Source organism: Apium graveolens, chromosome 2 (assembly GCF_009905375.1).
Source record: "Apium graveolens cultivar Ventura chromosome 2, ASM990537v1, whole genome shotgun sequence".
Classification (NCBI taxonomy): domain Eukaryota; kingdom Viridiplantae; phylum Streptophyta; class Magnoliopsida; order Apiales; family Apiaceae; genus Apium; species Apium graveolens.
The window spans coordinates 78,708,701-78,780,789 of NC_133648.1; the positions used below are offsets into that span (position 1 = coordinate 78,708,701).

At 34.6% G+C, this 72,089-nt stretch overlaps 5 protein-coding genes across 8 annotated transcripts; 4 read left to right on the top strand and 1 right to left on the bottom strand.

The window, feature by feature from the left end:
- The first annotated feature begins 10,365 nt into the window (after window positions 1–10,365).
- LOC141707560 (anaphase-promoting complex subunit 7) lies at window positions 10,366–23,103 on the top strand. Of its 4 annotated transcripts, none has more exons than XM_074510781.1 (18): window positions 10,366–10,519; window positions 10,628–10,696; window positions 10,806–10,856; window positions 12,153–12,287; window positions 12,385–12,459; window positions 12,735–12,850; window positions 13,088–13,172; window positions 13,954–14,013; window positions 14,535–14,580; window positions 15,123–15,196; window positions 18,275–18,325; window positions 18,437–18,637; window positions 18,763–18,807; window positions 18,959–19,052; window positions 19,153–19,298; window positions 22,064–22,293; window positions 22,462–22,522; window positions 22,632–23,103. In XM_074510781.1, the coding sequence occupies exons 1-18, from the start codon at window positions 10,451–10,453 to the stop codon at window positions 22,716–22,718; spliced, it is 1,695 nt and encodes a 564-aa protein (XP_074366882.1). In that variant the 5' UTR covers window positions 10,366–10,450; the 3' UTR covers window positions 22,719–23,103. The 4 variants fall into 4 exon arrangements, with proteins under 4 accessions (XP_074366882.1, XP_074366884.1, XP_074366883.1 ...); XM_074510783.1 differs by having other exon boundaries at window positions 12,397–12,459; XM_074510782.1 differs by having other exon boundaries at window positions 12,153–12,284.
- A 14,065-nt stretch (window positions 23,104–37,168) lies between these two features.
- On the top strand, window positions 37,169–42,803 carry LOC141707561 (DEAD-box ATP-dependent RNA helicase 27-like). The gene is made up of 12 exons (XM_074510785.1): window positions 37,169–37,445; window positions 37,611–37,799; window positions 38,040–38,225; window positions 38,909–38,992; window positions 39,170–39,211; window positions 39,320–39,388; window positions 39,463–39,762; window positions 40,872–40,910; window positions 41,025–41,129; window positions 41,605–41,673; window positions 41,761–41,886; window positions 42,426–42,803. Exons 1-12 carry the CDS (start codon window positions 37,230–37,232, stop codon window positions 42,525–42,527), a joined length of 1,527 nt encoding a protein of 508 aa, XP_074366886.1. The 5' UTR covers window positions 37,169–37,229; the 3' UTR covers window positions 42,528–42,803.
- A 58-nt stretch (window positions 42,804–42,861) lies between these two features.
- On the bottom strand, window positions 42,862–43,755 carry LOC141707562 (monothiol glutaredoxin-S2-like). The gene has a single exon (XM_074510786.1). It carries the CDS (start codon window positions 43,399–43,401, stop codon window positions 43,093–43,095), a length of 309 nt encoding a protein of 102 aa, XP_074366887.1. The 5' UTR covers window positions 43,402–43,755; the 3' UTR covers window positions 42,862–43,092.
- Window positions 43,756–58,534: 14,779 nt separating this feature from the next.
- Window positions 58,535–59,227, top strand: LOC141705993 (monothiol glutaredoxin-S10-like). The gene has a single exon (XM_074508843.1). It carries the CDS (start codon window positions 58,702–58,704, stop codon window positions 59,008–59,010), a length of 309 nt encoding a protein of 102 aa, XP_074364944.1. The 5' UTR covers window positions 58,535–58,701; the 3' UTR covers window positions 59,011–59,227.
- A 3,879-nt stretch (window positions 59,228–63,106) lies between these two features.
- LOC141705994 (monothiol glutaredoxin-S10-like) lies at window positions 63,107–63,550 on the top strand. Its single transcript, XM_074508844.1, has one exon. The coding sequence runs from the start codon at window positions 63,213–63,215 to the stop codon at window positions 63,519–63,521; it is 309 nt and encodes a 102-aa protein (XP_074364945.1). The 5' UTR covers window positions 63,107–63,212; the 3' UTR covers window positions 63,522–63,550.
- The last annotated feature ends 8,539 nt before the right edge of the window (window positions 63,551–72,089 follow it).

The following is a 72,089-nucleotide window of genomic DNA, read 5'->3' on the forward strand; positions in this document are numbered from 1 at the left end:
ATGCTGCAAGAATGACTTCACTGTTGATCATCATGTTCACCAATCTTCCCAACTCCTTATACCTCTCAAATGTGAGATCACCAAGTGTTACCAATTGTGAGCTCCCAAAGGTCCCGAAGTATTCTAATCCAATCTGTAAATGTTAGGTTCCTAAGAGTTAAGTTCCAATCATAAACAGAATCGAGACCCGAAGTATCAAGAACCATGTTTAGGGATAGGGAATGGGATATGGTTTTTGTCTTTGTTCCTCACTGTGAGTGTGTGATTCTGTTTCGTGTACCTCACAAGTGTTCCACTCTTCTCTCCACTCGTGTTTACACTCATTCCCACAAGTGTATCACTCCTCTATTAGCTCCAAAATCCAGGTGTACCTGCAAGGAAAATCACCTTAGCCATCCTTAAGGAGGTCACAGGTGGTGAAATGGGAGTTCGCAAATCCCCATCCTTGTTAGACTTGTCAGATGAATCTGAGTCATAATCTACAAGTTGCTAGTTTTCCTTTTAGGGTTCCAGATTTGAATTTTGGGAAGGTAAACAATGATCCAAAGAATTTAGCATAAAGATCAAAGTTTCCTTCTAATGTCTGTGAAGACATTTCCTTGTGACTCATCCAGGTAATATCTGAATCATTGTCGACAAGTTGCCGAACTGCACCAATGTCAGATCCATTATACGCAGATGCATCCAGGTTTATTAGTCCTGGGGAGATAGACATTGACCACTGACATATGGCTATTGGAACAATATCCTCTCCTAACACCTGTAAAGGCAATTGGTCCATTAAAGAACCTTGAACAATTGAATCTGACCATAAAATGGTTGAAACTCTTGTTTCCGTCAACTCATCCTTTGTGTGTGTAACCTTTCCTTGTGCATCAAGAATTGTTTATGTTTGAGGTGGTGACACTACATCGGATACTCTGGCCGACATGCGAATTTCAATAGACACACCATGTTGAGAGGATGAATCTAGTAACTGTTTTGTGCCTTTTCAGCCATTACATCTTTTTGAGAAGATGAATGGGAGCTAGCAGTTGTCTCAGTTTTAATATATTTCAACTTTGTAGGAGACAGAGCTATTGGGTTGACTTCAGAACCTTCCTTATGTGGTGCACTAAGGCACTTTCTCCCTCACGCTCTTTCATACTTTATTTTAGGGGTAAGAGAGTGTTGGTTGGTTCTGTTTCTGTGTTTGTCTTTACAGTCTGGGATAGAAGTTGTGGGTTTTCAACCTCATGACTATCAATGAAAGAATGCCATTGGAGGTTGAACCTGTATCACAGAGCATATGGAAATATAGATATAAAATGCACTTAAGATCTATAATATATGAAAATTATGCATTTAATCTTTTGAGAAAAATGATGTACAATAGTGATTTCAAAATATTTTAATGGAATAAGAAATCACCAATGTAGAAGGAAGTTTGATTATCTCCTAAAATTGTTCGAGTGCACAAGTCTATTTTTAATGCCTAAAACGATAAATGATTTGATAAGACACAGACTGATGACCTAGCAGTATTAAGAAGAGAAGGAAAGATTTTGTCTTTCAACATGAATGAGTTTTTGTAAAAGCATTGATCACTTAGGGTAAAGTCTAAGCAATTCTCATTCATATCAAAAGCTCCATAATCTATCTTTATAAGATTATAATCAACAAAATTGTTTATTGATAAATAACCTTAATAAGACTGACTATGCTGCTGATTTCAAATTGTAGTGAATCTGTTAGATGTAGCAACTCATATAAATCCACTAGAACTTAAAATCTCACAATTATCTGCAACAAAATATTAACAATATATCATTGACTAATACTTTTCAAGTACATTAGATACCAATAATTATGTTGCATCCTATTTTAAATATTAAAATAAGATATCAATGAATTAAATACCAATTATCTATCAAAAAGACATCAACATTCAATTTCATATATCGTACAATTATTAACTCCTAACAACTGTAATATCTCAAACAATATTGGTTCGATAAATAAAGCAACATTAACCAACATTGACTTGTTTGCAATCTTAGAAAAATATTCTAAGTTCCATATAATTTGATCCATTGAGTATTGCATCTATTATCAAAGTATTTAGGAATTTGCAAATAAGTATAAAAATTATTCTAAGTGAATAACATATGGTTACTTCTTATAAAGCAAAATCTTCATTGACCATAGTTGTACTTCAAGAGAGATTTTTACACTTTTTATATTAGTATGAGTGACTGAGGATAAGCATTGATTACTTAGAGGAGTTCTAAGTAATGTCACAAATACTAATACTTCATAATTAGTTCATAGTTAAACTCTTAACTAAGTATTATTGACTGATATAAGTCAAGAATTAGTCTACAAATAATCATGATACAATCATATTCTGATTTCAGTGAATTCTTGAGACATAAACATTGCTAAATTCACTAAAACCAAAATCTCATAATTAACTTATAACACATAATTTACAATCAATATACTAGATATCAATTGTTGACATATTTGGTTATAATCAATCATGCTGCTTATTTATTTTAAGTTAGTTTGAATTATGGAGCAAATAAAATCATTGAATTGCTTCAAATTCCATAATCCAAACAACCCAAAATAAATATTAAATAAATAAATATTAAATAAATAAATACTAAATATCTATGAGTTAGACACCAGCACTTAAATATTTATAATTAGCCTTAAATAATCATCAATAGGATATATGACTTATATGCATGGCAATCACTCTTTGGATAATTAGTAATTTTAGAAATACTTTCTAAACATATAAAATATTGAGAGTTTTATACACATAACTTAGAAAATACTTCAACTTTCAATATCAGTGATTTTAGAAATAAGCATTAATTACTTAGAAGTAAAATTCTAAATAATATCACTAATACTAAAAGTATCGCAATTATTCATAGATGATACAAATAACTATGATGCATATTATTTCAATATAATTTAAATTATGAGACTGATATGGAATGGAATTGTCTACAGTCATAATTTAAATCAAATAAAATAATATTCAAACTTTAAGCTATAATACTTAACTACCACAAATGTATTTGACATTGTAATCGTGATAATCAAGATAGTAGCACTAAGTACGAGGTACTGGATTACAAATAAATTCACAAGTCCTTTAAATATTGAAGATCTAATACTTGTGAACTTATATGAAGAATTTCTTACAGATGGGATTTCCAACTAATATGCAATGAATGATATCCCACACTTACAAACCAGTCTTGAAAATTAACTTTAACAAGTGATTTAATAAATGTTTCTGTCAGTAATTATTTGACTAAAGACATGCTCTCGAATTAAATGATACCTGGTGTGAAGGTGCCTTGTCATAGAGTGTTCACAGAGTTGTTGGATTTGAGGTTGTTTCTCATCATAACAAGAAATTAATCTTCTTCCACGAAGTTGACAGCTTCCTGAGATGCTTCTCCTGTCACTTAAGTTGACAGCTTCAGAGATGCTTCTCCTGTCTTTCTTACAACCTGCATAATCTGTATCTATATAGCCAAACATGTTAAGCATAATATCTTTAGGATACTTTACTCCAAGAGTTGGTAGTCCCTTAAGATATCTAATAATCTTGTTAATAGCTATAAGAATGGATTCTCTAGGATCCACTTGGAACCTTGCATTTTGGCATCTTGAGAACATTACATGTTGTCTATTAGCATTTGAGTAAAAGAGTGAGCTCGTCATACCTCTATAGCTTGTCATTATACCTGAGTTGCACTGATCAAGCTTTAGTGGTTTCTGTTGGTAAGTAGTCTTGGCATGTTCAGAATCTTCTAAATTTTGTATCTTCAAAAGATACTTAACTTACTTGTATTGCCATCATTCTTTGTGTTTACTTGTGCTCCTAAAAGAATTGTTCTTTTGGCTTGCTTGAGCTCCTAAAAGAATTATCCTAATGGCTTGCTTGACGTAATTCCAAAAAGAATTGTAACCTTTCCAACATGCTCCTCCATACCTACTCTGCAATTACTTGGCAAATAATCTTGCACAAGTTTTTTTTAGTAGACCAACATATAACATTATCATTATATCAGAGCACATATATAACATTATGTTTGTGCCTAGTGATAAGAGAGTTATTAATATGATGACTCTACTAGTTCATATTAGACTGTAACTTCAGTTAGAGTGTCATACCATGTCCTTGACGATCGCTTGAGTAGTATACTAGTTCATACCAACCTGAAGTGAGCTTGTGAAGAAGAGATATATGTATTCCAATAGATCTGCAACTATAAAGTCCATGAACTATTGTGCATTGACTTTGTAACACCCCCAAATCCGGGGTCGGGGATCCAGGTTGTCACGAGTTCCATTTTCCTTATCAATACTTAATCTTAAGAGTCAACCAACTACTGCGTACTGTGACCCCACAATATACACACACACACCACAAGTTATAGTCTCAGAGATGAATACCAAAAATAACACCAGTCATTTTATTCCACAATTATAAACCATTTCACCTTAAAAAAAAGGGTTTCTGAATAATTTATATATTCTTTGCCATTATTACAATTCATAAATATACATAAGTCTGGTACATCGAAAGTTGAAAGCCTAGCCTATTGGTAAATCCTACCTCAGCGACACGGCATCAACGCATACAGGAAACTGCGGAACATTTCCTATCTGCTCGCGAATTGGGAGCTTGATCATGTTCATCTTGTCTATCTGTTGTTGTGTGATGAAAGAAGAAAGCAAGGGTGAGCAACAAGCTGCTGATTAATTTATGTAAATGCAAATTAATAAAATAAATTAATTTCCGGATCCTGATTTGTGTATCAATCAGTCTGCTCTGATACCAGTTGTTAGGTCCCGAATTATCGTAGAAGGGGGGGTTGAATACGATAATCACTAAATTAAAAATTCTTTGAAATCTTTAGCGGATAAAATATTTAGTGCTCGGTTAGTGGTTTCGTGTTCTTGAGAGGAATAGTGTTTGGAACGATAAAAGCAAGGAACACGAGATATGAGGGGAAATATATATTCATATATAAATCCTCGAGGGTGTTGCTACATTCCGGTAAATAAATTAACTGACTACAATCTAAGAACAACAAAGTTCCTAACTACTACAAAGATTTACAAATCAAATCCTATACAATAATCTAGCTTTTGTTTGTACTAGGATTTAATTACCGGGTAACGATTATAATACCCCTAAGAATATACAATAATTAAATCGGACATTATAACGTTACTCCGGTGAGAAGTTAAACAGATATTCAAGTAGCTTGAACTCCTCTGTAAATCTCCACTGCCATTTTCATTACTCTCTTGCAAGAGAAGATGAACAGAAAATAAAATGAATGGCTTTTCATCTTCTGCTGCAAAGTGTAGACTTTATCCAATAATTTTGTGGCTGAGAATTGAGGAGCTATGTGGCGACAAGGAGTACAATCTTTCTGTGGTGACAGAAGTTCTGTGGCGACAAGGATACTCGTAGTACATATATGTACTTAGTAAACTAAAACAACCTGATTACTTCTGTGGCGACAGGGAGAGCCTGTGTGGCGACATGTTGTTTAACTAGTACATGTACTTGGTTAATCAACAACCAGTGGTACATGTTTTTATTTCCTTGTTTATTTTTCTTCTTTTTTTTTCTTTTTTTTTTCTTTTTCTTTTTTTTTTCTTTTTCTTTTTGTTTTTGTTTTCTTTTTCTTTTTGTTTTCTTTATCCTTTTCCTTTTTCTTTTTCTCTTTTCTTTTTAAGTTTAAATTGTAATTAAATTAATTTATAAGATAAACTTAAATATAACTTATATAAATAAACTAATTTAGATTTATAAAATAAACTTATTTAAAGTTTAAAAGATAAAACATTTTAAGTTTATTAAATAAATTATATTAAAGTTCATTAAATAATTTATTTAATTTAACAATTAAACTAGCTTTGCCAGTCCCCTGAGTTGTTGAGCTGTATACCCCGCGCACCTCTTCTCGTACTTTAACAGATAAACGTTCAATCCAAGTTCGTTCCTCAACTTAACAATCCTTCTATAAATAATACCCAGATTTCTTTCACGAGTTGTTGACACCTAGTGCAACTGGTCTAGTTCACAGACGACTTACCTCGATTCAGGTCTTCGTATTATAACCTTGATTACATTGTTAAGCTTGCCTCATCTTTATTGCTTCAGACACTGATTGTCAATAAACAATTGTACTTTCACTGGAATCCTTTCTGGTACTCTAGACAACGTCTTCATTAACCTATGTCTATACGTTGTCTTCAATTCTTCAGATTCCTATGCTTCGAACACTGTCTATCTTCAATCAATGTCAATACACTGAAATCTTCCGGTAGCACTTGTATACTGAATCTTCAACCTTTTTGAAATCCTAAAAGTCTTTAACCTTTGTTCTTCACTGAGGCATGATCATATTAATGAACTTCTTTCAGTGATCTGTAGACAGACTTCAGGCTTTCTTCTAATCTTCTGATTCTTTGTATTTGTCTTGTCTTTATTCTTCCTAATTTCTTGTGTAGACGTAGTATTATTAACCTGTCCTGTTTTAGTGTTGTTATTGTGTTGAGTTATCACGTAACTGTTCATACAGCTACGCAGTCTTACCAACATTATTGTTGAAGCCTCTGCTGCTTAATTACCAAAATATTTTAACGAAAACGTGTTGCAAATCTCCCAAATGGTTTTGATTTTGTTAAGGAAATGGATATTGAGTTCCTTGATTGTTCCTTCATTTCGAAGAAATTTATTTTCTAAATGTTTTTACTCGATAGCAGAAACCGGTTTAATCTGAATACCCAGAATTGTTGTAGAGCCATCAAATTATGTTTTAATATACTCGTTGAGCATTATTTCGCTCATACTTGTCTGTTTTAAATTTAACCTTCCAGTGAGGTATAACTTACGTTGTTTACTCGCGTAATTCGAGAAAGGTAGAGAAATATGCAATTATGAAGATGGTTATTTCAAGATATGGGAAATAGAGTAAGTCCTATTGTATAAAATTATTTCCTATTTATTTTAGTTATGCTATCAAATAGTTTGACCTAGTATACTTCTTTTCGAAGTTATACTAGTGGGTTAAGATTTGAGTTTGGAAATTATTGAAAAGAGGTTTACAAAGAAAAAAAATCTATTTGTGGAATTTGGAAATCTTGTTTCTAGTGCTATAACCTTAAAGATCTTGGTTTAGTTTGGGGTTGAAAAGTATATATTTTAATTGCTGAGCAGTTACTGGTAATTGTTTATTGTTAAACAAGTTGTTTGGATTGAGATTTCAGTGTGACTACCCAATCCTCTAACCCCATATTTTCATCCGTCATTTTAATCCTATGTCATTTTCAACCTTAAAATCAACTTTGAAAAAAATAAAACAAAAGTTGCATACCATGTTGTAGAGGTTGTAAACCATATTTTTAAAAATTATATTGTAAAAATTATATTTTTGGAAATAACTTATAAAATGTTAATATTTTTGTAAATAAGTTTAAAAACATAATACTTTGGATTATTTTTCTAAAAAAAATGGTAGAGTACACAAAAATACGCATAATCCATTTATGATATTCATATAATTTTAAGTTCGAACGTAAATAACATCCAATTTACGAATGCACAAATGAAAAATCTAAGAAATTCTCTGTACAAAAACAAAACCATAATTAGTAAATAATAAAAAAATTAGAACTACAGTTTAACCTCGATTAAGTAATAACCGATAAGGTAATAACCTTAAATCTCTTTAAAGTAATATGTCTGAGATCACGAAAAAAATTAATTTAACGAGTTTATTACTTTATCGGAAGTAAAAATACAATATCTATATTAAATTGGTACCGAATAAAAATATTATATTAGTGAGATCATCGATTATTACTTAATCGAGATTCAAATACAAAGAAAGGTTATAATGAATGAATACATTAAAATGCTAATAATTAAAATATGATATCACATGTAAATTAGCCAATACTTTAAAAGGAAATCAATATGCTAATTATATGAAATTAACATATATTAATAATGCGTGTGGATAAAATCTGCATGTTTCCGCGGAACACATTATATGTGCCTAAATTCGTTGAAATGTGTTCTTGGATATTTCTTCAACTCGGGTTTATCTTATCTCCTAAAAGTGCCCAAAGGATTTGGACATTCCAAACCATGGTTACCGGTAGATTCAAAATTCAGCAACAACATAACCATGAAGTGAAACTTAAGCAAATAAAAAGAAAAATAAGGTATTAAAGTGCAACCCATCATCGATTTAAAATGAGTTTTGGCAGTCCAAGACGATCATATATGTTATTAATGATATGAGTAGATTAAAAATGTCTCAAATCAACTTAAGTGGTAAATAAAGTAAAGAAATATAAACGAAAAATAATTAATTATACAACAAAACATGTAGCTCTCTATCAGTCATCGTGTCAATTGTCAAGTAGGCCACATGGTTGATGCAGCAAGAGACAACAATGAAAGAAACAAAATAGAGGAGTAGGGATATCCTGAAACCAGAATTCCTAAACAACAAAATCTAATGGGCGGAAACGTCTGGGTCATACTTTAAATCCTCTGATATATATCACATAAACCTGTAAGAGATTAATTACAAAGTGCAAATTCGTTCTTATATAATCTTTTGAGTTAAGAGAGATATTAATAACACAATTCTATGTTAGCTAAAAACTATACATCTAGGTCAATACAATTCTGCAAAAAATAATGACGAGCAAAGAAATGAACAAAACACAAAAAAATCATAGTTACCAGTTTCAACTGCTTGCATGTAGTTCTAGTTTGGCTACAACAGTTTGGTTTGCAAGTGCAATAATGGTCTGCATAATAGAAATGCATAAATATTTAGAAAAATTGTAATATATTATCAGGAATGATATTGGGATTTATATTTACCGAATTAGTCATTGTAGAATATTATAGTCTGCAATATTTGAAAAATAGTACATCTATATATATGTACACATATATATATAGCAAAAATATTAGTCGAGAACATAGTACCTTAACATGGAGAGTGTGGATAAAGGGATGCTCGTTTTTAACCTATTAAATTAACATGAGACCCTTTATATTAAACAAAAAACTCAAACATAGATACAAAAATAGTGACATTACTAACCCGATCAATCGATTAGTACATAGAATTGGATAAATGTAGAGGCTGCAAACAACGGAATTGAACATAAAATAATGGGTAATCTTCAAAATATAATTATTCAATAAAATCACTGGCTTAGGTAGATTATGAGCAACTGTAAAGAAACTTTAGGATGATATAAAATAAGAATAGATTATGAGATAAAAGATGAAATTGGTACTTAATTTTGAATATCGATTGCCCAACCGGGATACGACAGGGAGTTCGTGTGGAAAAACTGATGAATTGAAATTCAAATTCGCTTTATGCAAATAGGTTATTATAATAATCTATTAGGCGGCAGTTAAGATCAGTTTCAACAATTATGTTTATGTGGTTCGATCGTGGATAATTCAACAAGTATGATAATAGTAGAATGTATACAAAATTCGGATTGAGCAATAGATCTTCTTAAAAGAATGTAAATATAATATCATTATAGTGTAAAATTAGATTTGGGTTAACCCATTTGTCATTTGGGTTGTTCCAATTATATTTTAATGGACAAAAAAGGACATGAGATGGAAGTTAAGGAAAAAAGGGAAGAAGGGTAAAATGTGTAATTTAGAAAATGTAATGCAAGTAAATATTGGGAATATATTGATATTGATATTAATTGATATTGATTTCTTGGGGGGAAAGCAAGAAAAAATGATAAAAATAGCCAATTTTATAAAAAAATTAACAAAAATAGTCATTCTGAAAAAGTGGTCAATTTTAGCCGATTGAATACTCTACTATCAGTTGGGTATCCTAATTTTTATAAGATACTCCACCGATAGTTGGGTATTTCATATATGGATACTACATTGACAATTGGATATCTACCTTAACAGGGGTATTCGTAAGCTAAAATTGACTTTTCTTTTATAAATTTTATATAAAAGTGGCTAAATTTGCATTTCACACAGAAAGCGACAATATAAGGGTGAAAGACAAATTTAGCCTATTTTTATACAAAATTGATAAAAATAACCAAATTTTGAAAAGTGGACCAACTTTGGCCGATGGGATACCCGACTGTCAGTGGAGTATCCACTTTATAAGCAGTGGAGTATCCAACCCAACTGACAGCGGAGTATTAAATCGGCCAAAATTGGCCACTTTTTTAGAATGACTATTTTTGTTAAATTTTTTAAAAAATAGGCTATTTTTATCATTTTTTCACAATATAATACACACACAGACGTCAGACGCACAGAGCTACACAGCAGCGGCGTTGGCTGTGTTTAAATTTCACAACTCAACTCAAGTATCCCCCTCCTTTCAAAAAAATGGATGTACCAAAAGATCAAATGTCGACACTTCTCGATTTGGGTCTCTACAACTCTGCTGAAATGCTCGTATGCTCCATCTCACTTTCATTTATACTATTCTATTCTAGTTTAATTTTAGGGTTCTTGATTTTTACCTGATTTTCTAATTTTATCTCATCAATTCTCGTTTTTTAGGGTTCTTTTCTTGTTTCTTCGTCTTCCGTAAATTCCGAAACTAGCCCTCATCTTAAAGCTGAAAACTTGGTGAGCTTTTCTTCATTTTCGACTAATTTGGGTTTGTAATTGTGTTTATTGGGTGTGAATGATTGATGTGTTGTTGTTAAGTGTTTGATTATTTCATGGTTTGGTGCAGACGCTGCTCGGTGATGCTTTGTTTCGAGAAAAGGAGTATAAGAGAGCTATTGTGAGTTTTTCGCTTTGTTTGTGTGTTTGAGTTGATTGTTTATTAAATATTGGGTTCAAGTGGCAGTGATAGAATTTATTTTATGGAATTGACGAAATGTATAAGATTGACTAACTAATGATTTTACACGGTGACTTAAATTCCAACAGTATTAATCAAGAACTGAATTTATGGAGTCTTTATTGTTCAACCTAGTCTTTTTAGCATGTCATTCATATTTTCCCACTTTGTACATGGATATACACATTTCTAAAAAAAATTGGTTCTTGTTTTGAAATGCATTGAAATGTTAAAGTTTGAGGACGGGATAATTTGATACGGTTGCCTGTTTTGAAAATTCTGACTGCAGAATGTTATAGTCTTATAGACGATACAAAGCAAGTAGTGATTGCATAACACCTATATTAATCAACTTATGTCTTTCTAGTCTGTCACACCTGTTGCTTTCACTTTGTACATGGATATTCACATTGTCAATAAATTCCACTTGATTTATATATATACATTTTGTGTTTTCATGAATGGCATGCTGTTTCTACACTGCTACAACAAAATCATCGGCCTCCGGTTTAAGATTGCACTAGTTTGCAGAATATTTAAAGCTATGACTTTAGGGTTTTTGTTTTTCTGTTTCCTGATCAAGTAGACTGAAAGGGATTTTCTGGGGGTGCTAATGGTGTTTTAATACTTGTAACTATGTAGCGGTGCATTTGTATATGGAAATCTATCTTTAATTTGTTTTATAAACTATATATCATGTAATGATTTACAATATACTTTTGGAGCATGTCCTGGTCTACGTTATTTGCCAAAGTGGTCTCATAATATATATGGAGTACCATTTTTGTCAGTGGAGAAGTCCTTTAATTTGATCTGTCAAAGTATTAAGTTATTTGTAACCGGTCGTGTGATAGTTATTACTATAATTTTTTTCCTCACTCAATCTATAGGAACAAAAGCATTAGTAGATATTTATTTAATGTGGTTATACTTATTATATTATAGACTGTTCACTGTTGGAATCTTATTTAGAAATGTTATTTTCCACCAATTGTCTTTAGCGTGTTTTTAGTTTCTACATGGGTTCAATTGGTGGTTATATATTACGGTATGTCGGTATATATTCTTATGTTTATGCTGTTCTATAATTCTTATTCGTGTGTCCAGCTAGTTTTACACTCTATTAAGGGCTTATTCAGTTATTCTTTGCATTTATTTGTCCAAGTTCCTTTTTTGGTAGAAATTTGGCATTAAGTACTGTATTTCATATACTGTTTCTGATTTCACATTTTGCAGCACATGTACAAGCAATCATTGCATTACTACAAGAATATTCCCAAACAAATTGCAACCAGGACTTCATTATCTGCAGTAAACAGGTCCTCATCCCCAAATTCATATAACAATTCACCAATAAACGAAAATGAGGTAGTTGTTATTTATGACCTTTTCTTAGATACGAGCTGAACTATAATGTCAAGCTTTAGAATATTGGGAAAGAAATCAGTAATTAAAATTTTAATTTCAGTTTCAATTTCAGGTGAAGTTTAAAGTGGCATCTTCTTATGCTGAACTGAGTGAGAACAGAGCTGCACTTGCGGAGGTTCTAAATTGATACCATTTTCTCACGAGTTGCAAATTTAAGCACTTCGCTGATACAAAACTTATTGATTGTTAGGGTATTTTATTCGATATAGAATCTGTCTTACTGATCGTTAGAATGCAGGAAACACTTATTTTTAAGTATGTAATAATGACGTGAAACAGGCATAATGATGATTTAATATTTTGCTAACCTCAGTAATTGTTTCTCATCGATTTGCACTGATTGTAAGAGTTATAACCTGGTAATTCCTAACAATTATTCTCTAATCGCAGATGGAGGGGATTCCTAGTAAGGCAAGGAATTTGCAGATGAATTTATTAATGGGAAAACTTTATCGGCATTCAAGACAAACACGTCCTTCTATTTCCTGTTACAGAGAGTGTTTAAGGTATGTGAATTTATGTTTATATTAGTTATTTCACAGTATGATCACGCATATTTAAAGCAGTTCCTTCACAACATGTAGTGCCTCATATGATTATATCCACTTTCTCATCTTATTTACTTTTATTTTTTTAACTTTTACGAGTAGTAACGTAAGTCCATATTTCATACTATGTTGTGTTATTATTGAGTATGGTTATTATATAGCCGAGTCGTGATAAACTTATTTTTCTTTTGATAGACATTACCCTTGTACTATTGAGGCTATCACAGCGTTGGCTGAACTGGGTGTTGCGGCTAAGGACATTATTTCATTGTTTCCTCAGGTGTGTTCGTTATTTAATAACACTATGAGTAGAAATTAATTAACATAACTGGTATTTCAGTAATTCTTCTCTTGGGGATCAAACATACATGCTTCCAACTTATTGCCTTTTCCATTTGTATTACTTAAACACCTAATCAGGTACAAGTTTATCTTTAGATATCAAGGTGTTTTAAGGACATAATATAGTTTTTGACAAGAAAATTACTCTTCGAAACCAACTTAATAAAAGGTGGTTAAATCTATGCTGCTGTCATTTTTGAGATGTTTGGAACTTCTTGTCATTGTTCTTCTTTGTTTAGTAACCAGCATGTCTAAAATCCTCAATCATACGAATTAAACAAACCGGCAACATAAACCAGTCAACACTCATAACCACAAAACAGACAACATACAATAAATTTAAATTATCGGGGGTGGGAGGACTCGAACCCGAGATGTTAGTTTGTTTATTTACGGTAGAAAAGTAATTATTATTAGATGAATAGCTCGTGTTTCCCCTTTCGAGAATTGATTGAACTAGTTTTTTCTTGAAAAAGAGCATAGCAGTAAATAGTTGATATGTGTACATGCTAGAGATAGCCTTAAGGTTCTGATATTAAGCCAAATTGCTATAGCATACTGTAAAGCTTTTATATGAAGTCATAATTTGAATAACATTTTTCTTTCTTTTCACTAAAGCCATATCCGACTACTTTCGTTTGTGGAAGTGTAGTATAACACTGGTACAGATATATATTAACAACTAATGATAAAACTGTTTATGCCCTTTATTGTGACAGACCCAAAATAGAAGTGGGAAGCCTCCTTCTGATCACTTGGAGTTAAGCCGTTGGTTACAGGTGACTTGTAACTATGAACATTTTATATGTTGGATGTGTTCACTTCTGATTTATCAATTTTATAATCTTTTTAATCGGAAATAAGGTAATAAATTTGGAATCCTAATACAGATCTCCATGGTATTTTATAAGTAGCCTTAGCTTATACCTGTTTTCATTCCACAAGACTAATAAGTGGACGACCATGCTCTTTCTCCAAAAGACCTAATAAGTTTTCCGGCGTTACAATAAATATTCACACATTCTTCTGTGGAGGCAAACAGCATAGAAGCCACCGGATAAAATGTAAAGAATTTGTCTTTTTATGGTCACTTAACCCATGTGGAAGCTACTCTAAGGGTTAAGTATGACTCTAGTTTAGCCTGAAATGTTATAAAAAGAAAACTTTGTAGCGTGTCATGGAATCCGCCAAAGAAGTTGCAGTTAGTATCATAAAAGTTTACTAGGCTTCAGATATGCTGTATTGTCTATCTTCTTGTCATTGTAATTCTACAGTCTTAACCCCTTTTTATTGCCTGCAGCGTTATGCTGAGGCCCAATGTTGCATTGCTTCAAATGATTACAAAGGTATAAGAATTTTCCAGAAGTTGAATAATAATATTAATTGAATCTATATCAACATTTAGATATCTCACTTCACCAGCATTTAGACCTAAAATTCTGCCATGTTAACCATTACATATTATTACTACTTATTAGCAAAGCCTCACATGAACATAGACGGTCTCATTTTTCACTGTTCTCATGGTACACTAATTTTTCTGATGCAGACTTCAGAGTCGACAGATTGTTGTTAAATATATGAAATCTACTTTGCTCAGTTTAGCATGTGCATGGCCCCTCTTTAAAATTCAAAATTTGCTTTATTTTGTTTACCAATACTTGAAATATCAGTACTGAGATGAATTAATGTGCTGAAGTGTAGAAGCAATCACTACATGTTCTGTAACTGCTGTCAGACTCTATGGTTATTTCTTACCTCCCCATTGAAATGTTATCTCTGTGAAACAATAGCTACCTATTTATAGCCTTACAAAATATTCCTAGGCTGAAGTAATAATTACTTGATTATAGCTTTTTATAATGATTTTCATGTTCTTTGCTGGCAGGTGGCCTTGAGTTCTTTACAGAACTTCTACAACGTTTTCCTAATAATGTACATATATTACTTGAGATAGCAAAGGTTGGGTTAGCTTTTATTTCATTCCTTTATTTTAATGTTACATGGTTTATGTTTTGGACGATATATATGTAAGGACGAAATGCTGATAGTTTGTTTAGCTTTAGTGCATCCTACCGTGCACCCTTGCTTCCTAAAACTAATAGCCCCATACTTGTCTGGATGATTTCTACTTCATTTTGTACAATTGTTCTGTAAATGTTCTTTCATTTTATCTGTGTTTATGGTTTTCATGCCTATTGCAATTGCGGCTCTGCTCACTGGTCATGATTATGTACATGTCTGTTTTCATTCTTTATAATCAGCTATGAGATCCTATTATGAAATAATGCTCATTTGATCTGTTAATTGATCTTGTGTATTTTTTTTTTCTTCCCACTTTTCTCTTCAGGGTGCCCCTATAGTCTTCTTATTATGCATCTTATTACTGTTAATGTAATTTTATTTCTTGAAAATATTCACACATGTTAATATGGTATATATTCGTGGAACTATTAATATTGCGTTGTCATATACATCTAGACCTCTCTAATCTCAGCATTGCAGTGATACAGTAAGAGAAATATGGGATCTTTAGTGTGTATGTTGTTTGTTTTTCCCTCTCTTTTTGTCAATCATTGACTCTTTGGTGTAGGTAGTATCTCGCCGGTTAACTTTGGGGATAAAAGATATGCTATACTTAATGTAATCAACGGGACTCTCTTAAAAGAGACATTTTAAGCATATAATGTGTCTGTGATGACTCATGGATCACTTAGAAAAGTACTCCCTCCATCCCTTAATTCTTGTCACTTTGAAAATTTGCATGTAGTTTAGGACGCACAAAAAAAATAATTTTATAAATCCATTTATTAATTTTCCTAATCTAAATAAAAATTTAAGATAAAAGTATTTTTGTTTTAAAAAATATTTATGGATTTTTGTCTTTTATGCACCTTAAAGTACGTGCAAAAGGTCAAAGTGACAAGTATTGTGGGACAAAGTAGTTTGAAGAGCATCACTTGAGAAAATATTTATGGAGGCTATGTTTTCGGTTTATTTTATCTCAGTTTTGATTGATATTATGGAGACTTCAGGAAGTAAATTTTGTAATGCGGTGGAAGTTGTTTAAAGTCAACAAGTATATAATTAGCGCCAGTGGGTTATGTATATCCTATATTGAGTATGAAAGAACTCATATAACCAGTCTGAGAAATTTCATTATTACCTTTCCGCGAAGTCCAATTATGAAAAAGGGCATCTCATTGGTGGATTGTCGTTTTTTAGAAACATGGTTGACACATATTTTCTTTTATTTTGCAATTTTTTTTTTGTCTTCATGTTTTCATTACCCAAAAGTAGAGCTGACAATTTAGTATACGACACGATAAAACGACACGAGAATGACAGAGAACGACACGATATAAATGGATATGTGTTCAGCTTTTTTGTACACGAACACGAAAGTACACGATACGAAAGAACATGAAATCTAAACAGGTACGGATATGTGTTTACCCTTGGATACACGACACGACACGAAAGTACACAAAATAATAAATTTATTAATATATTTTTTAATATTTATATATTCATTTATATAAATATACATATTACTTTAATATTATATGTATATATACATAAAATTCATATATATTTTTAAAAATATATCCAAAAATATACCGTTATCTGTAAATATATATTTTTAATATATATATAAATATATATGTAAAATTATATACAACTATATAATACTTTATATACTTATTAATTAATTAATTAATTTATTTTTATACACGAAATGTACACGAAACTATGAGTTACGGATATGTGTTAATACTTAAGTACACGAATGCTACACGGGTCGGATATGTGTTTGCCCTTCACTACACGAAACACGAAAGTACACGACACGAAAGTATACGATCGACACGAATTGCCAGCTCTACCTAGAAGACAGTTGAGGTAGTCAATTTTTTTGTCCTGTAGGTGTGTAAATTTAGGATATGTCTGTTTTAAAGGAATTCAGCTTAAGCCTGACTGTTAGCTGTAATTTTATACTTTACTGCCTTTTATCCCATACCTCATCCCTTAGGAAATCCCATGAGGCATGGAGCGATGAACTCTTTTTTATCACCTTATTGTCATTCATGGAGGACTATTTAGTCTCACGCATTTCATGATAAATTTAGATCCCGTAAAGTAAATTAGAAAATGAACATATCATTTAACCGACCTCCAATGATGTCATCAAACCTATTCTCGTGAATGATATGTCATGGTTGTTGGCGTGGGATCTTAGTTGTATCCATTACATTGAAACCAGGCACTTTGCTGGTCAGCATTATATTACCCATACTTGTTTACAAAGAACAAGGTTCGTGAGACTTGTTTCTCTGTTATTCTTTTAAAGCTATATTACAAATTTTATGTATATAATTAGGTGCATATGATGTTGATTGCTGATACTGCTTTTAAAAATATACAATGAATTAACATTATATAAAATTTCTCTTGCGTTTACTAAGCCGAGTTTTTTCGCTCCTGTGTGCAACTTCGGATCCATATCCAAGTTTAAAAAAGAAAAAGAAAAGAAAACTATGAATCTGACACTTGGATCCTCACCTGTGTCCACCAACAGTTTTACCTGTTTGGACATTCCCAATCTTAGTTGAATCAAGCACAGGTGTGGCTGCGTGTACCCCATATGCTGACAACACAAACACACAATGAATTAACATTATATAAAATTTCTCTTGCGTTTACTAAGCCGAGTTTTTTCGCTCCTGTGTGCAACTTCGGATCCATATCCAAGTTTAAAAAAGAAAAAGAAAAAGAAAACTATAAATCTGACACTTGGATCCTCACCTGTGTCCACCAACAGTTTTACCTGTTTGGACATTCCCAATCTTAGTTGAATCAAGCACAGGTGTGGCTGCGTGTACCCCATATGCTGACAACACAAACACTCAATACAATATGGACCAAGTCCCAGCTACAAATGACCAATTTTTTTTTCTTTTTGTTCTTTACTAATCTTGCCTACAACTTGATGGTAATACTTGAAGTTTGAGTGTGTTTTATGGGTGACTTTGTTTGAAGGTTGAAGCCATTATTGGGAAGAGTGATGAAGCCATGATAAATTTTGAGAAGGTATTAGGATTGCTCCTCATTTTGTAAACTCATTCTTCATTTTATTTATTGTTACTATACTATATTCAGTAAACCTATATTTAATTTCTACATTGTTATCTCTGGTTACAGGTTCGATGCATCGATCCATATGTGATCACTTATATGGATGAATATGCGATGCTTTTAAAGCTGAAGTCTGAAAATTCAAAGTTAAACAAGTTAGTGCATGACCTTCTGAACATTGATCCAACGAGGCCAGAAGTCTTTGTTGCTTTGTCTGTTCTGTGGGAAAAAAAGGATGAGAGAGGAGCTTTATCTTATGCTGAGAAGGTTAGTTTAAATAAATTGGACATACTTATCTGAAAACCAAGATCGTTGACTCGCACAAGGCAAATTGCGATCAACATGCCTACATTCTAACATGCTAAATTCTTTTTTTATTGTTTTGCAAGTAGAGCATTCGGATTAACGACAGGCACATACCGGGTTACATAATGAAGGTATCTATTTATTGGCACTCTTAGTTTAATCACGAAAAAGGAAGCTTCTAAAGAAGAGAAGTAACAAGAGTATTTGCAGAAATTTATTTACACGATGTTTAATTCTGTATTATTTCTGGTTCATATTTTTTAATATCTTCTTAAATTCCAGGGGAACTTGTATTTATCAATGAATCGGCCAGAAATCGCTGTAGTTGCCTATAGATGTGCTCAGGAGTTGAGAGCTGATCTTCGTTCTTATCAAGGTATGTTGTGGAAGGGAACACTCTCACGTTAAGGCTTTCCAAGTTGCAACAGTCAACATGCATGTTGCATTCAATTTTGACCTCTCCTGCTCCTACTCAGGTCTTGTTCGTTGTTATTTGGCAAATTTAAAGATAAAAGAGGCTCTGCATGCTGCAAGAGAGGCAATGAAGGCCATGCCTCAGTCAGCAAAGGCTTTAAAATTGGTAGGAGATGTGCATGCTAGTAACTCTAGTGGTAGAGAGAAGGTACATCATTGAAAATCTGTTGACGTTTTTATTAACATACTACAAAGTGTTCGAATATGGGGGATGTTAGCCCTTTCTATCACAAGTTAAAGTAAAATTGTCAAAAATATCACACTTCAAAAAAATGGCCCTTTATATCACTGAAAAATGCAATTTTAAGTTGCGTTTCTACAAAATGCAATACTAGTTGATGTTTCACTTAAGTTCAATGTTCCAAAAAAAATGAAAAAAGTAAAAAAGCATTTTAACATGTGTGACTAGGGAAACTGCATGAAAATCATGTGTTGCCTGCAGTAACGCATTGTCTTCATGCGTTTTTTGGTTCTTAAAAGATATAAATTCGCTACCTTTTGGTTCCGTTCCCCACCACTGAACCAACTAGGCCTTCAATGTATAATTAGCTTTGTGATATAAAGGGCCAATTTCTGATATAGTGATATTTCGGGCATTTTACTCCATAATTGTGATAATATAATTAGAGCCATTTCTCGAATATGGGTACGGTGTTGCGTATTGCGGGAATGCCGGATAGGATTAAAAAGCATGGTTGTCATGTCGGTCGACTAGTCGCAACTAGTCGGTGACTAGTCGACTAATCGGTGATGTCGACTCAACAAGTCGACTAGCTAAATGTCAATATTTCGGTCGCCTGGTTGACTAGTCGAGCTGCTCAGTGTATATATTTTATTTTTTCTGCACAAATTTTTTTGCATACTGCACTACCACATCACATCACAGTTGTATCAGATAATTATTATTGATTAATTGTTACATATTTCACATGATTGCAAGTACTTTTCTTTGTTATACTAAATTGTTAGATGATTGCAATTACTTTTCTTTGTTGTCATTTGTTAACTCTTCTAGTTTTTTCATCATTCTCTCCAAGTGTTGGATTCTTAATTTCTTAGAATCTGAAATAAAATATTATGGAAGAAGTTGGAACTTAGAAATTTAAAATACATAATATATATACATTTGTGTGTGTGTATTTATGTATATTTTATTTTTAATTTATAATAATATATTATTTTTTTGTCGACTAGTCTACGACTAGTTGACTAGTCGACTAGCGGGAGGTCCGTCGACTCGCCTCGACTCGACTCATCGACGTGACAACCTTGTTAAAAAAATACGATAATATTGCGATTGGGATGTGTCATTATATTCTATAGATAATATGAGGGTTTTTGGTGTTGGTGTTAGTATATTGTATTTAGGAGACTCTATGATGATATGATATGATTTCGAAGAAAAGAGCTAACAAAGAATATTTAAATTGGTCTGTGCATCTCTAATAAAATCCCGTATGGGATATAACATATATTATGATATTTTATCTGATAACTACAGATCAAGATATAATATATTATAATAATAAAAACTATCAACTAAAATATAGTATATGGACATGTATATTCTGACTAAAAACCTTATCCAATTAAAACTCTAGTGAAAAAAAAATATTAGAAACTAAATCAAATAAGTAGGGTATCACTCCTTAACCTAAATAATTTGGATTCAAATGTCGACAATTATTAATCATTAAATAGTATTATGTATATTGTAACCAATTGAAATTTTGTTGCTACTTAAAAGCTAGTTAGATAAAACAAGAAACTAAACTCAAAAGGAGGTTTGTCATAAAGAGAAAAGTAAGAACAGTCAATGAACATATGAATCAGTTGTTTTTTTCTATGTTACCCGGACTCTTCATTTTACCTTCGAGTATCGTTGTCGGACACTCGACACTTGGACATGGACACTTATTTTATGCCAAAAACATGTATATTTTTCTAAATATTGCTGAGTCCGATACTTGGACATGTAACCATGTTGAACACTTCTAGCCGAGTCCGAGTTACATAGGTTTTTTTTATCAAATTACAATATCAATACCTATATATTATTTAAATATTAAAAGAAAAAGGTTTGATGAAACTAATTGAGTACGATTTGTAAAAGAATATATGAAATTGGGATTGTGCAAGCTCCCTTAGCCGGACTCCCGTGTGCTCCGTACATGACATGCGATCTGAGTCGAATCCTTTTTATTTAAAATAGACACGTTGTAGCATCTTGTGTCAAAATAAAACTAAAGGTCTCATAACCTGTTTACTGAGAGCAAGATCCATCAATAACTTGTTTCTATGTTGATATTTTGATGCTGCAAATCAACATGCATAATTAAATGTATAATTTATGTGGTAAAAATTATTTTAATGAATGTACAATAAACCAGTCTGTATAAATATTTGCCTGAGCATAGCTTTCACGCCAGAGTCCTAGACGCGTGTCCACTGTCGGATCCATATCAAAGGATCCTAATTAAGACTTAGGATCTGACCCTTGAATTCACGTGCCCTTGTCCTCACCCATACCCTAATACCGCTAACTTTGTGTGCGACTGTGCAAGTATCTTAATATCCCATACATGGATACAAGTGTTCAAGCATCCGACACAGTGATGCGTTGTGTAACCCTAGTATCCCTGCTTCCAAGGCGGTAAACTACAAGAGTATTGTTTGTGTAGTGATGAGTGATACATGAGAATTTGCATTCAATTTAGTTTTATGTTATTTGCCGTGAAATCATAACTTGGACAACCACATGAAAACTATATTAATTGGTTACTCCCAAAAGAAAGTTGAAAGTAAATTTAGAAGGGGAGAGTTGTAGAAGCTATAGCTTGGCTAAATGACTTGTTTACTTTAAGCTACGATTCTCATCTTATAGTAATTTAAACTTGGTGTGAACTGTTACAGGCAAAGAAGTTTTACGAATCAGCCCTCAGGTTGGAACCTGGTTACCTTGGAGCTGCATTAGCGTTAGCTGAGCTTCATGTAATTGAGGGTCGCAATGGTGATGCTGTACTTCTTCTTGAGCGCTATCTCAAAGACTGGGCTGATGACTCTCTTCATGTTAAGCTGGCTCAAGTTTTTGCTGCTACAAATTTGCTGGAGGAAGCCTTGACACATTATCAGGCAGCTCTAAGGTTAGCATTCTCTGATTTTTGTGATTATTAGATACAGTCTCATATGATTACATTCGAGTCAAATTCGTAGACACTTCTAAGGAGTTCTCTGTTCTGTAATTAACTTTTGTAAGCAATAAAGGTGAATACTACGCTCCCCAAAATAAATCTACAATAAATGTGTTCCAGGATAAGTCCTCAAAATGAGGCAGCCAAGAAGGGGCTTGAGCGCTTAGAGAAGCTGATGAAGGTTTGTCTTTCAGTTATTATTTCGTGCAGCTGCCTGTTATTGTCATGTTGCATTTTAATATGAAATTCTATACTTGCATGCTCCTGGTCTGAAAAAATGTCTTCCATAGGGGGTGGATCCAGATGCACCTGAAGAAGATGAAGAAAATGACGTCGATGATGCTGACGGAGACGCAGATGAGGCTGACCTCTTGTGAGATGATAGTTAAAGATCATTTACGTCAAAGCATAGCCACTGCTTATAGTACACTGATCGAAGCAATGGTGGGATTCCATGTCATACATGTTATTAGGGCGAGGCAAGTGCAGAGGTGCATAGACACGCCAGCGTCACTAGTTTTGCAACTATCATAGCTGGAACCGGATTCTAGTTTATGCGTAAAATGAAGTATTTGAATAGAGAGTTCTTTTGCATCTCATCATATTTGGGAAACCGTGATCCCATAACGATGCTACTTGTATAATCTCTTTGTTTTTCCTAAAAAAATAAATCCCATTGTAATTTATGATTAGATAAACCAATTAGATCAATGAAATTCAGCTAACTAGCTGGAAGAGTATACCTTGAAAATTTTGCAATCACATTCCTTTCTTCATCGAAAAAAATGTATACTCGGTGTTCGTTATAATTTAAGGGAAAATAAAATAATTACACGATAGGTGGGTGGATTTGTAGTGCAATAACATAAGCATAATCATTTAATTAGCATTGTATTTCAAATTTTTGATTAGCCACAATTAGACCCCGCAACGTTCCTTTACACGTGTATAAACGTTATCTGTACTTTCGTGTTTTTTTGTACCAAACCTTAAATCCGAACCCGATCCGGATTTGCATTCATGTACCAATTTGGTGACACTATCCCGAAATTAATATATTCGTGTTTACCCGCTTTAGTACATTAAATTACACGAATTAAGTACAAAAAAATTAATTATTAAAAAATGTAATAGATAATTAAATGGTGAAGTGCTCACTCTCGGAGTCAAGGAATAATAAAATATATTTTAGTATTTACAATTATATATACGTTATTTAGAATAGGTAGAATTCACATTTGGTATATATATATATATATATATATATTAGATTTTTTAAAAATTTAATTATTTATTTATTCCGTGTACTTTCGTTCAGTGTCGTGTACCTATATTTGAAATACAAACCCGACACTAATAATATTCATGTTTTTTTGTATTCGTGTACTTTCGTGTTCATGTACCAAATTTTTAAACTCACACTAATTATTCTTGTCATTTCATACGGTGTTCATGCGTCGTATATGAGTATTGTCAGGTATAGCCACAATAATCTTTACAAATTATACTGGGCTGATAATTTTATAACTGTAATAAATCATCACGAGTTCTTCTAAAATATGATATTCTATTAGAACTTATTATATATGTAACAATATGATTTTATATTAAATTTTATCATACAAAAAACATATATCAATTCAAAAATTGGATAAATTATTTGTTCAAACATTATTAAATCGTTTTAATATATTCGAAGACAAATGTGAAATCATTTGATTTTTACGATAATGATTTCTCAAAGAATAAAAATTAGACATGGCAAATCATATTGTAAGTATTTGATTTTTTTTATGATAATGGGAATCAATATTGAATTCAGGGATTGTGTTGCGCCGAGCCTAGGTGTTTAAGGGCTCATTTGTTAAATCTGAATAACTTTTTTTGAATGAATAAAATTTTTGCAGCAGTAATTAATCTGAACTGTACCAGTAATGTTATTTGGTAAAAAAAATTAAAATTTCTGAATGGGAAAATTTACTGATCCAAAATATCTTTAAAACTATAATATATTCAAAAGAAATAGTATTTTTACAAAAAAAAGTTAAGAAAAGATACTTTCGCAAAAAAATGTAATATATATATTAATATTTTTTAAAAAGGCCCATAATTTATTTTGTTATTGACCAAAAATTGTTATTACTTATTTGTATTATGAAATATACGTTTTACACTTGACAATTAAATTTTTAGCAATCTCCAATATATATAAGGTGATAATAAAATAGTTCTTTACTCCTTTTTTTGACAGGAAATAGTTCTTTATTCTAACTAAATTTTAAAACCAAAAGAACCGTTAATCTAAACTATATTATAATAACCGGAATGAGATATAATTTGGTTGGTATGTCTTTTTTTGGTTAGTTTGGTTATCCTCATTTATTACCGTCGGATCTTTTATATTAAGTGATCAGAACCGTTAGATTCAAATATTAAAAGAGTATACACTACTCAATCTCTCAAGTTCGAACCCCGCCAACAACAAATATTTATATTATTATTTATACACTACTAAAATTCTCAGGTTCGAACCTCACCAACATCAAATATTTATATTATTATTTATACCCAAGATTTAGGTTTGAATCCTGCTAACAACAAATATTTATATTATTATTTATAAATATCCACATAACGTAATGATCAAAAAGAAATTTATTATAAATATAAAAAAAATTATTATAAATTTAAATAATATAAAAATATAATGAAGACCCGTACATCACACGGGTTGTAAAGCTAATATATTATAATATTAAAGTCGTTCCTTTAATTAAAGGTGAGGTATAAGATGGGAAGGCAAATGGGACAGGAGGGCAAATGGCATGAGCATATCAGGACGGTTCTGTTAAAAAAATTTGAACTACTGATTCAGAGAAATTATGAGTCGTTCAGCAGTAAAATATTTTAACCAGTTTGTGATAATCATTTCTTAAAAATTTAGGACTTCCGTCACCGGGTTGCTATAATTTTTGTATAAATTATGAGTTTCATTTTATTATTATTTATGTGGTGATTGCATCTATTTATCAAAGGGTATGTAATTGTTCATTTCGTATATCATTACTATATCTTATCGAATATTGTATTTAACTAAATGTGTATGTTATTTACCCGGTTGGACGACCATATATTTATTTTTATACGGAGTCATATCTCATTAATAATTTCTTACAATTTTAGGTGTTCGAGTCTGATAATAGTGGAATTGGAGAACCAGAGTGAATTGACTTTGGAATTTTGATTGTTAACTACGTTATTATGATATTTATCTCTGTAACAAATTTTTAATTGAACAAATTGTATTATATTTTAGTCTTATTTAAATTATAATAATCCTAAATGTGTGGAAGAGAGAATCCATTGCCAACTGGTTAGAGATGCACAAAAAACCCGGGTCCGAAAATTTGGTCCGGCCCGATCCGGTCAAAGCCCGGTCAAGCCCGGCCCGGTCAAAGCCCGACCCGGTCCCGGCCCGGCTTCGGGCCTCGACGGGCCCTATATTTTTAGGCAAAGCCCGGCCCGGCCCGGTTAAAAGTCCGGGCTTCGGCCCGGCCCGGCCCGATTAAAAGCCCGAAAAAGCCCGGTTATAATCTGATTATTCTAATATATTTTCTTATATATTTATAAATTCACATTTATTATAAATATAAATAATACTTTAAACACATATATATTTACATATTTGTGATTAATAATATTATTTATCTACTTCGTGGCATAAATAATGAAAGAAGATATAATAAGTACACTATATATATTTGGATATCATTGTTATCGTAACAATGATATCATTGTTATCGTAACAATGATAAAATATATTATATAAACATGTTTATTTTTTACCGAACTTAAATGTTTTCAACGAAGTAATGTGTTCATAAAATATTTCATGTAAACTAATACATTTTTACGATGATCTAGTTGCTAACACATGTATTCTTCGGAATCTCTAATAATACTCGATCCGATTTAAATTAGAAAAAGCCCGGCCCGATCCGATCCGGCCCGAAAAAAAAGCCCGGTTAGGCCCGCTTCGAGGGCCTAAACGGGCTTTGATATTTCCGGAAAGCCCGGCCCGGCCCGGTCAAAGTCAAAGCCCGAAAAGCCCGGCTCGGTCAAAGCTCGGGCTTTTTAAGGCCCGGTCAAAACCCGGCCCGGTGGGCCTTTTGTGCATCTCTACAACTGGTACAAGAAAGAGGCGATGGATTAGTGTGAACAAAAAATATTATTGATAGGTCCGCTAGCTGGGAATTAAATTAAAATTTATTTTTAAAATAAAACTTAAAATAATGAGAAAATATAATTTAATTAAAATTTAAATAGAAGTACATTGAATAAAATAAAAAATACATGAAATGCATAAAAGAAATTACCACACATAAAATGACTCGAAAACGATACTAGAATTCAAGAATTTGTGGAATACTCGATTTCAAGAATTTCTGAACCGTCGTAGAAAAATAAAAAATAAAGAGGCACATATTTCAATTAGAGATGCATTAATTGAGCATTTATGGGAAAAATATACTAATTCGGAAAATTAGTGTGTATCAATGATATTTTGTATGTTAATTATTGCAATACATGTGTTTTTCCTAAATTAAGTGCACAATTTTAATATTTTTTTGTGTATTAATTTTTCTTGAATTAATTAATTTATGAAATGTTATATAAATTGTTAATATTGATTAAATGATAAATTTAAGCTAAAATTACTTAATATGATATTTATATATTATTATATGTAAAAAATAATTTGGATGAAATATTTGGATCACACTATTGGAGTTGGCCAGAAATTTGGATCAGTTGGTGATCCAAATTTAAATTTTTGGATTAGAACTGTTGGAGATTTGGATCACTACTGTTCACTGATCCAAATTTGTATCACTTGATTTAATATAAAATAGTGGTTTTGTTATTTGTAATTTATGATATTTTAAATTAATTTTTGATTATTTAATTATATAATTAATTGAGCATTTGCGGGAATAATATATTAATTCGGAAAATTAGTGTGTATCAATGATATTTTATATGTTAATTATTGCAATAAATGTGTTTTTCGTGAATTAAGTGCACAATTTTAATATTTTTATGTGTATTAATGTTTTTTGATTTAATTAATTTATGAAATGTTATATAAATTGCTGATAGGGAATAAATAAATGCTGATTACATAGTTAATGTTGCATTAATTACACATGATTTGGGCTACAAGGCCCAATAAGAAGATGTATGACATTCAGACCAAAAAGGTTAACACATTGATCAGGCCTGATGGACCAGATCAGTCCATCAGGCCTGATGAAACAAAGAAGGCCCAAAACTCTGAATATTAATTAATTTCGTAATTAATTAATAAGGAAGAAAAACAGCTATTAAAATAAGTCCTAGTGGAGATATAAATCCTTGTGGATTGGCCTCCAAGGAACCTCATGGGATAAGAAATCAGCTTCCTACTTCCTAGGACTCCAAAGTCCATTCTAATTCTGAGACTAGACAACCAAATCTCCTAACCCAAGTCCAATTTAAGGACTCCCAACATCTATATAAGTGGCCTTACCACACCAATCAGAACTACGTTTTTTGACTTGATCTTTGGCAATTAGCAAGGTACGTAGGCATCTTGTTAAGGCAGATCGAGTCACGAAACACAAGAGCAGTCAAATCGAGCCTCGAAGCTCACGTTCCTTGGTAATAAATACAACAGTTATTATACCTTAGTTTTTGATCCATAATATTTGGCGTCGTCTGTGGGAAACTCGCAATAACAATCATGGCGAGAACACGGAGAACAAGCAGCGCCCTCGAAGGAGGAACACCCGTGGGGACAACCCAAATGATTTCGTCAACTGTGGAGGTACCTCCGCATTCAACCTATGCCGCTACCCAAGGAGGAGCCCAGGTAGCGGCAACTGAACCTCAGCCACAAGGGACGATTCCCTCAGCTACTCAAGGGACGAATTCCCAACTTCAATAGTTGCACGCACCTGTGAATTCTCGACCCATTGGGTATGAGTATTCAACTATTGTGACTACTAACCCCCCTTATGGGATGCCCCTTTACCCCGAGGGAAGTGGGCATGCTGGACGAAGTGAAACACGGAGGCAAACACCCCCTTACATTCAAGGTTTGGCTTATATCCCGGAGGATCACGAATTTTCTGGTCCTTATACTGAGAGAGATTCTGAATCTTCGGACGATGAAGTGGCCCCAAGAAGGAGACGTGTTGGCAAAGAACCTATGGCTGATGGCAACCAACATCCTAGGAGTACCCGAGGGGTGAATCCCCAAGAGGTGCAGGAGAGAATTAAGGCGCACAAGGCAGAAATTCAAAGGCTGAAGCGCGACCTGGAGGCACACCAGGCTCCCAGACTCCCATTACCACCTAGGGGGAGAAATCCTCCTCCAATCATAGACCTGGATGGTCTGTCACAAAGAAGGGCTGTAGTCCCAAGAGTTGATCCAAGCAACCTTCTTCCCCTTGGAGATCCTGATGATCCCACTCCACCATTCACTAAAGAGATAATGAATGCCCACATCTCAAGAAAGTTCAAGATGCCCACTATCAAAGCTTATGATGGAGCGGTAGATCCCGCTAATCACGTCAGAACCTTCTCTAATGCACTGTTGTTGCAGCCCTGTGAATGACGTTATTAAGTGTCGGGTCTTTCCTCAAACCCTGTCGGGTATGGCTCAAAGATGGTATAGTCGTTTGCCCCCAAACTCTATTGGGTCCTTCAGAGAATTAAATCAGGTTTTTATTAAGCAGTTCATCAGCGGGAGAGTGCATGAGAAAAGTTCAGCATCCCTCATGAGCATTATGCAGGGAGCGAAGGAATCCTTGAGAGACTACCTGAATCATTTTACAAAGAAAGCTTTAAAAGTCCCAGGCCTTGATGACAAGGTAGCCATGATAGGGCTGCAACAGGGAACTAGGGATGAGTTCTTCAAGATGTCCTTGGCCAAGCGCCCCCCTGAAAGCATGTTACAGCTCCAAGATAGAGCCGAGAAGTACATCAAGGTAGAAGAGAGCATGAGGAAGACCGTAGTAACTAATGAGCCCGCTGGAGGCAAGAAACGGAAAATCGATCTGAAATACATTGCAAATGACAAGTATCCTAGAACTGAACAAAACAATGACTCAACCCCGAAGAAGGGAGGATCTTGATAAAAGTTCACTGAGTATGCTAAGCTGAATGCTCCAAGAAGCCAGATTTTGATGGAAATCGAGAAAGATTGAGATATTCGTTGGCCTAAGCCCTTGAAGGCTGATCCTACTAAGCTAGATAAGAGCAAGAATTATAGATTTCACAAGGATGTTGGTCATGACACCGATGAGTGTAGACAACTGAAAGATGAAATTAAATTCCTCATTAGAAAAGGAAGATTGAACAAGTACACTGGAGATGGAGGAGATAGGAGCAATAACGTGAGAAAGAACTTTGATGATCGAAGAAAAAATCAAGATGATCAAGGACAAAACCTCAACCTAGGGGACCGGTGATAAATGCAATCTTTGGAGGACCGCGACCCCGAGGGCCTGTGATAAACACAATTTTTGGAGGACCAACCGCTGTTGGATTATCCAAGAACTCCAGAAAAGCGTATACCCAAGAAGTTATGCATATTATTGGAGAAGCCCCGAAGAGGGCCAGGACATGAATAACAATGGCTTTCGATGATTCTGATCTGGAAGGTGTGAAATTTCCCCATGACGACCCGTTGGTCATAACCCCAGTAACAGGGAACAACCCGGTGAAGAGGGTCCTTGTAGATAACGGTGCCTCAGTCGACATCTTACTCCATGATACCTTTTTAAGGATGGGTTACAATGATTCCCAATTGACCCCAACCGATATGTCAATATATGAATTTGCGGGAGTAGAGTGCCCCGTGGAAGGAATAATCAAGTTGCCAACAACCATAGATCAGGAACCAAGGCAAGCAACACAGATGTTGGACTTCGTGGTGGTGAAGGCTAGTTCAACTTATAACGCTATCATGGGAAGAACAGGGATACATGCCTTCAAGGCCGTCCCTTCTTCCTACCATTCAGTCATGAAGTTTCCCACCCGGAATGGGATTGGAGAAGAAAGGGGAGATCAAAAAATGGCAAGGAGTTGTTACGTAGCCTCTTTAAGGGCAGATGGAGTTGGGGGGAAAGTTCTGCCTATTGAAGATCTGGATATCCGAGAGAATGATGAGAAACGAGGGAAGCCATCAGAAGATTTGGTTACGATTCCTTTGGCTCCCGAGGACCCTGAGAAAGTGACTTTCATCGGAGCAACACTAGAAGAGCCCCTTAGAGGGAAGTTGGTGAAGTTTTTGCAAGAAAATAGTGATGTGTTCGCATGGTATGCAGCTGATATGCTAGGAATAGACCCGAAACTAATCACTCATAAGCTGAATGTGGATCCAAGTCGGAAAACAGTGAAGCAAAAGAAAAGAAGCTTTGCTCCGGAGAGGCAAGAATCAATTAAACAAGAAGTAGAGAAGCTCTTAGAGGTTGGATTCATTGAAGAGATTCAATTTCCGGAATGGTTAGCAAACCCTGTAATGGTAAAGAAGGCCAATGGAAAATAGAGGATGAGTGTGGACTTTACTGATTTGAATGACGCATGCCCTAAGGACTGTTTCCCGTTGCCAAGGATAGACACTTTGATAGATGCCACTGCTGGACATGAGATGTTGAGTTTCATGGATGGATTTAGTGGATACAATCAGATCAAGATGCACAAGGATGACATCCCAAAGGTATCATTCATCACTGACTTTGGTGTTTATTGTTATCTTGTTATGGCATTTGGTCTCAAGAATGCAGGAGCCACCTATCAAAGGTTGGTAATTAAAATTTTTAAGGATCTTATTGGCAAGACCATGGAAGTTTATGTTGATGACATGTTAGTCAAGAGTCTAGTAAAGACTGACCATATAACCCATTTGAGGGAAGCTTTTGAGGTCCTAAGATACCATAAGATGATGTTAAATCCTATGAAGTGTGCTTTCGGAGTAGGGTCTGGAAAGTTTTTGGGATTGACGGTCTCCAAGATAGGAATCAAGGCCAACCTCGATAAAATAAAGGCAATCCTGGACATGGAAACACCAAAAACTATCAAAGATGTTCAAAATCTCACAAGAAGGGTTGCTGCGTTGGGACAATTCATCTCCAAGTCCGGGGACAAGTGCTTGCCATTCTTCAAGTCCTTAAAGAAGGTAAAAGATTTTTTATGGAGTGAGGAAAGCCAGAAGACATTCGAGGAGTTAAAGAAATATATGGCTCACGCCCCGTTGTTGGCCAAGCTAGCTTAGAATGAAGTCTTATACTTATACTTGGCCGTTTTAGAAAGTGCCTTGAGCGCTGTGTTGGTTAAGGAGGAACTGAAAATCCAGAAACCCGTATACTATGTCAGTAAAATTCTGCATGGAGCTGAGTTAAATTATTCAACTATTGAGAAATTTGCACTAGCCTTGGTAATGGCTTCAAGAAAGTTGTGTCCCTACTTTCAGGCTCATAGAATTGAAGTACTAACAAATCAGCCCTTGCAAAATATTATTCATAGTCCCAAGGCTAGTGGGAGGCTGATCAAGTGGGCAATAGAGTTGGGAGAATTCGACATTAAGTATAAGCCACGAACGACAATAAAAGACCAGGCATTGGCTGACTTCGTGGTGGAATGTACCATACCTAACCAAGAAGTCGGGGGGCAGGAAGATACTATACCGCAAGACAAGGAAGTTGATAAGGAGGACAAAGATAAGGATGATAAGAAGAAGGAATATTGGGTTCTCTATTTTGATGGAGCATCAAAAATAAATTCAAGTGGAGCATGTCTAGTTTTACAAAGCCCTGATGGGTTCTTGATTGAATATGCTATGAAGTTAAACTTCTCGACCACAAATAATGAGGCTGAATATGAAGCTCTGATAGCTGGCCTCGGCCTAGCAGGGACACTGAGAGTCAAGAACTTAAAAGTCTGCGGAGACTCGAAGTTGGTCACATCCCAGGTAAAGGGAGAGTTTGAGGCAAGGGATGATACAATGGCTAAGTATGTCCACCTAGTAAGGGCTGTGATGACCCAATTCGATGAATGCCATGTTGAGCACATTCCAAGGGAGGAAAATGCTAAGACAGATGCCTTATCAAAGTTTGCTTCATCTGAGATAGAGAAAAGTTCAGGAAGTGTATACTTCCGCGTTTTGAAGACACGGAGCATTGATGTTAAGCTTGTAGCTCCTATTGGTCTGGGGACGTCATGGATAGATCCCATTAAGACCAATATTCAAACCGGTTGGTTGCCGAATGATGCTACTGAAGCACAGAAGTTGGTTATTCGAGCGCTAAGATACTCCTTGATAGATGTGATTTTGTATAAAAGATCTTACGTGGTTCCCTATTTAAGATGTCTTAGGCCCGATGAGGCGCGCTTGGCTCTATAAGAAGTACATGAAGGTATCTGTGGGCAACACTTGGTGGGCAGAGCGCTAGCTCATAAGATAACCCGTTTAGGCTTCTATTGGCCAGAAATGATGGTTGATGCCAAAGAGTATGTGAAGAAGTGTGACCACTGTCAGAAGCATGCGCCTGTCGTTAGACAACCCCCTGAGATGCTGACTTCCATCAACTCACCTATCCCCTTTGCTATGTGGGGAATAGATATACTTGGGCCTTTCCCCGTGGCCACGACACAAAGAAAGATCCTGATTGTAGCCATTGGTTATTTTACTAAATGGATTGAAGCCAAGCCATTGGCCAAAATCACAACTAAGCAGGTTGCACAATTCCTGTGGGAAAACATCATTTGTCGGTATGGAATTCCCCGTATCCTGGTCACCGATATTGGAACACAGTTCAATAATGAAGAATTCAAGAAGTATTGTGGGGAGAATGAGATTGAGTTACGATTTACCTCTGTGGCTCATCCACAAGCTAATGGGCAAGCGGAAGTGGCAAATCGAATAATCCTGGATGGACTAAAGAAGAGGATTGAGAAATCCAGGAATAATTGGATAGATGAAATACTACCAATACTTTGGGCTTACAGAACTACTTGTAGAGTCACTACCGGAGCCACTCCCTTCATGTTGGTGTATGGGGCAGAAGCAGTTGTCCCTGTAGAAATATCGCACTCATCTCCCCGAATCCAGGCTTTTAATATTGAGGAAAATGAGGAGGGCAAAGATTAGCCTTGGACTTAATCGATGAGGTACGGGATGAAGGACATGCGAAGATAGTGAATTATCAGAAGAAAGCTTCGTTCTATTATAACCTAAGGGTTAAGGAAATGTTCTTCAAGCAAGGAGATTTAGTCCTTAGGAAAGTGGAAGCCTCTGGAGTAGGGCAGAAAGGAAAGCTTGCCCCAAACTGGGAGGGACCCTATAAGGTTAAAAGCGTTCAAGGAAGGGGAACCTACAAGTTAGAGACTATGGATGGTTTTGAAGTCCCGAGAACTTGTCATGCACAAAACCTGAAGGTTTACTATGTGTAAATCAGTTGAACACGATTCTCACTTGTCAAAACGACAAGTAGGTTGAAAAGCACCTTGAAACTTTGCTTGCGTAGGATTTTATATTCTAATTCCAGTAGGATTTATATTTTTGATTCATTATTGTTAAGGGTCGAACCCATACCATGTAAGGCTTTGGAAAACCAGACTTTATATTAATGAGTTTGAAATTATTTCAACCTTTGGATATTTTAAGTTGTGATGATACTTTGTGTAATTTCAACAAAGATCATGCTTTGATCATTAAAAGAAGAAGACTTAAGAATTCTTCTATTATAAGGAGTGTTAGTTGCACAACTCAAAGGGCCAAGTAGTTCTGGACATTTAACATTCTCTTTAAAAGCATAATAAGTGCTGAAAAGTTAAAGGACAAAGATATGAAGAAGAAAGCGGCATAAATAAACCCCGAAGGGTAATAAGTTCATAATACAATAAGTTATGAATACAAATTACAAATAAGAAACACTACTCCTCCATGCGGGAGCCTTCATTCCCTTGCTCTTTAGCAACAACATCCTTCTCAGCATCCTTTGCGGGAGAAGTAGGAGGAGAGGCAGTGCTAGGATCCAGGATGCGATCATCCGGCTGAGGGGAGTTGAAGAGGGCGTCCAAGCTATCCCCTGTCTCTGGCTGCTCAGGACTTATAAAGTCCTTGGGATCAACTAAGCCATGATGCTTCTCCGAGATAGCCTTCACAGCTGCATCCCATCCCTGGGTAAACTGCAGAGAATAAAGACCCTCATCGTGGATTTTCATAAGATTCTTGAATTTATCATAATCCATGTAATTATCAATGAGTTTTTCCTTATCACTCCTAAGCTTAACCAGCTCGGAATGAGCCTTAGACAGCTCCTCCTCCTTCGTCTCTAACTTCTTCTGCAGGACCTCGACCTTCTCCTTCCATTTCTTCATCTCCCTTTCGAACTCATCGGAATTCCCCTTCCAGGACCTAGCCTGATGAAGGGCCGCCTGGAAGTAGGTGTTGCTCTGCACAAAGAAACTTGAATTAATACAAGTTTATAAAAATAGGAAAGTTGGAATTTAAAAAGAAAGGAGTGGTATGTTACCGCAGCTTGGGCTTGAGAACCCAGAAGCTCAATGGTCTCAATGTCACTCCCCGTGACGATGTCAGTGAAGTCGTGATGAGTGATGGAGTGTTACGATCAGTCCTTGGCATGTTTGGTGGATCCAACCACCATGTCACTTCTCCTAAAGCCCCAGTTAGGCCTAAAAGAGTGCGCCTTAAGTGGAGGATCCACTTTATCCCCCAGCTCTACAACAGGGACGTGGGGCCTAAGGAAGGTGGGAGCATTAGGCTTGCCCCTGGGATCCCTGTTCAACTTGGCCCTCTTTTGGCGGGCCTAAGGAAGGTGGGAGCATTAGGCTTGCCCCTGGGATCCCTGTTCAACTTGGCCCTCTTTAGGCCTGTTGATGTTGTTAATAACCTCGCAAGCTGAAAGAAAAAAAAAGAAAAATATTAAACTTCTGGAGATAATAAAGTTGCAATAAAAAGGAAGAAAAAAATAGTTGCGCATATATACATTTACCCTTATCACTGGCCTGAGAGAGACCAACTTTCTTCAACGAGAACTCCTCTAAAAGGGTCCAAGTGTCTGTTTTTCCATCATCTGAGATAAGGGCTTGATAGGTCACCTCCTCCTCATCAGTTAACCTGATGCTACCAGGACTACCATATGACATTTTACGCAAAACGATACCCTGTAAGGGAACGAATGAACTTAACTTCTGCGAAACCTAGTCACTGTTTCCCAAAAGTTGGGGGGTAAATGATAGGGAATAAATAAATCCTGATTACGTAGTTAATGTTGCATTAATTACACATGATTTGGGCTACAAGGCCCAATAAAAAGATGTATGACATTCAGACCAAAAATGTTAACACATTGATCAGACCTGATGGACCAGATCAGGTCTGATGGAACAAAGAAGGCCCAAAACCCTGAATATTAATTAATTTCATAATTAATTAATAAGGGAGAAAAACAGCTATTAAAATAAGTCCTAGTGGGGATATAAATCCTTGTGGATTGGCCTCCAATGAACCTTATGGGATAAGGAATCAGCTTCCTACTTCCTAGGACTCCAAAATCCATTCTAATTCTGAGACTAGACAACCAAGTCTCCTAACCCAAGTCCAATTTAAGGACTCCCAACATCTATATAAGGAGCCTTACCCCACCAATCAGAACTACGTTTTTTGACTTGATCCTTGACAATTAGCAAGGTACGTAGACATCTTGTTAAGGCAGATCGAGCCACGAAACACAAGAGCAGTCAAATCGAGTCTCGAAGCTCACGTTTCTTGGTAATAAATACATCAGTTATTATACCTTAGTTTTTGATCCATAACAATTGCTAATAATGATTAAATGATAAATTTAAGATAAAATTGCTTAATATGATATTTATATATTATTATATATAAAAAGTAATTTGGATTAATTATTTGGATCACACTATTGGAGTTGGTCATAAATTTGGATTAGTATTTGGATCAGATCCAAATTTGAATTTTTGGATCACAAACCGTTGGAGATGGCATTCCTGAAGTGGTTGAGTATCAAAAATCTTTAGAAAGATGTTCAAATTTTGAAATAGACATATGCTTTTGATTCCTTTCTTTTATTTAAAATAATGCTTCTTTCGGACATACATATACAGTACTAACCAATACTTATGCAAAAACAAAAGAACAGATCTTTTCTGGGGGCCTAACTGCGGTTGAGCTTCTGCTGTACCTACCTTCATGTTTTGTTCGAAATTTATTCGTTCGTACCTTTTCGATGCGCCTCATGACTTTGTGTTACAATGTGAGTGAACTAATTATTTCATTTTTGAATGTGGTTTAAAGATTGGTTAGGCTTTTATCATACAAATTACCAGATGCATGAAATGGAGTTGAACGTAACTTGTTGATAAATGTGAATAACCAAGTTTCATTATAAGCAAATAGTATTCTTTCTCCTAGTTTTTTTGATAACCCAATTTACTCAGTTCGATTGATTCTCGAGAACACTAAGCCAATATCTCACCGCCGTGACTCCATATTTAAATCCAAGCATCCACATGTAATCAAACCTAGAACTTTCAGATTTTTCCTAGTTTTTCGCAATTACTTGTTTAAGAAAAATTAATATATGAAGTGTAATTGTAAATTAGTAGTAGTAACAACTAAAAACTCAGAAAAATAAAATTAAAAAAAGTTGGTGTAAAGCAACCCGACCCAATTCAAAAGAAAGGATCCATAGAAAAGGCCCAGTAAAATATTTAAAAATTGAAGCCCAACTCACAATTGGACTTGAATACTAGCCGCCCTAAACTCTCCCTCTCTCACATATGCTTCACCTGCGGCCATGGCTAAAACCCCTAAAGCAAACCCTAATTCTTCAGAAAACAAAATGAAAATCAAACAAAAAAGAAAACGATCCAACTCTCAAGATGAACATCAAATTGAACAAGCATTGGAAATAGACACAAATGATAAGAGTCAATTGAGTTTTGAGTCTTTGAATTTATCCCAACCCACTTTCAAAGCTATTAGCGATATGGAATTGACTCAAACTACTCGGGTATTATAAACAAATATATGTTTTTTTTGATAGTTGAACACACGCACACGTCACGAGTCGAACTCAGTTTTTTCAGCTATGGTCTGAAAACGCTACAGATGTTGTGGTTTATGTGTATGCGAGTTTGTATGTCTAATTGATGTTTGATTGTGTGTGATTTTGTAGATACAAGCTAAATGTATTCCGCTTTTAGTGGAAGGCAAAAATGTAGTTGCTGCTGCTGCTAAGGCTGGTTCCGGAAAGACACTTGCTTTTCTAGTGCCCGCTGTCGAGTTGTTGCATAAGCTTAATTTTGCTCCTCGGAATGGTACTGGTGTTATCATTATTTGTCCGACTCGAGAACTTGCTATTCAGGTATCATTCTTTATTCAATGTGGTTTAGTGTGACTCCGAAAAATTGGATAGTTTTTTATTTGGTAAATGAAATTGAGTTTTTTGTTGAACATTCTTACGGAGTTATTGTTGTTAGGAAGCGTTTTAGGATGACTAGAATTTTTGTTGATAGGATATTGTATATTTGAAATGGTATGTTTAGATAAGTTAATGATTGTTGAAAAATGTGTTTGATGAATGTAATGTTTTTGAATTGTTTAGACACATGCGGTTGCGAAGGAGTTGCTCAAGTATCACTCGATGACTCATGGGTTGGTCATTGGCGGTGCTGCAAGAAGGGGTGAAGCGGTGCGACTTGTTAAAGGAGTTAATTTATTGGTGGCAACACCAGACAGGCTTCTTGACCATCTTCAGAATACCAAGGGTTTTATATTCAAGCGTCTCAAGGTATGTTTCTGACAATGTTTGGTGATGGTTCTGCTATGAAATTAAGTTATTCATGAACATTTTACATGTTTTGGACCGGTATGCCATGTGTGTTAAACTAATTTTTTGTATCCTCTATCTCAATGATTTAAGAATAAGTACGAGGTGATATATGGTTCAGTGGAGAGAGCAATTATGACAGATATTGATTCGGCAACACAGTATTACAGAGCATTAACTAACAACTTGTATTTGCTTATTGCTTATGATGCTGTACCAAAAATAGTTGTTTCGGAAACTTATATATAGGTTTGAGTCAGGAAATAGTGAGAAATAACAAATGAACACGCACACTTTACCTCTCTCTTATGCTTTCTTAGCTGTGCTATAACGAATGTAGCAAGTTTCTCCCGTCAGCCTCACACTTCATCCTTTTTAGGTCGCTGTTGATAATGATCAATCATTTAGAATTTCAGATTTTTTCCATAACTTGGTGGCTGTAATGCCATGATAGCTTACAGAGCAAAAATGCTCTTACTTTGTAATTTAATATTTTGGCACCTTAAAAAATTTAGATACATCAAATGCATTCTGCAAAGAAAAGTCTTGAACATGTCCACTGCAGTATTGTTTCCCTTGAAACTGAGTAGCTATTCAAGGTCATTGCTGACTCCTTTTTATCTTTTAATTTTTGGATATTGCAGTGTTTGATGATTGATGAAGCTGATAGGATATTGGAAGCTAACTTTGAAGAAGAAATTAAGCAAATTATTAAAATCTTGCCGAAGGTTTAAATTCTGTCTTTTACTTCTTAATAAGAGCTATTACATAAATTTTTTTTGCATGAGAAAAGTATTTAAATGGTTCCATATGGATATTACTTGTATTGATGTGCTTCTGGTGGGTACAGTAGTGTTTTATTTGTTGAAACTGTTAGAATCATGAATTGAATTGGTTACAAGCAGGAGAGGCAAGCTGCTCTTTTTTCTGCCACCCAGAGCAAGAAGGTATGACTAAATTAAATTTTTAGTGTAGTAATGATATATTCATAATTACAAGCTTTTGGATGTGACAAACATATATGTTATGCACTTTTGATATGCTTTTCATTTCAGCTTGAAGATTTGGCACGCTTGTTACTTAAAGATCATATCTACGTTGGTCTAGAAGATGAAAAGAAGATGGTAAGCAAAACAATTTAAGTGAAAGACTGTGTGACATCTTGTTACGGAAATTATTGACAAGTAATTTTCTGCAGGTCGCCAATGAAGGACTTGAGCAAGGCTATTGTGTTGTGCGATGTGCAAAGAGATCTCTTCTGCTCTATTCCTTTCTAAAGCGGCATCTGTCACAGAAAGTGATGGTTTTCTTTTCTTCAGTTGACTCGGTAAAATTTCACTCCGAGCTGTTGAAGCACATTAATGTGGAATGCTTTGACCTTCATGGTCAGCAAAAGCAGCAGCAACAAACCACTACCTTCTTTGATTTCTGTAAAGCAGAAAAAGGCATACTACTATGTACAGATGTTGCTGCTCGTGGTCTTGATATTCCTTCTGTGGTATGTATTTGTTTTCTCTGTAGCTTGTTAAACTGGAACTGTAATACACGTGGGACTAGCAGTTGGATAAGTATATATAATTATGTGAATTCGAAGTCTAGGATAATCCTTGTACAGAACACTGAAGAGTACGTCTTCATAAGAATTTATGCATTTTTTTAGTGTTCCGTTATCACACTAAATTTTTTTCTATTATTTCTTGTGTTTATTCGGTTCCTAAAATAATATGTAACTTTACTTAAGCCATACCTCTCAATATGTGGCCTAGGCGGAAATTATGAAAAGGTAAGCATCCAATCCACCCTAATTTTAACGGGGTAGGTAGGCGGTGCCTTGTGGATTCTGGACATTGATAGGCATTGCCTAGGCGTCCATAGGGCAAATAGGTTTTTATCTATGTATAATTACTAGTATATAAAATGTCTTGGTTTATTATTTGTTTGCAATGTCTTTCTTAACAATCCAATTCATAAGCTTGAACCATCATAATTGAACCCTTTAAATTAATGGTAACAGTCTTGAAATAAAATAAAAGTTAATAAATTTTATAAGTTGTTTAAAATAAATTATTTTCTATTATTGTAACTATGATTAAAAAAGTCAAATTGTTATAATATCTTGAATAAGGTAATCAAATTATATATATATATATATATGTATGTATATATATATATATATATATAGATAGAGAGAGAGAGAGAGAGAGAGAGAGAGAGAGAGAGAGAGAGATGAACGCCTACACGAGAACCTTTTAGGCATCCATGCGGCTTGGTACGTAGTTACTCCTTAAAGCTATGTAGATTATGATAGATATGTCAGTTACATTGCCTATTTGTTTTCCCTTGAGACAGCACGACGAACACAAACCACTTTAAATATGAAATTTGATGATTAATAATCTTATTGAATATTGATGGATATTAAGCTCGTGCTGTATGTAAATAACAGCATAGTATGACAACTTGAAGAACTATTCTAAACAATGACAAGGGAGTGTCTAGATATATCAGTTGCTCTTCCATTGGTGAAGTAGTTTTAGTTATGACAAGGGAGTCTCTAAATATATTATTCTTTTGCTGTGATGCTCAAATGATCTCTTTTGGTTGCAGGACTGGATTATTCAGTACGATCCACCTGATGATCCCAAGGTGTTAATTATGTCTTTTAAAAATTATGATATTTTAACTTCTTAATTTTATTATTTTATCTTATTCTATATTCTCATTTTACCTTGTTAACCATACTTTTTATAATTATTTCAGGAATTTGTGCAAAGACTTGGTCGAACAGCTCCCGGGAAAGGTTCAAAAGAAAATGCGCTCCTTATCTTGACACCAGAAGAGTTACCATTTCTTTTCTATCTAAAGGTATCCTTCATTATTTTTTTCTAAACAATTCATGAATAGGCATATTCCTATTGATAAACGGTAAAAGTACAGATATTACTGTCTCTGGCTGGAAAGGCTCTTCTTAATTTGCCTGCATTTTTTCTGTTGTCTAATATTAAAAGTTGAATGAAGCTTACATATGGCCATTGTCCATTAAAATATGACCTACTAATATATGATATTTAATTTTTTTAATTCCCAAAATATTACTAATTACATAAGTGTTAAAAAGACCAACCTTTTTAGCCGACTAACTTTAAATATGACTACAGTTTTGACAAATACAAAGTCCACCATGGCATATGGAAAAAACAACTTAAGCTTCCTAAGAAACTGTCAACAGACATTAGGTGTTTATATCTATGAGATTTAATATTTAAGTTTAAACGCATGTAACAACAATTTTTTGTTATATGTTTAACTTTTATTTTGTACACACTGTTTCTGATGTCAGGAAGCCAAGGTTCCTCTTAAAGAGTATGAGTTTCCTGAAAAGAAGCTGGCAAATGTGCAGCCCCAGCTGGTAACTTCCATAATAATATTTACACAAGTATTAATTTTAAACTAGTTACATCTTGTTACTTGAGTTCACTTTTCCTGATTGATGCAGGAAAAGCTAGTGGCTAACAATTACCACTTGAACAAGTCTGCCAAAGAAGCATATAGAGCATATTTATTGGCATACAGTTTGCATCCTAGCAAGAAGATCTATAATGCTCGTTGTCTTGATCAACAGGTTATGACCCTCTTGTTGAAACAATCTCATGTTTAACATTGTATCGTAGTATTGTTTGTAGATGCGTGGTACAGAAAAACAGGAGTAGGATGTTAGAACGACCATTTCTTTGCAGAAATTTCTGCAAATTATATAGAGCGACCATTTCTTTGCAGAATTTTCTGCAAATTATATATTACAAGTATAATATGCAGATTCTGTATTGGTAAGTTTAAGTTTACTTCTGCCATCAAATTTAAGAGGAAGGCTATTATTAATCCCACTTGCAAGGCTGGAACAATTGTTGTGCAGTCACCGGCTCCCTGGACTATGGCATCAGACAACAAAATACTTTATGTGGCATATACTTCAGATGATCAGTGCTTAGATGTTGCCTTTTTTAGAATTGTAGTTCTGAGCTGTAGTTAAACCATATTGACTTGAGTAAGCCTACAAGTAGTAGTCTGATTACCCTGATCGTTGCATGTAATTACCTTCTTTAACATTAATGATGAATCATGATTCTTAAGTTTTTGACAAGCTCTCTTGGTTGTGAACAGGCTGTGGCAGCTTCATTTTTCTTTAGTAACCCTCCAAAGATTAGATTTAGTGACAGCAGCAGCACAGTCAAGTCGAGGAAGTCTAAACGAAGTCGAAATTGAGTTATTAGCAGGAAAGATCTTGCTTTGAAGAAAGATTGCCGCGGTTATTTACACTGTTGTGGGAAAATTGTAGGTATAATGACAAATTCAGGAAGAAATCAAAAGTAGTATTGGTAAAAAGTAAGATAATAGGAAGAAGATCAACAGCTGTTAGGTTCTGTTTTGTGCCAATTTTGCGTCAAGAATTTCTGTGAATGTTATCTTATTTCTCAGTGTTATGCTGTATGTTGTACAATGTGTGAAATATATGCTCAGACATTGTGATTTTTGGTTCAATGTATCCTTGTTCGTAAATTTGTTGAATATTAATTTATCATGGAGCAAGGAAGTGGCATAACCATGAAATTTTCTAAACTTTATTACAAAAGAAATGGATCTTATCACATGTAATCCATTATATATATAGCCTCCGTTATACAGTGGTTGTCCGTCCCCTTCAATGGCACACATGTCATGTATTTTATGATATATATTGTTAGGGAAAATTTATTTGATAATCCTACATTGATGTACTCTTTGGGTGCTGCATTTATACTGCAACACTTATTGATATGTAATGCATATATTAGACCCATAAGGCTCCTGCTTGTCTGAGCCTTGGTTTTAAGTTGCGTTTGAGGTGAAGACTCATGACCTCATTAACACCACCCACAAGTTCACCACCTATGAACACCGCGGGAACGACAGGGTTGCACCCTAGCCTTCCTAGCGCCTGCTCTATTTCCCGGCTTCTCAAACTTTCATTCAGGTCATAAATAGCCGGATTGACACCAAACTCGTAAAACAAAGATTTGACACTTTCGCTCAGGCAACAGTTGCTCCTGCTAAAGATCACCACCGGCCTCTCTGCCACAATATTTGCCACCATCTCCATTGCTAAATATGTAGATTAAACAAGATTTAGAAGACGAATTATATATTGTATAATTTTACAATGCAGATTGTGAGCAGTACGTGTGAAGAGGCGTTACTGTTCTGAGGAAGTGGAGAGGGTAGTGAAGGTATTTATATCAATCGGTGAAGGTGGTGAATGTGCAGTTTTTCCACAAAGATATTTTGGTTACTACAGAGAGTAATCTAGATTACATAAAGAAGAAGGTGCGTCATTTTATTTGATAGGGATGTATAGGTTGGTTACATAACACACAGTAAAAGGTTGCACTACATCGAATCTCTGCATACCATGACCAATACCTACAGATGGTATGTTGTGCGGCTTCGCGAAATTAAAATCAAGGAATTTATTAAATATGACGCCACAGATATGAAGAGCAGGTGGTGGAGTCGTAGCATAATGTAACGTGGACAGATAAGGATAAAATGGAGCCACACGCCTGGTTAAAGGCTGTGGTCCTGAACCTGATCACCCATCCAACTTAGAATGTTACTGCATACATCATCCCATCCCCCCCCGCTATGGAATGGACTGGTAGTGTAACACCCCCTTCTTAAAATAGAAGGGAAATATTACTTAAAATCCAAAACCTGCAAACAGAGCACTAATATATTTCTAACAATAATTAAACAGTCTAAAATCTCAAAAAAAAATAATATTAAATCTTCAAAATATCTAAACCAAAAATATAAATGCTGAAATCTCTAATAAGAAATTAAGTCTAAATAATGATAGAAGTCTGAAATCCTAAAAACGAAATAAAGGGTAGCTCTCCATCACACAGCCCCAAAAGTCCCCATAAGTACCTGCCAGAAGAAGAATACGGCATGAGCCAAATGCCCAGTACGGATTGGAATAAATTTATAAAACATAAAACAAGATGAACATTTGACAGTTTAATATAAAACAGCAAGTTTAAATAAAACAGGCTGAAACAACGAGGGCTAAGATATTTCATACCGAGAGCAAAACAAATAACAAATACACACATCATAGGGTACCTAATGTGTGCAACAAACCAGTTAACGAGTACGGCATATACAACGTCACTGTCGAATCAAATCACAAATCAAACTCTGGGTGCACCCACGTATCCTGAAACAAATATCACAATGGCCAAAGCTCTCCTCCTGAGCTATCAAAAGGATACGCCATGACCAATCACACTGCCATGGAAGTGTCATGCCAATGGTGCCGCAATGACATGGCTGTAGTACCCCTACAGCTGGTTAACTCGGTATACCCTATTTCACTCTAAGGGTTCAAATAAAATAATTTTCACAATTTTAAGAATCACTTGCAGCAGATATTTCAAATATTCTAAACAGATATTTAACAAACATAATTTTAAAGCTCGCAAGATTAAATATTTAAAACTTCCAGAACAGATTTAAAATAATTTTCAGAGATCAAACGAATAAGAACGGAATGAATAAAAATATGAAGGGAAAGAATCAGATATATTTAATAATAAAAGGAGTAGCACTGAAAGAAAGGGGACGAAATCCGTACCTCATCTGATGGACCATTAAATCGGATTGTTGAAATACGATTGAAAAACTTATACTAATTCGAATTTTAACAGCAGATAAGTTAAGGATTTGAAATAATGGTCAACTGGAGAAATAAAGTAGATTTAACAAGGATTCCAAAATGATAAGATTCATCAAAAACGCACTGATAACGAATTAGTTATGAATTTTTGAAGTTCAGGTATCACAGCAGAAATTATTCAGGAACAGATTACAAAGAAGGCAAATTTAGACAATAAAGACAATCTGATCTCACTTCGACTATAACTAGACAATGAAAGAGAATTCTCAGAGGTTTCATAATTTATAAAGATCATAATTTTATGACGAATAATGAAGAAGATATGAATTTTTGAACATGAAACAACTATGCTGATAAGTATAAACAGACCAGAATATTTGTAAGGCAATTTAGGCAATTTAAAAGATTTAAATATATAATGAGTATACCATATAATGAAAGAGAATTTCATAAGCTTTCCAGATTGATATCATGAGTAATTTTCCGACATAAGATCGATTTATAACGAATTTTAGAAGGTATGAAAAACTGTTCACGTCATATATCTGAAGGGTCACAAAGAATGGATATTTGCACATAGTTAGAGGCTGATTCCACAAAATATGTAAACATGGAAGTTGTAGGTATCGAAACAAGCTTTCCAGAAAATCAAGAATCAATGAATTCCGTGTACAAACGAATAAGTTATGGATTTTACAACAGATACGAGATGCTGATTTTATCACATACGAATTTCAGCACAAACAAATAAGAAGATGAACATGATATGATTATGAAGAAGAAAAGATCGATTCTCGTACCTTGATCAATCGAATAACACAAGAATAAACTTCTAAGATCTTCTTGTCTTCTCAAACCCTAGCCTCTAAGAGCGGCTCCAATTAAAAAGACATAGAATAGGACATAACTTGTATATATATATATTTATAGGCCCACAAGCCCACAATTAATAGAATCCTATCCCTAATCTAATTAATAATATAATTACTAATTCTATTCCAAATCAAATTGTATTAAAAAAATTACTATTATTACTAATTCTAATCTATTTCTAACTAATACAAATATTAAATAGATAATAATTAAAATAAAAATACGGATATTACATATATACCCTCTTAAAAAGGATTCCGTCCCCGGAATCGAACGAAACTAAAACTCGTACCTGAATCGAACAAATGCGGATATTTCTCACGAATAGATTCTTCTAATTCCCAAGTAGCCTCTCTTTCCGAATGATTTTTCCACAAAACTTTCACAAACGGAATGGTGTTCTTCCTCAAAACTCGCTCCTCTCGAGCTAAGATAGCCTCAGCTTCCTCCTCACAAGAAAGATCCTCTTTAATCTTATGTAATGGATACTGAACTACATGTAATGGATGATATTTGTAGCCCCTCAAAACCGACACATGAAACACATTATGCACATGAGATAGTTGTGGTGGCAACGCAACTCTATAAGATACTTCCCCTACTTTCTCCATAACGTCAAAAGGGCCAACATATCTCGGACTAAGCTTTCCCTTCATACCAAAACGCTTCACACCCTTACAAGGCGACACCTTTAAGAACACATGATCACCTGGCTCAAATCCCCCAAACTTCCTATGTTGGTCCGCGTAACTCTTTTGACGAGATCGAGCTTCCTTCAGACTTTCTTTAACTTTCTCTACCTTCTCATTAGTAATTCTAACTAACTCCGGCCCTTCGATGACTCTCTCACCAACCTCATCCCAACAAGATGGTGCCCTACACCTCCTACCATACAAAGCCTCAAATGGTGGCATACCAATACTCGCGGGCCAACTATTATTGTACGCAAACTCAACAAGATACAAATATTTATCCCAATCACCTGTCCACTCTAACGCGCAAGCCCTCAACATATCCTCCAATGTCTGAATCGTCCTCTCTGACTGTCCATCGGTCTGCGGATGATAAGCTGTACTGAAATTAAGCCTCGTACCCCAAGCTTGCTGGAATCCCTTCCAAAAACGCGATGTAAATCTCGTATCCCTGTCAGAAACTATCGACACCGGCACACCATGAAGTCTAACAATATCTCGCTGCAAAATCTCTGCCAACTCATGAACATGAGTAGTCTCTTTAATAGGCAAGAAGTGAGCGGACTTAGTGAGTCTATCAACCACCACCCATATAACATCATTCTTCTTGAAAGTCCTCGGCAAATGAGTTACAAAATCCATAGTAATGTTTTCCCACTTCCAAACTGGTATATCTAGCTGTTGCAACAATCCACTAGGCCTCTGATGGTCTATCTTCACTTGTTGACATGTAAGACATTTTCCCACAAATTCTGCTATATCTCCCTTCATTCCACTCCACCAAAAGTGCTTCTTCAAATCCCTATACATCTTGGTGGAACCTGGATGAATAAAAAATGAAGAACTATGAGCCTCCTTCAAAATTTCCTCACGAATCGTCGGGTCTGCGGGCACGCACAATTTACTACCCAACCACATCACACCCTCATCATCGAAATGAAATTGTGTTTGTTTTCCACCTGCCACCTCGGATCTAATAGCTTCCAAACCTGTATCACTCTTCTGAGCTTCCTTAACCCTTGAAACAAGATTCGGTTCCACTTTCAAATTTGCAATACTACCACTTGATCCTCTAACATACAACTCAACACCCAAGCGCTCCAAATCTGAAATAAGGTGCGGCTGAGTAATGAGAGATGCAACACTCCCCAAGTTCTTCCTACTAAGAGCGTCTGCCACTACATTCGCCTTCCCCGGATGGTACTGAATATTTGCATCATAATCCTTAAGAAGTTCAAGCCACCTCCGCTGCCTCATGTTAAGCTCCTTCTGAGTAAAGATGTATTTGAGACTCTTGTGATCAGTAAAGATGTCACAAGTCTCTCCATAAAGATAGTGTCTCCAGATCTTCAAAGCAAAGACCACTGCTGCTAACTCCAAGTCATGGGTAGGATAATTCACCTCATATGGTTTAAGCTGCCTAGAAGCGTAAGAAATCACTTTCCCATGTTGCATAAGAACACACCCCAATCCTCTCTTAGAAGCATCACTATACACCTGAAAACCTCCACTCCCTGATGGCAACACAAGTATTGGAGCTGACACCAACCTCTTCTTTAACTCTTGAAAGCTCTTCTCACGATCATCATTCCACTCGAACTTAATTCCCTTCCTCATTAGCTGAGTCAATGGTAAAGCTATGGAAGAGAAACCTTCCACAAAACGCCTATAGTAGCCTGCCAAACCCAAGAAACTCCTCACCTCCGTCACATTGCTAGGTCTGGGCCAATTAGTAATAGCCTCGACTTTCGCAGGATCCAACTCAATGCCCCTACCAGATACAACATGCCCCAAGAATGCCACTTCCTCCAACCAGAATTCACACTTGGAAAATTTCGCAAACAACTTCCTCTTCCTCAAAATTTCAAGTACAGTACGTAAATGCTCCTCATGCTCCTCTCTGCTCCTAGAGTATATCAAGATATCATCGATGAAGACCACCACGAATTTATCCAGATAATCATGAAAGACCCGATTCATCAAATCCATAAATACCGCTGGTGCATTCGTCAACCCAAAGGACATCACGAGAAACTCATAATGACCATAACGAGTGCGAAATGCAGTCTTCGAAACGTCTTCCTCCCTAACTCGTAACTGATGGTAACCAGATCTCAAATCTATCTTCGAAAAGTACTTCGCCCCTTGTAACTGATCAAACAAGTCATCAATGCGTGGCAAAGGATACCTGTTTCTAACAGTCACCTTATTCAACTCCCTATAGTCAATGCACAATCTCATAGAACCATCCTTCTTCTTCACAAACAACACAGGAGCGCCCCATGGAGACACACTTGGTCTGATAAATCCCCTATTCAACAACTCCTGCAACTGCTCCTTCAATTCTTGCAAAGCAAAATGAAACGATAAAGAGCATAATGAAACGAAATTAAATGGAACACCCATCCTATCATCTACCCAAACTCACAGGTCAACCTAAGTAGGTTTTCTACAAGAAAGAACCTAAGCTCTGATACCATCTCTGTAACACCCCCTTCTTAAAATAGAAGGGAAATATTACTTAAAATCCAAAACCTGCAAACAGAGCACTAATATATTTCTAACAATAATTAAACAGTCTAAAATCTCAAAAAAAATAATATTAAATCTTCAAAATATCTAAACCAAAAATATAAATGCTGAAATCTCTAATAAGAAATTAAGTCTAAATAATGATAGAAGTCTGAAATCCTAAAAACGAAATAAAGGGTAGCTCTCCATCACACAGCCCCAAAAGTCCCCCTAAGTACCTGCCAGAAGAAGAATACGGCATGAGCCAAATGCCCAGTACGGATTGGAATAAATTTATAAAACATAAAACAAGATGAACATTTGACAGTTTAATATAAAACAGCAAGTTTAAATAAAACAGGCTGAAACAACGAGGGCTAAGATATTTCATACCGAGAGCAAAACAAATAACAAATACACACATCATAGGGTACCTAATGTGTGCAACAAACCAGTTAACGAGTACGGCATATACAACGTCACTATCGAATCAAATCACAAATCAAACTCTGGGTGCACCCACGTATCCTGAAACAAATATCACAATGGCCAAAGCTCTCCTCCTGAGCTATCAAAAGGATACGCCATGACCAATCACACTGCCATGGAAGTGTCATGCCAATGGTGCCGCAATGACATGGCTGTAGTACCCCTACAGCTGGTTAACTCGGTATACCCTATTTCACTCTAAGGGTTCAAATAAAATAATTTTCACAATTTTAAGAATCACTTGCAGCAGATATTTCAAATATTCTAAACAGATATTTAACAAACATAATTTTAAAGCTCGCAAGATTAAATATTTAAAACTTCCAGAACAGATTTAAAATAATTTTCAGAGATCAAACGAATAAGAACGGAATGAATAAAAATATGAAGGGAAAGAATCAGATATATTTAATAATAAAAGGAGTAGCACTGAAAGAAAGGGGACGAAATCCGTACCTCATCTGATGGACCATTAAATCGGATTGTTGAAATACGATTGAAAAACTTATACTAATTCGAATTTTAACAGCAGATAAGTTAAGGATTTGAAATAATGGTCAACTGGAGAAATAAAGTAGATTTAACAAGGATTCCAAAATGATAAGATTCATCAAAAACGCACTGATAACGAATTAGTTATGAATTTTTGAAGTTCAGGTATCACAGCAGAAATTATTCAGGAACAGATTACAAAGAAGGCAAATTTAGACAATAAAGACAATCTGATCTCACTTCGACTATAACTAGACAATGAAAGAGAATTCTCAGAGGTTTCATAATTTATAAAGATCATAATTTTATGACGAATAATGAAGAAGATATGAATTTTTGAACATGAAACAACTATGCTGATAAGTATAAACAGACCAGAATATTTGTAAGGCAATTTAGGCAATTTAAAAGATTTAAATATATAATGGGTATACCATATAATGAAAGAGAATTTCATAAGCTTTCCAGATTGATATCATGAGTAATTTTCCGACATAAGATCGATTTATAACGAATTTTAGAAGGTATGAAAAACTGTTCACGTCATAAATCTGAAGGGTCACAAAGAATGGATATTTGCACATAGTTAGAGGCTGATTCCACAAAATATGTAAACATGGAAGTTGTAGGTATCGAAACAAGCTTTCCAGAAAATCAAGAATCAATGAATTCCGTGTACAAACGAATAAGTTATGGATTTTACAACAGATACGAGATGCTGATTTTATCACATACGAATTTCAGCACAAACAAATAAGAAGATGAACATGATATGATTATGAAGAAGAAAAGATCGATTCTCGTACCTTGATCAATCGAATAACACAAGAATAAACTTCTAAGATCTTCTTGTCTTCTCAAACCCTAGCCTCTAAGAGCGGCTCCAATTAAAAAGACATAGAATAGGACATAACTTGTATATATATATATTTATAGGCCCACAAGCCCACAATTAATAGAATCCTATCCCTAATCTAATTAATAATATAATTACTAATTCTATTCCAAATCAAATTGTATTAAAAAATTACTATTATTACTAATTCTAATCTATTTCTAACTAATACAAATATTAAATAGATAATAATTAAAATAAAAATACGGATATTACATATATACCCTCTTAAAAAGGATTCCGTCCCCGGAATCGAACGAAACTAAAACTCGTACCTGAATCGAACAAATGCGGATATTTCTCACGAATAGATTCTTCTAATTCCCAAGTAGCCTCTCTTTCCGAATGATTTTTCCACAAAACTTTCACAAACGGAATGGTGTTCTTCCTCAAAACTCGCTCCTCTCGAGCTAAGATAGCCTCAGCTTCCTCCTCACAAGAAAGATCCTCTTTAATCTTATGTAATGGATACTGAACTACATGTAATGGATGATATTTGTAGCCCCTCAAAACCGACACATGAAACACATTATGCACATGAGATAGTTGTGGTGGCAACGCAACTCTATAAGATACTTCCCCTACTTTCTCCATAACGTCAAAAGGGCCAACATATCTCGGACTAAGCTTTCCCTTCATACCAAAACGCTTCACACCCTTACAAGGCGACACCTTTAAGAACACATGATCACCTGGCTCAAATCCCCCAAACTTCCTATGTTGGTCCGCGTAACTCTTTTGACGAGATCGAGCTTCCTTCAGACTTTCTTTAACTTTCTCTACCTTCTCATTAGTAATTCTAACTAACTCCGGCCCTTCGATGACTCTCTCACCAACCTCATCCCAACAAGATGGTGCCCTACACCTCCTACCATACAAAGCCTCAAATGGTGGCATACCAATACTCGCGGGCCAACTATTATTGTACGCAAACTCAACAAGATACAAATATTTATCCCAATCACCTGTCCACTCTAACGCGCAAGCCCTCAACATATCCTCCAATGTCTGAATCGTCCTCTCTGACTGTCCATCGGTCTGCGGATGATAAGCTGTACTGAAATTAAGCCTCGTACCCCAAGCTTGCTGGAATCCCTTCCAAAAACGCGATGTAAATCTCGTATCCCTGTCAGAAACTATCGACACCGGCACACCATGAAGTCTAACAATATCTCGCTGCAAAATCTCTGCCAACTCATGAACATGAGTAGTCTCTTTAATAGGCAAGAAGTGAGCGGACTTAGTGAGTCTATCAACCACCACCCATATAACATCATTCTTCTTGAAAGTCCTCGGCAAATGAGTTACAAAATCCATAGTAATGTTTTCCCACTTCCAAACTGGTATATCTAGCTGTTGCAACAATCCACTAGGCCTCTGATGGTCTATCTTCACTTGTTGACATGTAAGACATTTTCCCACAAATTCTGCTATATCTCCCTTCATTCCACTCCACCAAAAGTGCTTCTTCAAATCCCTATACATCTTGGTGGAACCTGGATGAATAAAAAATGAAGAACTATGAGCCTCCTTCAAAATTTCCTCACGAATCGTCGGGTCTGCGGGCACGCACAATTTACTACCCAACCACATCACACCCTCATCATCGAAATGAAATTGTGTTTGTTTTCCACCTGCCACCTCGGATCTAATAGCTTCCAAACCTGTATCACTCTTCTGAGCTTCCTTAACCCTTGAAACAAGATTCGGTTCCACTTTCAAATTTGCAATACTACCACTTGATCCTCTAACATACAACTCAACACCCAAGCGCTCCAAATCTGAAATAAGGTGCGGCTGAGTAATGAGAGATGCAACACTCCCCAAGTTCTTCCTACTAAGAGCGTCTGCCACTACATTCGCCTTCCCCGGATGGTACTGAATATTTGCATCATAATCCTTAAGAAGTTCAAGCCACCTCCGCTGCCTCATGTTAAGCTCCTTCTGAGTAAAGATGTATTTGAGACTCTTGTGATCAGTAAAGATGTCACAAGTCTCTCCATAAAGATAGTGTCTCCAGATCTTCAAAGCAAAGACCACTGCTGCTAACTCCAAGTCATGGGTAGGATAATTCACCTCATATGGTTTAAGCTGCCTAGAAGCGTAAGAAATCACTTTCCCATGTTGCATAAGAACACACCCCAATCCTCTCTTAGAAGCATCACTATACACCTGAAAACCTCCACTCCCTGATGGCAACACAAGTATTGGAGCTGACACCAACCTCTTCTTTAACTCTTGAAAGCTCTTCTCACGATCATCATTCCACTCGAACTTAATTCCCTTCCTCATTAGCTGAGTCAATGGTAAAGCTATGGAAGAGAAACCTTCCACAAAACGCCTATAGTAGCCTGCCAAACCCAAGAAACTCCTCACCTCCGTCACATTGCTAGGTCTGGGCCAATTAGTAATAGCCTCGACTTTCGCAGGATCCAACTCAATGCCCCTACCAGATACAACATGCCCCAAGAATGCCACTTCCTCCAACCAGAATTCACACTTGGAAAATTTCGCAAACAACTTCCTCTTCCTCAAAATTTCAAGTACAGTACGTAAATGCTCCTCATGCTCCTCTCTGCTCCTAGAGTATATCAAGATATCATCGATGAAGACCACCACGAATTTATCCAGATAATCATGAAAGACCCGATTCATCAAATCCATAAATACCGCTGGTGCATTCGTCAACCCAAAGGACATCACGAGAAACTCATAATGACCATAACGAGTGCGAAATGCAGTCTTCGAAACGTCTTCCTCCCTAACTCGTAACTGATGGTAACCAGATCTCAAATCTATCTTCGAAAAGTACTTCGCCCCTTGTAACTGATCAAACAAGTCATCAATGCGTGGCAAAGGATACCTGTTTCTAACAGTCACCTTATTCAACTCCCTATAGTCAATGCACAATCTCATAGAACCATCCTTCTTCTTCACAAACAACACAGGAGCGCCCCATGGAGACACACTTGGTCTGATAAATCCCCTATTCAACAACTCCTGCAACTGCTCCTTCAATTCTTGCAAAGCAAAATGAAACGATAAAGAGCATAATGAAACGAAATTAAATGGAACACCCATCCTATCATCTACCCAAACTCACAGGTCAACCTAAGTAGGTTTTCTACAAGAAAGAACCTAAGCTCTGATACCATCTCTGTAACACCCCCTTCTTAAAATAGAAGGGAAATATTACTTAAAATCCAAAACCTGCAAACAGAGCACTAATATATTTCTAACAATAATTAAACAGTCTAAAATCTCAAAAAAAAATAATATTAAATCTTCAAAATATCTAAACCAAAAATATAAATACTGAAATCTCTAATAAGAAATTAAGTCTAAATAATGATAGAAGTCTGAAATCCTAAAAACGAAATAAAGGGTAGCTCTCCATCACACAGCCCCAAAAGTCCCCCTAAGTACCTGCCAGAAGAAGAATACGGCATGAGCCAAATGCCCAGTACGGATTGGAATAAATTTATAAAACATAAAACAAGATGAACATTTGACAGTTTAATATAAAACAGCAAGTTTAAATAAAACAGGCTGAAACAACGAGGGCTAAGATATTTCATACCGAGAGCAAAACAAATAACAAATACACACATCATAGGGTACCTAATGTGTGCAACAAACCAGTTAACGAGTACGGCATATACAACGTCACTGTCGAATCAAATCACAAATCAAACTCTGGGTGCACCCACGTATCCTGAAACAAATATCACAATGGCCAAAGCTCTCCTCCTGAGCTATCAAAAGGATACGCCATGACCAATCACACTGCCATGGAAGTGTCATGCCAATGGTGCCGCAATGACATGGCTGTAGTACCCCTACAGCTGGTTAACTCGGTATACCCTATTTCACTCTAAGGGTTCAAATAAAATAATTTTCACAATTTTAAGAATCACTTGCAGCAGATATTTCAAATATTCTAAACAGATATTTAACAAACATAATTTTAAAGCTCGCAAGATTAAATATTTAAAACTTCCAGAACAGATTTAAAATAATTTTCAGAGATCAAACGAATAAGAACGGAATGAATAAAAATATGAAGGGAAAGAATCAGATATATTTAATAATAAAAGGAGTAGCACTGAAAGAAAGGGGACGAAATCCGTACCTCATCTGATGGACCATTAAATCGGATTGTTGAAATACGATTGAAAAACTTATACTAATTCGAATTTTAACAGCAGATAAGTTAAGGATTTGAAATAATGGTCAACTGGAGAAATAAAGTAGATTTAACAAGGATTCCAAAATGATAAGATTCATCAAAAACGCACTGATAACGAATTAGTTATGAATTTTTGAAGTTCAGGTATCACAGCAGAAATTATTCAGGAACAGATTACAAAGAAGGCAAATTTAGACAATAAAGACAATCTGATCTCACTTCGACTATAACTAGACAATGAAAGAGAATTCTCAGAGGTTTCATAATTTATAAAGATCATAATTTTATGACGAATAATGAAGAAGATATGAATTTTTGAACATGAAACAACTATGCTGATAAGTATAAACAGACCAGAATATTTGTAAGGCAATTTAGGCAATTTAAAAGATTTAAATATATAATGAGTATACCATATAATGAAAGAGAATTTCATAAGCTTTCCAGATTGATATCATGAGTAATTTTCCGACATAAGATCGATTTATAACGAATTTTAGAAGGTATGAAAAACTGTTCACGTCATATATCTGAAGGGTCACAAAGAATGGATATTTGCACATAGTTAGAGGCTGATTCCACAAAATATGTAAACATGGAAGTTGTAGGTATCGAAACAAGCTTTCCAGAAAATCAAGAATCAATGAATTCCGTGTACAAACGAATAAGTTATGGATTTTACAACAGATACGAGATGCTGATTTTATCACATACGAATTTCAGCACAAACAAATAAGAAGATGAACATGATATGATTATGAAGAAGAAAAGATCGATTCTCGTACCTTGATCAATCGAATAACACAAGAATAAACTTCTAAGATCTTCTTGTCTTCTCAAACCCTAGCCTCTAAGAGCGGCTCCAATTAAAAAGACATAGAATAGGACATAACTTGTATATATATATATTTATAGGCCCACAAGCCCACAATTAATAGAATCCTATCCCTAATCTAATTAATAATATAATTACTAATTCTATTCCAAATCAAATTGTATTAAAAAAATTACTATTATTACTAATTCTAATCTATTTCTAACTAATACAAATATTAAATAGATAATAATTAAAATAAAAATACGGATATTACAGGTAGCCTGGTACTCTTTATCTGGATACTCTGTAAATTCATCATCAGGTAAGGTAAGTTTCGGTTAATTTAGTGGTCCATGCAGTCGACTTGACTTTTAGGTGTATCTTTCAACTAGGCATCTGCATGTTATCCAATCGGGACCTTAACAGTTTTCAATTAGCCATGCCAATATTCTTCAAAAGAAAAAAAAGGAATGGAACAGAGCAACAAAGACAACTACGATTGCACATAACAAATTCAAATAATGTGGAAAACAGCAAGTATAAATTGTGGACCCCTGGACTGGACAGCTGCATTTCTAGTTCTAGATACTCAGATGCATTATCAGATTTTACTCCCTACAAATCTGCAGAAATTTTACGGAAGGGGAAGGTTTTAATTTAGAAATTGCATGATTATTAGATGGCGTAAATACAAACTACAAATTTCAACCGCCCTAAAATTATTTTTGTTTCTTTCATTTGTTTCATTTTGTAACTGCTTTCTGTAGATCAACATGCTGGTGCTGGAATACGATCAGCCCCGGCCTAGTTCTACCAACGATTGTATAAGTGTGCATGGACGAATTTACAAATTTTTCTTTAGGGGCACCGTTTATGGGGGTCACTCTCATATATTTTCTTTCAAAAATTTTATTGATGAAAACACATGAAATTCAGTTTTAGGCTGAACATGTGTACTCGTGTGACTCCTTACTAGATCCGCACATGTGAGGTGTACAATTTACGTTGTGGTAACTGGTATTATTATAAGGTTCACTCCCAATATATATAGATCATCCCAGGGAACTCAATGTGCCAGACATCCAAGTCCAGGTAATTTTGTTGGGCCATTGGACATATTGTATAGTTGCACACTGAACCGGATCAGTTGGGGCATGTTTGTGACGTGCGTAACAGTGTTTCTGATACAAACCCGATAGGATCGCATAATTTTTTCACTCCAATATGCAGACTGCAGTATCGGATGCCTGCAAGTAGAACCCATTCATAACCCTATAAAGGCAGTATCATGTTTTGAAACACAACAATTGATGAAAAATGTGCACAAATTAGTGTTGAAAGAGTTTTACTGTCATGTTTTAAACATTACAATTGACGGAAAATGAAATGTTCACAAATTGGTGTAGAGTGAGCAACTGCAGAATTACATTACAATTGATGGAAATTGTGCACAAACTATTTAGAATGAGCAACTGCAAAAATTAGCAAACTTAGACATCGAAACCGTTAAGTAACTTGTTCATCTAAAATCTTACAACTAAACATCGATTAAGACCCGACACCACACATATACCAGTTCCAAAACCATTCATCTAAAACTTAACACAAAGGCCCCAACATGATCCTATTCAACAAAATTAAACTTTGAGTTTGTGAAAACTCGGAAAAATTTGCAGGGCGGAGAGATGAGTTGAGGGAGATCATTAGTGATTACTATAGTGATCATCTTAAACAATCTCAATTGGATGACATCTTGAACAATTTTATTCGGATATTAAAGCTGTTATTATTATGCAGAACAATAGAAGAGAAATGTGCTAGAAGCCTGAAAGACATCTTCGTAGCTTCCAGCACTTGGTTTATTCCCAAATCAAAGTCTTGTCCATATACATTTCTAGTTATCAAACAACTCAATCTTCTGTATACCAGAAGGCGATTTCACGTGATGGAGGCTTTAACTGCCAACTATCTGCAGGTTCTACTTTAAAAAGAAAAAAAAAACTGTTATGCAACTGTTTCATAATATGTTCTCTTGCTAAATTATAATGTTCACTTCCTCAAGAGTCAAGAGCCAAAGGCCACATCCATAGAGAATATATGCATGATACATTGATACCTCCAACATCTAACCAATTACATACAATGATGATCAAGAATGAAATATGCAACTATATATCCAGACCCATCTCTTACATATCTCAATATATGACACATAATCCTACTTCTAATTTTGACATTCGATCTTCATACTAATCACCCCATCTTTAATTTTATTCCATTCACTAGACACAGAGCACATATTAAAGCAAAGGCCGGTTGCCCTTAGAATCAAAATAATGTTCTTTTATGGTTCATGGATCTACTTTCCCAAGTGTGCTTTCTAGTTTTTTCTTAATTAATAGTTTCACAGATTCTTCACACAACTACGTATATAGTAACGTATGTAGATAGCCACTCCTAACAGGGATGTCGAAACTAAGCATATATATTATTCATCTTTAGCATCTACATATCCAAATATCTCAACGAATTTTCATTCCATCTTGTCATCAATCCCATATATATTCTCATATAATGATTCAATCCAACCACCATCCACCTCTTATAAATTCGAGGTCGTATCTAGCAAAGTTTCAGCACACCAAAATTCAGCTAGTTCCTCTCTCACTAGTGTCTTTCACATTACTACAACAAATAGTGCGACGTCTATTGCTAACTTAAGAGCAAGTAACTAACAATTTTTCTTGTTTAGTATATATCAGAGGTTATGGATCGCATTGCAAATTTAGGTTCACAGAAGGCGGTAGTGATCTTTAGCAAGAGTTCATGTTACATGTCTCATGCAATCAAGCGACTATTTTATGAGCAAGGAGTGAGCCCTATGATCCATGAGCTCGACCAAGACTCGAGAGGAAAGGAAATGGAGTATGCACTAATGAGGCTAGGGTGCAGCCCTGCGGTGCCAGCTGTGTTCATTGGAGGCAAATTCGTGGGGTCTGCAACTACTGTCATGACTCTTCATGTCAATGGCTCACTTAAGAAGTTGCTCAAAGACGCCGGAGCTTTATGGCTTTAGCAGTACCCATGCCAACAGAGTTATGACTACTACTAATGTTACTGAAATGACTTGAAGTCATTTTATTTTCCGCTACATATAGCTGAGAAAATTGTCCGTTCTTCTACATGTAATTGAGCAGAATGAACTTTTAAATATCTGCACCAAGAACTTCTTCAATCCTCCAACTAAACTGGCGATATTCATGTAATACCAACATACTATTATGTTTTGAAAATTATCGCTGTGTGTGAGTAATGGAAAAATCACTTAGTCAATAATTAAAATTATCTAAAAGATGAAACAATGCATTAAATTATAATCTCATATACAACATATACTTTATTTATATGAATCCAAATAATTTCAGTTGCAAAAAATACTTTTAAGGTGTTGGATGGACTGATTACTTAACAACTCGACCCTTATATAAGTTTGTAAAAGAATAAACATAACCCAACCAAAATATGGTATCAAAGCAAAACGAATAGTTTCATCTGCATATCAATGGTAATGAACTGACAAAATAGTTGTCTATTTTGTCTCAAGTAACATACGATAACCTGTTAATTAACCAAATCTCCTAAAAATGTTACTGTGAGTGTTTAATATGTACTGCACATCATGCTTATATTGTCAATTAATGCTTTCGTCCCCTCACTTTCAAGACGTAAGGTCCGGATTCCAGTCCACAGAATGAAACTAGCTTATTTAGAATTTAGATCACCAATTTTCATCAAATTTTATGGTGTAAGAAGGTCATTAATGTATAATCCATCAAGCTTGTTGCAACCAATAGTAAATCTACCTTAATCAGATTCTTAAGTAGTTCAGTGCATCAGAAGAAGGTGACTGTGATGGCACTTGGCAGGAATATGCAAATATGATATTTCGGAAACAAACCCTTGGATGCTTTTTACTTGACAAAGTAGAGCTAAATATGTGGTTTGACTTGGGTTTATACAAACAAAAATTCGAATTGTATACTGTAAAAAGATGTGCTGGAGTCGCTAATGCCCTGTTTCATCCTCTGATAAGAATGAAGAATTGTTATTCAGTTAGCTGGACATGTGTCTAGATTTCGACCCAAAGAGAAAAACTAGCATAACTGCATGTCAAATTAGCACCTCAGTGATTGATTCTTATTCAGTTTACACATCACTTACATGTACCTTCTCTCATGCACACACATAAGATGATTCTTAATCTTTAAGCTAAGCTCCGAACATTAAACATTCATATACCTTCTGACGTAATTAAAACAAAATTCTTTACTGCTATCAATCAATTGTCGAGAATGATACATTGCATGTCTTCGTAGCCACAACCTTATCAGTGTAATAACAGGGTCCAAGTGATTAATTCTTTTTGCTATACGTGAATGCAGAATCAGGATTCTAGAAAACAATTCATGCAAATACGACTTTGTGAAGGTTTGGACCACAATATATGTGCAAATGTATGCAGCTACGCGGGCTTCTCCTGATCCATCACTCTCTAATATCCTTATCATCCATTTTGCATTTTATATTGACATTCCCTGCAGGATCTTACATCTTTGCAAAGTTACTAAACTTTTATTACATCCACTAAACAATAGTAGCAAGAATCGAACGGCCTCATTACAACCAATTGTTTCCATATTTTTATTAGCAACAAATTATGCAGAACATTTCTTATACCTTCACGCCCAATCCCCATTACACGTTTGTTGCAGACTGTAGTGCAAAAACGTCCATAATAGCTGGTTTGCGTAGAAAAATAACGTTATAATGTTAAATTCAAAGTGCTACAAGAGAGAATATTTTTTTCTTACACTTGAAAGGCAAGATTCGAGTTCATTTCAGTTTTCAGTCAGGTATTTTGAACTTGCCTGGGAGTAATCTTATTAGTGTTAGTGGTTATTTTGTGGAGTTGTTGTGTCTCTTTGGATTTAACTTAACTTTCATTACATAGCTTCCGAATAATAGAATTACTAGCTTTGTACCGTGCATCGATGGGTGGGATTATCATTTTTTTATATAATTTTTTGATTTTTTTATTTAACTAAATCTTAATATAATATGTTTATTTTCTAAACAAATTTTATGTTTTTCGTAAATTATATATTTTTTTAAAAATTATACTTTTTCTACTTATATATTTAGTTATTATTGTATTTTTATATTTAATTTTGATAACTTAAATATAACATATGTGTTATAATTTATTTTACTTATTGATTGTCTATTTTTTTCACATTATAAATTTGTAAGAAAAATATTTTAATCATACCATAAAATATATTTACGTAAATATTTTATTTTCAGGAGTTTGATCAAATATTAAAAAATTGTTTGGGATTTTATATTGCCGTATTAATAATAATATTTTATAATTTTTTTATTTTAGTACTAATTTTGAAAAAAATACTTTACAACTAATTGTTGTAGGATTACTAATCAATTGTCTTATGTTTTTCGTGAATAATATATTTTTTGTACTTAAATTTTAATTATTATTGTATTTTTATATTTGACCTGGATAACCTAAATAACATATATATTATAATTTATTTTATTTCTTGATTGTCTGATTTTTTCACATTATAAATTTGAAAGGAAAATATTTTAATCATAACATATAATATATTTACGTAATTATTTATTTATTTATATATTTTATATGTATTCCTCGTTTTAATGTTTTAGATGATTGACGTGCTCTAAATTTTTTAAAAGATAATTTTCCCATGAAATAAAATAATGTAATATTTATACCTATAATATATATATATAAATATTTTTGTTATTTTATAAGATATAAATGAAAATTATCTATTCAAAAATATTTTAAATCAAACTTGCCCACTCCATTATTTTTTTTTAAAAATGATACAACTTTAACCCGTTTATAAATAATTTGTTAATTGTTACTTGTATTCATGTTTATTAAGATAATTGTTGCTTGTTTTATATCATTTACGAATATATAATTATAGGTCAATTTCTTTATTTTTTTATACAAATTATTAGATATTATAGTAGAATAATAGAATAAATGAAATAAATATAGTCTATATATACTTTAGCACGTGCATCCAAATCATATCACCAAAATCTAGTTACTCCAATTATATATACACTATAATTCTTTCATATTTTGAATTTTTAGAATTTTATCAACATATTTGAATTTTATTTAAATATTTAAAATTATAACTTGATATGTAACTCAAAGATAATTGTTAGAAAAATCATGTTGTTAGATTTAGCTTTCTGGCTATAATCAAAATGTACTTATATTAAATGTGTTTCCAACGGATTAAAAATACTTTTTCCGTTTCAAAATACAAGATACAAGTTTCTTTGATTTTTTAAACGTATTTTAAGGTATAAAAAAAAATCATAATTTCACATATATTTTATATTTTTTTTAAATTTAAATTTAATATATATACTTTTATTAAAAAAAAACTTTCAAAAAATGATTATGGAAACTATTCCTTTTATTTATCTTAAAATATGAGTAAAAAATTCAAAAGAATTTTTATTTTAGAAAGGAAAGAGTAACTTAAAATTCATAAATTAATATCAATTAAAGAGTCTAGTAATTGATTGTTAGGGAATATTTATCCAAATTTGTTCTCTGGATCAACATTCTAACTGTCTGGATTTGAAAAAAAAATTGTCGATCGTATATAAATTTCAGTGAAACAGAAAAATTACAAAAAAGTTACAAAAATAGGCTTATGAGCTTTTTAGGAAAATTTGCGCCAAACTGCTAATAACCTACTTTACCCAAATGTTCTTTTATGGTTCATGGATCTACTTTACCTAGTGTGCTTTCTAGTTTTTTCTTAATTAATAGTTTCACAGATTCTTCACACAACTAGGCGTACAGTAACGTATGTAGATAGCCACTCCCACTCCTAACAGGGATGTCAAAACTAAGCATATATATTATTGATCTTTAGCATCTGCATATCCAAATATCTCAACGAATTTTCATTCCATCTTGTCATCAATCCCATATATATTCTCTAATTATGATTCAATCAAACCACCATCAACCTCTTATAAATTCGAGCACGTATTTAGCAAGTTTCAGCACACTAAAATTCAGCTGGTTCCCCTCTCACTAGTGTCTTTCACATTACTACAACAAATAATACGACGTCTATTGCTAACTGAAGAGTAAGTAATTAACTAACAATTTTTCTTGTTTAGTACATATAAGAGGTTATGGATGGCATTGCAAATTTAGGTTCACAGAAGGCAGTAGTGATCTTTAGCAAGAGTTCATGTTACATGTCTCATGCAATCAAGCGACTATTTTATGAGCAAGGAGTGAGTCCCATGATCCATGAGCTCGACCAAGACTCGAGAGGACAGGAAATGGAGTATGCACTAATGAGGCTAGGGTGCAGCCCTGCGGTGCCAGCTGTGTTCATTGGAGGCAAATTCGTGGGGTCTGCAACTACTGTCATGACTCTTCATGTCAATGGCTCACTTAAGAAGCTGCTCAAAGACGCTGGAGCTTTATGGCTTTAGCAGTGCTTGTGTCAGAATAGTCATGACTACTAATGTAACTGAAATGACTTGAGGTCGTTTGTTTTCAGCTAAATATAGCTGAGAAAAATGTTCTTTCATCTACATGTAATTGAGCAGAATGGCCTTTTAAATATCGACATTAAGAATTTCTTCGATCCTTCACACTAAACTGGCGATATGCAATGCAATAGCAACATACTATAATGTTGTGAATATTATCACTGCTCGTATGAGTAATGGAAAAATCTCTTGATCAATATTAATAATTGTGTAAAAGACGAAATATTGCAATAACTTATAATCTCATATCTATTATGTACTTTATCTATGATATGATTCCAAATTATTTTACTTGCAAAAGTTGTTTAAATTCTTACTAGACACCTTAAGATGTGGATGGCCGGTTACTTCACAACTTGAATCTTATATATATTCGTAAAAACTAAGCATGACAGAACCAATATGTAATCAAAGCAAAAAGAATGGTTTTACAAATAATTTAGACCATCTACTTTCTTCATAAGTAGTATTAATAATATATCATTACTACTGTATAAATGGGCTACTATAATACAAGTGTTACATACCTATTGTAACACCTCGCTTATAGTGTTACAATAACTATAAATCTAATATTACAATGAAATGCTGGTGTTGCACAACATGTAACACTAGCACCTGGTGTTAAATTAGATACTTTTTAATTTTTAAATATTTTAAAGTGGAAATATTACTCCAAAAGTAGTAGTAAAACTATATTCTAAATTATTAATTAATCGGGAATGTAACTTCAAATTACCTACAAATTACGAAATTTATTATAAATCAATAAAAAAGTAATTTTGGTGGTTCATTATTTAATAAATAATAATTTAATTAATAAAAGTTTTTTTACAAAAATTAAAAATTAAAAATTGCTAAATATTTAGGTGAAAAAAGAAGCGGCAGTTTTCTCCCCAAATTACATATTGTCGGGACTTAGACAAAAAACTAACACAACCGTCCCTCACTCACTCACTCTCTCCCTCTTTCTCTCTCTCGCCCTCTCTCTCTGAAATTTCTTCGATCTAAACTAACACACAAAATTTCTTCGTCTCTTGAAGAAAAAATGCAGTCTCTTGGATCTGGTATTTGAATACCCACATTATTTTGCTCTAATTTAAAGGCCCGCACTAATTTCTTCATTTGTTTGCAGGTCTTGAAATTGGGGCTTTTCTGTTTTTGCTCCGATTAACCGGTAATTGTTAACATACTTCATTGTTAAATTGCTCCAATTTTAACATAATTACTTGCCCGTACTAATGTGTTTCCTTTCATTGTGAATTTTCAGTCGATTAGGGCTTTCCAATTGGGGCTTTTCCTCATTTAGAGTCGGGAGTTAAAGCTTCAGTAAGGTATGTACTTATACTTGGGATTTGATATTCACTTGGGTCTTTAGTCGCATGGGTCTTTAGTCGCATGCATGTGTGTATTGTTTATTTTTCTTGTCATAATTGATTTATATGTTTACTTGATTTATGTTTTTATTTGTTGTTAAGTTGATATTTAGTATGTTTTGGTATTTTTTTATTGTTCGATGAAAGTGTCAAAAATGTCAATATAATGCGATTCGATGTCAGTTCAAATAACTATGTTTTGTTTGATATTCCTCACTGATGAGGTAAATTAGGACATTGCAAAATGTGCTTCTTGTTTTGATGTGAGAAAGTTGTTATGTCATTTTGTTGACCATATCTAAATGTGAGAAAGTTATTATGCTAATTCTAAGTTCTATCCCATCCGTACAGTGGATGCATAGAGATGCTAATTTCAGTACCACCGAATAACTAAATAACTGATGCTTTGACCTTTGATGCAATGTTATTAGCAAGTCTGGACTGAGTCTGAGATTATTATGGCATTTCTGAAATTGGGGCTCTGTCTATTTAAAAGAGCTGAAAATAACTGAATTAAAATAATATTGCAAATAATATGAGCTGAAAAGTATTTTTTAATAACTGAATTAAAAGCTGCTGTCTATTTAAAATGCTGAGTGATAATCTAGCAATTAATTTTGGAATCTGAAAATTGTACGTTGTATAAACTACGACCACCATTACATGCTTATCTCGTGGAGTTCAGGAGTATCGTCTACCCTGTAATAAAACAAGTAAAAGTTGGAGTAAAAGTTAAGATGGATTAAGATGACCGAGAAGTGAGAACCGAGAATCACAAAATAGAGAGACTGAGATTATTTAACAAAGATATGTCTGTTTTACGATTATATGTATTTTGTACGATTTGAGATAGATCAGGTCATCTAATGACCCTGGTCTACCCTTATAGGTGTGTTGTACGATTTGAGATAGACTAAATTCGATTATTTATATTTTGTACGATTTGAGATAGAACATGTCATCTAATGGCCCTGTTCTACTTTTCTGTTTTTTATTACGAGCAATAGTCATACTTAATTATATATATATTTTGTGTAGAGAATTATATTGCTAACAAAATCAGAAAATTAAATAACAATTCTAACCTTAAAACTTATATTTTAACCAGTGATAGTATTTATTGAATTAAATTGAAAATGTAGTGTAAATGATTAGGGATATATAGTGGTATAAGTGTATTTTAATAATGTTTATATATTTATATTTTAATAATATTTAATAATTTTTATATATATGTTTGTATTGCTATTTTACTGTGAATATCGGTATGATGTATATATTTAATTGATTCGGCTTTATAGGTGCAATCTTGGAAAGTGCCTAGGTTTTAGAAATGGAACCTGATAATGATCTGAATAACTGGATAGGACTTCCAAGATCCATCAGAGAGTATAAAAAGGGGATGCAATTGTTTGTGGAAAATGCATTTCCTCTTTTTTCCAAAGGTGATGAAATGAAGTGTCCCTGCAAAGATTGTAATGATCGTATGTGGCATCGTCAAGATGTAATTTACGATCATCTAATTTGCAGAGGGCCTTCTTTCTTACATGTCCAGTGGATTTGTAAGATTTCACAAGCCAAAGTAAAATAATCTACGGATTTTAAGGGTTGTGAAACGGGGACCAGTTTCGGAGATAAATTAGGAGCGATGTTTGATTGTACGGGCATGAGGTTTCAGAATGTCGAACAAGGACCAAATCCGGAGGCTAGAAAGTTTTATCACTTTGTCGAAGAGGGAAAGCAACCGCTATATCCGGGCTGCACAAAATTTTCTCGACTTAGTTTTATGATCAGACTTTATCACCTAAAGTGTGTTCATGGGATTACCGAGTCCACCTTTGGGGATTTATTAGTATTAATAAAAGATGCATTTCCAGAAGCCAATGTGCCATTATCCTTCAACGCTGCGAAAAACATAATTAAAGACCTAGGTCTTGATTATAAGAAAATACATGCATGTCCAAATAGTTGCATGTTATACTGGGCCGAAAATGAAGATAAATAAGTTTGTGATACTTGTGGGGTTTCGAGGTGGATTTTACAAGAAAAAAAGGCTCAGCTGCTATTAACGATCCGGCCAAGTTGATCAGTAAGGTTCCAACAAATGTGATGAGATACTTCCCTTTAAAACTGAGGTTGCAGAGGCTGTTCATGTGCAAAGAATACTCGAAGCTCATGACATGACATGCAACAGAACGAATAAGAGATGGAAAATTGAGGCATCCAGCTGATGCGGAAGATTGGAAGACAATGGATGCAAATTATCCCGATTTTTCTTTAGAAATGCGAAATATAAGACTAGGCGTAGCTACTGATGGATTATGTCCTTTTCGTACAAAATTTAGTCGTAGTACATGGCCAATTATACTAGTAAACTACAACCTCCCGCCTTGGCTTAACATGAAATAAGATAATTTAATTCTTTCGACGTTAATATCGGGTCCAGATTCTCCTTAAAACAGTATCGACGAGTAAATGCAACCATTAATTTATGAGTTAAAAGAATTATGGAATTTTGGTGTCCAAACATATGATGCCATGACTGATCATAATTTTAATTTACGGGCAACGGTGTTGTGGACCATAAGCGACTTCCAGGATACGCCATGATGTCCGGTTGGAGCACAAAGGGTAAGCTGGCTTGTCCGATGTGTCATTATGAGACATATTCGGAATATCTGAAACATAGAAAAAAAATGTGTTATATGCATCACAAAAGGTTTCTTGACCCCTCGCACAAATAGAGGTTTGACAAGAAACAATTTAATAGCCAGATTGAAACGAGGTAGAGTCCACAACCATTAACGAGAACAGATGTTGATCAATTATTGGTTGGATTTAAAAACCATTTTTGGGGAAAAGATTAAGAAGAAGAGAAAGCGAGAAAATAACACCCCATTTAAGAAGAAGTCAATTTTTTTCGATTTGCCGTATCGGAAGAATAATCTACTCCGACATAACCTCGATGTTATGCATATCGAAAAAAATATTTGTGATAAAATATTAGGTATTTACTTAATATTGGGGGGAAGTCAAAAGACCACTTAGCTGCCCGTTTGGATTTACAAGAAATGAGGATTCGAAAGTCCCTTCATTCGGTTAAATCTGCCGATGGGAAGAAGCTTGAAATTTCTGCCGCAATCTTTGACATGACAAATAAGGAGAAAGAACTGTTTTGCAAGGTATTGAAGAATGTGAAACTTCCTTACAGTTGTGCCTCCAGTATCAGTATGTATGTGCACACAGATGAGAGGCAGGTAGCGGGGTATAAGAGCCACGACGCGCATTTTATACTCCACTACTCGTTACAATTTGCTGTGAAGAAATCATTAAAAGCTGATGTTGCAAAATCGTTAATCAAATTTAGCGCATTATTAGGGGTCTATGGACTAAGGTCATTCACTTGGATGATATCAAGAGGCTTCAAGAAGAAATTGTCGACATCCTTTGTGAAATTGAGATTATTTTCCCCCTGCCTTCTTTGATATCATGGTGCACCTTCCCATTCATCTTTGTAAAGAAGTTGAGTACGGCGGACCGGAGCACCTGCGATGTATGTATCCTATTGAGCGTTATCTTGGCAAGCTAAAAAATCACGTTCGTAATAGGACCAAACCGGAAGGTTCAATTGCAGAAGGCTACTTGGGTGAGGAATGTGTCACATTCTACTCAAGGTTTTTGGGTGTTGAATCAACTGATTTTGGAGCAAAAATAGAAAATACGGAGTATCATATTGGAACAAGAAGAAATAAAGATGGAAAAGTTATTCAGTTAAATGATTTAGAGTGGAAAGCGTGCCATACCTACATTCTTTTCAATTGTAACAATCAAGAAATTGAGTAAGTTTTTAGACCCTATTTCATTTAGTGAAAACTATAAATTTTGAACTTTGTCTTTCTTCTTAAACTGTTTCAACATAATTTTTCATAGGAACCATCGGACTTTAGTGGATGGTGATGCCAACTCAAAAAAATACAGAAGAGAACAAACTCACTCCGAAGTTTTTGGAAATGGTTGATGAAAGAGGTGGAAAAAATGGTCAACATTTCAACTGATCTGCGTGTGCTTATACTGGGTCCTAACTGAACAACTAGGCGGTTTAGTGGCTATGTGGTTAATGAATTTCGATTTCATACAAAAAATAGAGATTCAAAATGCACTACACAAAATAACGGCGTATTTTTGACCGCTGAAACCACTAGCTTTGCGAGTGCGAAAGATGAAAACCCAATCGTCGGGGCCGTCAATTACTATGGATCAGTTGTAGAAATTTTTAAAGTTGACTATTGGGGAGCGTTTCCAGTGGTTCTTTTCAAGTGTTGTTGGTACCAAGAAGAGAAGGATTCATTTGGTTTCACCAAAGTGAATTTTAAAAAGTTGTGCAGCAAATCAGATCCCTACGTGATGGCTTCACAAGTGCAACAAATTTTTTATGTCGAAGATCCGACTGAAAATATGGTGCACTCTTTTATTAAAAAGTTACCAAGGGACTGGTGCGACGTCGCCGATGACCAAACTCAAACTGAAGATCAGAATGACCATAACCATCATAATGATATTATTAATCAAGATGGTGAATTTAATTGGTTTAGGGATGATGTCCCTAAAAAACAAATTCCTATTCCACAAACTGAAGTGGAAAATCAAGATGTTTAATATCTATTTCAGTTCAAGACATAATCCTTAAGACAAATTCATGTATTTCTTAGTTTGGTTATTGTACTCCGAATATATCAAGTTTGTGGTTTAAATATTAACTGCTAAAATTTGAATCGAATGCATCTGTTTTTATTTTCTTGTATCTCTGTTTTTTATATTATTTTCTTGTATTTCTGCTAAAATACAAGAAACTGAGAGAGAAGAAGAGTTGATGCTGTATGTAATAATATGTGATGTATCGAGAGGAAACAAGAGTTGATGAGTCAGAGAGACACGAATGTTAATCCTGTGACCAAATCTATGTTTCATTTTATTACAGTTATTTTTATTTTTTATTTTTTCATAACAAGATATGGCAACATGTTTACGAGTTGTCTACTACTATGTGTTTTCCGGTTCTTACCTTTCTGGTAGATTTTAGTTATATCAATGTTTACATAATTGTAATGAGGAAAATTGTATGTTAAGAAAAAAAGATATTATTGCATATTAAATATTAACTGCTAAAATTTGTTTAAATATGCTCGCATCTGTTTGCATGAATATTGCATATGAGTGCTAATTTTTTATATCATTTACATGTATTTCTATTTTTTTATTAAGATTGCATCTGTTTAAATGTGCTCGTAGCTGTTTATCAATATTGCATCTGTTTATTAATCTTATTTCCATTTTTTGTAGGATGGAAGAAAAACGTGTGACTTTAAATACGCACCATGGTGGAATTTTTTTTAAAAAAACTACTTATCACGGTGGACAAAGCTTTATTGGTAATAGACTGGATACTTCAGAATTCTCATATAGCGTGCTTATGGAATATGTCAAGGATTACATGAAGTTGACAGAAATTGGAGGGGTGTACACCAAAGCTGCTGATGGTTGGAAATTGCTGACACGCGATAAAGAATTGCTGGATCTTGTAAATGAAACTAAGCCGGATCATGAACTTCATTTGTATGTTGACACTGTTATTGACAAATAAGTGGAGCCTTCAGTTCAGATGCAGCCATGGGTAATTATACGATCGAGGAAGAACCTAATTCAAGGTAATTATACTAATCCCGCATGTATATCGACACACACTTAAATAAATCTTCACTAGCGCCATATGTTTACCATGACTGTTCAATCTTCTTTCACAGGGTCAACCAAGGAACAAGTGAAGCGTAAATTTGTGACTTCACACCAGCTCCAACAGGAACAACAAAGAAAGAAAAACAAGCAGAAGTCACCTGAGCTGCCCAGAAGGATTTTATCACCACGAAAGTGTAATATGCCAGTTGCGGCGACTCCAGAACTTGAAGAAGGAACTGTTAGTCCAAAAGGAACAGCGAGAAGGAAGTTGAATTTACAGGGAGACAAGATAAATGGCAAAAGTATAGGGAAGAATGACATTGCTGTTAAGGTAGTCATTTTTACTAATTTTGCAATTAATTTTTCTATGCCCCTATGTAGTTAAACTAGCATGAATGCCAGTTTGGTGTAACGTATAAATAAAAAACAATGATAATTAATTGTGTATTGAACTGTTACAATGTGTTGCAATTACCGGAACAACCGTCGCAAGGTATAATAAGTATGAGCTACTTAAAATGAAACATGTGCAAGAAAACAGGGCAAAGTTTGATGAACTTGGGTTAGGTAAATATGGGACTAATCCAACACCACCTACAGTGCAGAATGTCAAGGGGCAGGAGAAGGACAATGAGGTTTCTGATGAATATGTCTTGAAAAACGAGAGGGAAAGTGATAGTGATGATTAGTCAAAGGTATACGCATCTGCCCTAACTACTTTAAGTGTGATATCGCAATTTATGATAAAATGCAACTTAATTGACTTAATTAAGTCAATTTCTGGTAAAATGCAACAATTTAATACTTCATTTAGTCTTCTTATTTCGGTTAATATATACTTAATTCACTTAATTAAATTTTACCAATTTATTTGAAATAACACATCTAGGTGGTGAGTGTCGACATAAGTACTTATATATAATTTGTTTTTTTCCATAATTGTTCTTAATAATCAAGAAGGGGAGTACTTTGATTATAATCCATTTAATGTCTAATTTTTCACTTCACTATGCTTAAATTTTTAGAGAATTAATGACTTGGGTTAGGTAAATATGGGACTAATCCATTTGTTACATATATATATAGAGAATTAATTTTATGAAGGAAAAAAAGACACTACCACCTGGTCCCAGAACTCGTTCCCGAGCCACTGCAGCCCCGACTACGAACACAGAAGCAAAACGTTCATCTGCTCGAAAACTTATCAATCCAACTTGTAGTAAACAGTTGAAACAATGTGGCAATTTTGAAAGTGGATCAGCTGCCGCTTATATAGCGTTGCGGGAACGTCAGATGCAGAATCTTGAAACTGATCCAATGATAGAGGATGTTGGTGAGTCGAGTTTACAGAATGCCCAGAAAGTTGTTGAAAAAGGTAATAAACATGACACCTGAGTAT

Excerpts from the sequence above, each read along its gene's own strand:
- LOC141705994 (XM_074508844.1), top strand. The coding sequence starts at position 63,213 with ATGGATGGCATTGCAAATTTAGGTTCACAGAAGGCAGTAGTGATCTTT.
- LOC141705993 (XM_074508843.1), top strand. The coding sequence starts at position 58,702 with ATGGATCGCATTGCAAATTTAGGTTCACAGAAGGCGGTAGTGATCTTT.
- LOC141707561 (XM_074510785.1), top strand. The coding sequence starts at position 37,230 with ATGGCTAAAACCCCTAAAGCAAACCCTAATTCTTCAGAAAACAAAATG. Across the intron at positions 40,911-41,024 it reads ATCCACCTGATGATCCCAAG|GAATTTGTGCAAAGACTTGG; the intron begins GTGTTAATTATG and ends TAATTATTTCAG. Across the intron at positions 41,674-41,760 it reads CAAATGTGCAGCCCCAGCTG|GAAAAGCTAGTGGCTAACAA; the intron begins GTAACTTCCATA and ends TGATTGATGCAG.
- LOC141707560 (XM_074510781.1), top strand. The coding sequence starts at position 10,451 with ATGGATGTACCAAAAGATCAAATGTCGACACTTCTCGATTTGGGTCTC. Across the intron at positions 10,857-12,152 it reads AGGAGTATAAGAGAGCTATT|CACATGTACAAGCAATCATT; the intron begins GTGAGTTTTTCG and ends CACATTTTGCAG. Across the intron at positions 14,014-14,534 it reads AGTTAAGCCGTTGGTTACAG|CGTTATGCTGAGGCCCAATG; the intron begins GTGACTTGTAAC and ends TATTGCCTGCAG.
- LOC141707562 (XM_074510786.1), bottom strand. The coding sequence starts at position 43,401 with ATGGAGATGGTGGCAAATATTGTGGCAGAGAGGCCGGTGGTGATCTTT.